This window comes from Ranitomeya variabilis, chromosome 3 (genome assembly GCF_051348905.1).
Source record: "Ranitomeya variabilis isolate aRanVar5 chromosome 3, aRanVar5.hap1, whole genome shotgun sequence".
Classification (NCBI taxonomy): Eukaryota; Metazoa; Chordata; class Amphibia; order Anura; family Dendrobatidae; genus Ranitomeya; species Ranitomeya variabilis.
In genome coordinates this window covers 664548302-664620390 of record NC_135234.1, presented here as the reverse complement: position 1 = coordinate 664620390, position 72089 = coordinate 664548302, and the positions used below count along the sequence as shown (strand labels likewise).

The 72089-nt window shown below is 47.8% G+C and overlaps 1 long non-coding RNA gene across 1 annotated transcript; it reads right to left on the bottom strand.

Annotated features, from left to right (window-relative positions):
* Positions 1 to 17443: 17443 nt before the first annotated feature.
* Positions 17444 to 26090, bottom strand: LOC143818481 (uncharacterized). The gene is made up of 3 exons (XR_013224567.1): positions 26009 to 26090; positions 25125 to 25238; positions 17444 to 17918 (listed from the first exon to the last, which is right to left on the bottom strand). It is a non-coding gene; the product is annotated as an uncharacterized LOC143818481 (long non-coding RNA).
* Between the last annotated feature and the right edge of the window lie 45999 nt (positions 26091 to 72089).

Below are 72089 nucleotides of genomic sequence, written 5' to 3'. Positions count from 1 at the left end.
GCGGCGTGTGTCTTCCGGTCCCCTCCGAGCTGGGATTTGTCCTCCGGTCCTCTCTAAGCTGAGGTGCGGCCTCTTGTCCCCTCAGAGCTGGAGTGTGGCCTCCGGTCCCCTCCAAGCTGGGGTGTGGCCTCCAGTCCCCTCCAAGCTGGAGTCGACTGCTTTCCAAGCTGGGGTGTGGCCTCCTATACCCTCAGATCTGGGTGTGGCCTCCAGTCCCCTCGAGCTGGGGTGTGGCCTCCTTCCCTTCTGAGCTGGGGTGCAGCCTCCAGTCAACTGTGAGCTGGGGTGCAGCTTACGGTCCCCTCCAAGGTGGGGTGAGGCCTACGGTTCCCTCAGAGCTGGAGTGTGGCCTACTGTCCCCTCCAAGCTGGGGTGTGAGCTCCAGTCCCCTCCGAGCTGGGGTGGAGTGCTTTCCGAGCTGGGTTGTGGCCTCTGGTACCCTTCGAGCTGGGGTGTAGCCTCCGGTCCACTCAAGCTGGGGTGTGTCCTTCGGTCCCCTCCTAGTTGGGGTCCCCTCCGAACTGGAGTGTGGCCTCCAGTCCCCTCAGGGCTGGGGTGTGGCCTCCGGTCACCTACGAGCTGGGGTGTGGCCTCCGATTCGTCCCCTCTGAACAGGAGTGCGGCCTTCGGTCCTCTTCGAGCTGAGGTGCTGCTTCCGCTCCCTTCGGAGCTGGGGTGCAGCCTCCAGTGAACTGTGAGTTGAGGTGCAGCTTCCGGTCCCCTCTGAGCTGGGGTTTGGCCTCCGGTCCCCTCTGAGCTGGGGTGCAGCCTCTGGTCCCCTCAGAGCTGGAGTGTGGCCTTGGGTCCCCTCCAAGCTGCGTTGTGGCCTCCAGTTCCCTCCAAGCTGGAGTGCTCTCCGAGCTGGGATGTGGCCTTCGGTACCCTCCAAGCTGGGGTGTGGCCTCCAGTCCCCTTCAGACTGTGGTGTGGCCACAGGTCCCTTTCAAGCTTGGGTGTGACTTCAGGTCTCCTCTGAACTGGGGTGTGGCCTCTGATCACCTCTGAGCTGAGGTGTGGCCTCTGATCGGTCCCCTTCATACTGGGGTGTGGACTCCGATCCCCTCCAAGCTGGGTGCAGACTCCAGTCCCCTCTGAGCTGGGGTGCCCTCCGATCTGAGGTGGAGTGCTTTCCAAGAAGGGGTGCGGCCTCCAGTACTCTCCTAGCTGGGATGTGGTCTCCGGTCCCCTTGAGCTGGGATGTGGCCTCCGATTGGTCCCCTCCGAACTGGGGTGCAGCCTCTGGTCGACTCCAAGCTGGGGTGTGGCATCCAGTCAACTCAGAGCTGGGGTGTCGCTTCCGGTCCCCTCCGAGCTGGGGTTTGGCCTCCGGTCAACTTTGAGCTGGGGGCGGCTTCAGGTCCCCTCCAAGCTGGGGTTTGGCCTCCGGTCCCCTCTGTGCTGGGGTGAAGCCTCCACTCCCCTCAGAGCTGGAGTGTGGCCTTTGGTCCCCTCCAAGCTGGGGTGTGAGCTCCTGTCCCCTACGAGCTGGGGTGCCCTTCGAGCTGGGGTGGAGTGCTTTCTGAGCTGAGGTGTAGCCTCCAGTATCCTACGAGCTGGGGTGTGGCCTCCGGTCCCCTCGAGCTGGGGTATGTCCTCCGGTCCCCTCCTAGGTGGGGTCCCCTCCGAGCTGGGGTGTGGCCTCCATTCCCCTCCGAGCTGGCGTGTGGCCTCCAGTCCCCTCTGAGCTGGGGTGTGGCCTCCAATCTCCTTCGGACTGGGCTGTGGCCTCCGGTCCCTTTCAAGCTGGGGTATGACCTCAGGTCCCCTCCAAGCTGAGGTGTGGTCTCTGGTCACCTCTGAGCTGAAGTGTGGCCTCCGATCGGTCTCCTTCAAACTGGGGTGTGTCCTACTATCCCCTCCAAGCTGGGGTGCGTCCTCCATTCCCTTTCAAGCTGGTGTGCGGCCTCTGGTCAACTCTGAGCTGGGGTGCGGATTCCGGTCCCCTCTGAGCTGGGGTTTGGCCTCCGGATCCCTCTGAGCTGGTGTGCGGCCTCCGGTCCCGTCAGAGCTGGAGTGTGGCCTCCGGTCCCCTTCCACCTGGGGTGTGGCCTCCAGTCCATTCCGAGCTGGGGTGCCCTCTGAGCTGGGGTGGAGTTCTTTCCGAGCTGGGGTGTGGCCTCCAGTACTCTCCTAGCTGGGGTATGGCCTTCGGTCCTCTTGAGCTGGGGTGTGGCCTTCAATTGGTCACCTCCAAACTGGGGTGAGGCCTCCGGTCAACTCTCAGCTGGGGTGCGGCTTCAGGTCCCCTCCTAGCTGGGGTTTGGTCTCCGGTCAACTCTGAGCTGGGGTGCGGCTTCAGGTCTCCTCCGATCTGCGGTTTGGCCTCCAATCCCCTCTGAGCTGGGGTGCAGCCTCTGGTCCCCTCAGAGCTGGAGTGTGGCCTCCGGTCCCCTCCAAGATGGGGTGTGGGCTCTAGTCCCCTCTGAGCTTGGGTGCCCTCCGAGCTGGGGTGAGTGCTTTCTGAGCTGGGGTGTGGCCTCAGGTACCCTCTAAGCTGGGGTGTGGCCTCCAGTCCCCTCGAGCTTGGGTGTGTCCTATGACCCCCTACGAGCTGGGGTGTGGCCTTCATTCCCCCCGAGCTGGGGTGTGGCCTCTGGTCCCCTCCGAGCTGGGGTGTGGTCTCCTGTCTCTTGCGAGCTGTGATGTGACCTCAGGTCCTCCCCTGAGCAGGGTGTGGCCTCCGATCGGTCCCCTCCGAAATGGGATGCAGCCTCCAGTCCCCTCCGAGCTGGGGTCCCTCCATTCCCTTCTGAGCTGGGGTGCGGTATCCGGTCAACTGTGAGCTGGGGTGAGGCTTCCGGTCCCCTCCGAGCTGGGACTTGGTCTCCGGACCCTCTGAGGTGGGGTGGAGTGCATTCTGAGCTTGGGTGTGGCCTCCGGTACCCTCTGAGCTGGGGTGTGGCCTCTGGTCCCCTCCGAGCTGGAGTGCTCTCTGAGCTGAGTTGAAGTGCTTTCCGAGCTGGGGTGGAGTGCTTTCCGAGCTGGGGTATGGCCTCCGGTACCCCTCCAAGCTGGGGTATGGCCTTCGGGCCCTTCGAGCTGGGGTGTGTCCTCCGGTCCTCTCCGAGCTGGGGTGTGGCCTCCAGACCCCTCCGAGATGGGGTGAAGTGCTTTCTGAGCTGGGATGTGGCCTCCGTTACCCTCCAAGATGGGGTGTGGCCACCTTTCCCCTCAAGCTGGGGTGTCCTCCGGTCTCCTCATGGCTGGGGTCCCCTCCAAGCTGGGGTGTGGCCTCCAGTTCCCTCCGAGATGGGGTGGAGTGCTTTCTGAGCTTGGGTGTGGCCTCCGGTACCCTCTGAGCTGGGGTGTAGCCTCCGGTCCCCTCGAGCTGGGGTGTGTCCTCTGGTCTCCTCATGGCTGGGGTCCCCTCCAAGCTGGGATGTGGCCTCCAGTCCCCTCCGAGCTGGAGTGCTCTCTGAGCTGAGTTGAAGTGCTTTCCGAGCTGGGGTGGAGTGCTTTCCGAGCTGGGGTATGGCCTCCGGTACCCCTCCAAGCTGGGGTATGGCCTCCGGGCCCTTCGAGCTGGGGTGTGTCCTCCGGTCCTCTCCGAGCTGGGGTGTGGCCTCCAGACCCCTCCGAGATGGGGTGAAGTGCTTTCTGAGCTGGGATGTGGCCTCCGTTACCCTCCAAGATGGGGTGTGGCCACCTTTCCCCTCAAGCTCGGGTGTGTCCTCCGGTCTCCTCATGGCTGGGGTCCCCTCCAAGCTGGGGTGTGGCCTCCAGTTCCCTGCAAGATGGGGTGGAGTGCTTTCTGAGCTTGGGTGTGGCCTCCGGTCCCCTCGAGCTGGGGTGTGTCCTCTAGTCTCCTCATGGCTGGGGTCCCCTCCAAGCTGGGATGTGGCCTCCAGTCCCCTCCGAGCTGGATTGCTCTCTGAGCTGAGTTGAAGTGCTTTCCGAGCTGGGGTGGAGTGCTTTCCGAGCTGGGGTATGGCCTCCGGTACCCCTCCAAGCTGGGATATGGCCTTCGGGCCCTTCGAGCTGGGGAGTGTCCTCTGGTCCTCTCCGAGCTGGGGTGTGGCCTCCAGACCCCTCCGAGATGGGGTGGAGTGCTTTCTGAGCTGGGATGTGGCCTCCGTTACCCTCCAAGATGGGGTGTGGCCACCTTTCCCCTCAAGCTGGGGTGTGGCCTCCTGTCCCTACAAGGTGGTGTGTGACCTATGGTCCCCTCCGAGCTGGGGTGTGGCTTCCAATCCCCTTGAGATAGGGTGTGGACTCCGTTCCCCTCTGAGCTGGGGTCCTCTCCAAGCTAGGGTGTGGCCTTCAGTCCCCTTCGAGCTGGGGTGCGGCCTCCTGACTCCTCCGAGCTGTGGTGCCCTCTGAGTTGTGGTGTGGCCTCCAGTCTTCTCTGAGCTGGGGGTGTGGTCTTCAGTCGCCTCCAAGCTGGGGTGTGGCCTCCGGTCCCCTCCGAGCTAGGGTCCCCTCCAAGCTGGGGTGTGGCCTCTGGTCTCCACCGAGCTGGGGTGTGGCGTATGGTCCCCTCCTAGCTGGGGTAACCTCCCAGCTGGCATGGGGTGCCCTCCAAGAAGGTGTGTGGCCTCTGGTCCCTTCTGAGATGGGGTGTGGCTTCCAATCCCCATCGATATAGGGTGCGGCCTTCGGTCCCCTACGAGCTGGGTTGTGGCCTCCAGTCCCCTCAGAGCTGGGGTGTGGCCTCCAGTCCCCTTCGGACTGTGGTCTCCGTTCCCTTTCGAGCTGGGTGTGACCTCAGGTCCCCTCCGAGCTGGGGTGTGGCCTTCTGTCCCCTTCGGACTGGCTGTGGTCTCCAGTCCCTTTCGAGCTGGGGTGTGACCTCAGGTCCCATCCGAGCTGGGGTGTGGCCTCTGGTCACCTCTGAGCCGAGGTGTGGCCTCCGATCGGTCCCCTTGAAACTAGGGTGTGGCCTCTGATCCCCTCCAAGCTGGGGTGCGGCATCCATTCCCTTCCAAGCTGGGGTGCGGCTTCCGGTCCCCTCCGAGCTGGGGTTTGGCCTTTGGTCCCCTCTGAGCTGGGGTGTGGCCTCCAGTACCTTCCGAGCTGGGTTGTGGCCTCCAGTCCCCTCCAAGCTGGGGTGCCCTCCAAGCTGGGGTAGAGTGCTTTCCGAGCTGGGGTGTAGCCTCCAGTATTCTTCTAGAGCTGGGGTGTGGCCTCCGATTGGTCCCCTCTGAGCTGGGGTGTGTCCTCCAGTCCCCTCCGAGCTGGGGTGTGGCCTCCAGTCCCATCCGAGCTGGGGTGCCCTTCGAGCTGGGGTGGAGTGCTTTCCGAGCTGGGGTGTGGCCTCCAGTATTCTCCTAGAGCTGGTGTGTGTCCTCCGATTGGTCCCCTCAGAACTGGGGTATAGCCTCCGGTCCCCTCCGAGCTGGGGGGTGGCCTCCAGTCAACTCCGAGCTGGGGTGCAGCTTTAGGTCCCCTCCGAGCTGGGGTTTGGCCTCCGGTCAACTCTGAGCTGGGGTGTGGTTCAGGTCCCCTCCGAGCTCGGGTTTGGCCTCCAATCCCCTCTGAGCTGGGGTGCAGCCTCCGGTCCCCTCAGAGCTGGAGTGTGGTCTCCGGTCCATGCCAAGCTGGGGTGTGGGCTCCAGTCCCCTCTGAGCTGGAGTGAACTGCTTTCTGAGCTGGGGTGTGGCCTCCGGTACCCTTCGAGCTGGGTTGTGGCCTCCGGTCCCCTCGAACTGGGGTGTGTCCTCCGGTCCCCTCCTAGCTGGGGTCCCCTCTGAGCTGGGGTCTGACCTCTGGAGTCCTCCGAGCTGGGGTGTGGCCTCCGATCGGTCCCCTCTGAACTGGGGTGTGGCCTTTGATCGCCTCCAAGCTGGGGTGCAGCCTCCATTCCTTTCCGAGCTGGGATGCGGCCTCCTGTCAACTCTGAGCTGGGGTATGGCTTCCGGTCCCCTCAGAGCTAGGGTTTGGCCTCCGGACCCTCTGAGCTGGGGTGCGGCCTCCAGTCCCCTCAGAGCTGGAGTGTGGCGTACGGTCTCCTCCGAGCTGGGATGGGGCCTCCAGTCCCCTCAAGATGGGATGTGGCCTCTGTTCCCCTCTGAGCAGGGGTCCCCTTTAAGCTGAGGTTTGGCCTTTAGTCCTCTCCGAGCTGGGGTGCGCCCTCCGGTCCCCTCCGAGCTGGGATGCCCTCTGAGTTGGGGTGTGGCCTCCGTTCTCCTTTGAGCTGGGGGCGTGGCCTTCAGTCCCCTCTGAGCTGAGGTGTGGCCTCTGGTCCCGTCCGAGCTAGGGTGTGGCGTCCATTCCCCCTGAGCTCGGGTGTGGCCTCTGGCCCCTCCGAGCTGAGGTGTGGCCTCCGGTCACCTCCGAGCTGGGGTGTGGCCTCAGATCGGTCCCGTCCGGACTGGGGTGCGGCCCCTGGTCCCCTCCGTGCTGGGGTGCGGCCTCCATTCCCTTCCAAGCTGGGGTGTGGTCTCCGGTCAACTCTGAGCTGGGGTGCCTCTTCCAGTCCCCTCTGAGCTGGGGTGTGGCCTCCAGTCCCCCGAGATGGGGTTTGGCCTCCGTTCCCCTCTGAGCTGGGGTCCCCTCCAAGCTGGGGTGTGGCCTTCAGTCCCCTCTGAGCTGGATTGCGGCCTCCGGTCCCCTCCGAGCTGGGGTGCCTTCTGAATTGGGGTGTGGCCTCCGGTCTCCTCTGAGCTGGGTGCATGGCCTTCAGTCCCCTCCGAGCTGGGGTGTGGCCTCTGGTACCTTCAAGCTGGGGTGTGGAATCCAGTACCCTCTGAGCTGCAGTCCTCTCCGAGCTGGGGTGCGGCCTTCGATCACCCCCAGGCTGGGATGCTGCCTCCGGTCCCCTCCGAGCTGGGGTGCCCTCCAAGCTGGGGTGGGGTGCCCTCTGAGCTGGGGTGTGGCCTCTGGTACACTCGCGCTGGGGTGTGGCCTCCGGTCACCTCTGAGCTGGAGTGCGGCCTCTGGTCCCCTCTGAGCTGGGGTGCGGCCTTTCAGTCTCCGCTGAGATGGGTTGCTGCCTCTGGTCCCCTCCGAGCTGGGGTGCCCTCTGAGTTGGGGTGTGGCCTCCGGTCCCCTCCGAGCTGGGGTGCGGTTTCCAGTCCCCTCCGAGCCAGGGTGCAGCCTCCGGTCCACTCCGAGCTGCAGTGCAGCCTCTGGTCCCCTCCGAGTTGGGGTGCAGTCTCCAGTCCCCTCTGAGCTGGGGTATGGCCTCTGGTCCCTTCCGAGCTGGGGTGTGGCCTCCTGTCCCCTCTTCGCTGGGGTGCGGCCTCTGATCCCCTCTGAGCTGGGGTGCGGCCTCCGATCCTCTCTGAGCTTGGGTGCGGCCTCTGGTCCTCTCTGAGCTGGGGTGCGGCCTTCGGTCCCCTCTGGGCTGAGCTGTATCGTTTTCCACTCCAGGAATCATTTAACTCCTTTACCCCCAAGGGTGGTTTGCATGTTAATGACCAGGCCAATTTTTACAATGCTGACCACTGTCCCTTTATGAGGTTATAACTGTGGAACGCTTCAGCGGATCCCAGTGATACTGACATTGTTTTCTCGTGACATATTGTACTTCATTTATAGTGGTAAAATGTCTTTGATATGACTTGCATTTATTTGTGAAAAAAACGGAAATTTTCCAACTTTGAATTTTCGTGCCCTTAAATCACAGAGATATGCCACACAAAATACCTAATAAGTAACATTTCCCACATGTCTACTTTACATCAGCACAATTTTGGAACCCACATTTTTTTTAAAAAAGTTAAAAGTTGACCAGCGATTTCTCATTTTTACAACACCTTTTTTTTAAGGGACTACATCACATTTGAAGTCACTTTGAGGGGCCTATATGATAGAAAATACACAAAAGTGAGACCATTCTAAAAACTGCATCCCTCAATGTGCTCAAAACCACATTCAAGAAGTTTATTAACCCTTCAGGTGCTTCACAGGAATTTTTGGAATGTTTAAAAAAAATGAGCATTTAGCTTTTTTTCACAAAAAATTTACTTCAGATCCAATTTATTTTATTATTTACCAAGGTTAACAGGAGAAATTGGACCCCAAAAGTTGTGCAATTTGTCCTGAGTATGCTGATACCCCATATGTGGGGTAAACCACTGTTTGGCCACATGGCAGAGCTCGGAAGGAAAGGAGCGTCGTTTGACTTTTCAATTTCAAAATTGGCTGGAATTGAGATAGGACACATGTCGCATTTGGAGAGCCCCTGATGTGCCTAAACAGTGGAAACCCCAACAGTTGACACCATTTTGGAACCTAGACCCCCTAAGGAACTTATCTAGATGTGTGGTGAGCACTTTGAAACACCAAGTGCTTCACAGAAGTTTATAATGCAGAGCTGCAAAAATTGAAAATCATATTTTTTTCACAAAAATGATTTTTTTGCCCCCAATTTTTTATTTTCCCAAGGGTAACAGGAGAAATTGGACCCCAAAAGTTGTTGTGCAATTTGTCCTGAGTACGCTGATACCCCATATGTGGGAGTAAACCACTGTTTAGGCTCATGGCAGAGCTCGGAAGGGAAGGAGCACCATTTGTCTTTTTGGCTGTCTGGAATTGAGATCAGAAGACATGTTGCGTTTGGAGAGCTTGTGATGTGCCTAAACAGTAGAAACCCCCACAAGTGACCCCAGTTTGGAAAATAGACCACCCAAGGAACTTATCTAGATGAACAGTGAGAACTGTGAACCCCCAAGTGCTTCACTAAAGTTTATAACACAGAGCCGTGAAAATAAAAAATCATTTTTTTTCCACAAAAATTATTTTTAGCCCCCAGTTTTGCATTTCCCAAGGGTAACAGGAGAAATTGGACCCCAAAAGTTGTTGTCCAATTTGTCCTGAGTACGCTGATACCCCATATGTGGGATAAAACTACTGTTTGGGCGCACGGGAGAGCTCGGAAGGAAAGTAGTGGCGTTTTGTAATGCAGCCTTTGATGGAATGGTCTGCGGGCATCATGTTGTGTTTGCAGAGCTACTGATGTGCCTAAACAGTAGAAACCCTACACAAGTGACCCTATTTTGGAAACTAGACCACCCCAAGGAACTTATCTAGATGTGTTGTGATTACTTCGAACCCCTAAGTGTTTCACTAAAGTTTATAACGCAGAGCCGTGAAAATAAAATATCATTTTCTTCTCACAGAAATTATTTTTTTACCCCCCAAATTTTTCATTTTTTTTTTCACAAGGGTAACAGGAGAAATTGAGCTGCACAAGTTGTTGTCCAATTTGACCTGAGTACGCACGGCAGAGCTTGGAAGGGAAGAAGCACCGTTTTACTTTTTCAACACAGAATTGGCTGGAATTGAAATCGGACACCATGTCGCGTTTGGAGAGCCCCTGATGTGCCTAAACAGTGGAAACCCCATCAATTCTAACTCCAACCCTAACCCCAACACACCCCTAACCCTAATCCCAACCCTAACCATAACCCTAACCACACCCCTAACCCAAACACACCCCTAAGCCTAATCCCAACCCTAACCACACCCCTAACCCCAACACACCTCTAACCCTAATCCCAACCCTATCCATAACCCTAACCACACCCCTAATCCTGACACACCCCTAACCTTAATTCCAACCCTAACCCCAACCATAAATGTAATCCAAACACTAACCCCAACTCTAGCCCCAACCCTAACCCCAACTCTAGCCCCAACCCTAACCCTAACTTTAGTCCCAACCCTATTCTTAACTTTAGCCCCAACCCTAAATTTTAGCCCTAACCTAACCCTAAAGGGAAAATGGAAATAAATACATTTTTTTATTTTATTATTTTTTCCTAACTAAGGGGGTGATAAAGGGGGGTTTGATTTACTATTTATAGCGGGGGGGTTTTAGCGGGTTTTTGTGTTTGGCAGCTCTCACACACTAAAAGACACTTTTTATTGCAAAAAATAGTTTTTGCATCACCACATTTTGAGAGCTATAATTTTCCACATTTTGGTCCACAGTGTCATGTGGGGTCTTGTTTTTTGTGGGACGAGTTGACGTTTTTATTGGTACCATATTCAGGCACATGACATTTTTTTATCGCATTTTATTCCGATTTTTGTGAGGCAGAATGAACAAAAATCAGCAATTCATGAATTTCTTTTGTGGGGGGCGTTTATACTGTTCCACGTGTGGTAAAATTGATAAAGCAGTTTTATTCTTTGGGTCAGTACGATAACAGCGATTCCTCATTTTTATCATTTTTCATATTTTGGTGCTTTTATATAATAAAAACTATTTTATATAAAAAATAATTATTTTTGCCTCACTTTATTCTGAGAGCTATAACTTTTTTATTTTTCCGATGATGGAGCTATATCATTTCTTGTTTTTGCAGGACAAGATGATGCTTTCAGTGGTGCCACTTTTATTAATATCCGTCTTTTTATCACGTGTTATTCCAGTTTTTGTTCGGTGGTATGATAATAAAGCATTTTTTTTTTCATTTTTTTTTAATGGTGTTCAATAAAGGGGTTATCTAGTGAGACAGTTTTGTAGGTCGGGTCGTTACGGATGCGGCGATACTAAATATGTGCACTTTTATTGGTTAGATTTTTTTTATTCAAATATTTATTTTTTTATAGAATAAATATTGATTTTTTTATTATTATTTTTAAAATATTTTTACAATTATTATTTTTACATTTTTTAAAAGGGACACTCATTTTGTGCAGGTTGATCGCTTATATGGCATGCACATCTGCATGCCATATAAGCTGCCAGCGCTGCACTCTGTGCACACTGACCTCAGACCAGGGCCGGACTGGCCATAGGGCACTTCTGGCAAATGCCAGAAGGGCCGGTGCCAGTGGTGGGCCGCTCAATCCGCCGCCCCCGCCGTCGCATTCAACTATACCGGCGTATAGACGCCGGTACAGTTGAATGCAATGATGGAGGAGAGAGCGTCTACTGACGCTCCTCTCCCATCATTCCCCGCTCTGCCTCTGACACTGCGGGTGCGCGATGATGTCATATCATCGCGCACCTGCTGTGTCCCGGGCAGACTGCAGCTGCTGAGACAGGAGCAGGAACCAGGAACCAGGAACCAACGCTGGGCACAAGGAGAGGTGAGGAGAGTTTTTTTTTTTTTCTGGACTGTGGGGCCATTCTCGGAGGAGGGGAGGGGAGGAAGAGAAGAGATGTGGGCTGTATATAGCTCTCTGTGGGCTGTGCTCTGTGCTGTATACTGCTGTGGGCTGTATATAGTTCTCTGTGGGCTGTGCTCTGTGCTGTATACTGCTGTGGGCTGTATATAGTTCTCTGTGGGCTGTGCTCTGTGCTGTATACTGCTGTGGGCTGTATATAGTTCTCTGTGGGCTGTGCTCTGTGCTGTATACTGCTGTGGGCTGTATATAGCTCTCTGTGGGCTGTGCTCTGTGCTGTATACTGCTGTGGGCTGTATATAGTTCTCTGTGGGCTGTGCTCTGTGCTGTATACTACTGTGGGCTGTATATAGTTCTCTGTGGGCTGTGCTCTGTGCTGTATACTGCTGTGGGCTGTATATAGTTCTCTGTGGGCTGTGCTCTGTGCTGTATACTACTGTGGGCTGTATATAGTTCTCTGTGGGCTGTGCTCTGTGCTGTATACTACTGTGGGCTGTATATAGTTCTCTGTGGGCTGTTCTCTGTGCTGTATACTACTGTGGGCTGTATATAGTTCTCTGTGGGCTGTTCTCTGTGCTGTATACTACTGTTGGCTATATATAGTTATCTGTGGGCTGTGCTCTGTGCTGTATACTGCTGTGGGCTGTATATAGTTCTCTGTGGGCTGTGCTGTATACTGCTGTGGGCTGTATATAGTTCTCTGTGGGCTGTGCTCTGTGCTGTATACTGCTGTGGGCTGTATATAGTTCTCTGTGGGCTGTGCTCTGTGCTGTATACTGCTGTGGGCTGTATATAGCTCTCTGTGGGCTGTGCTCTGTGCTGTATACTACTGTGGGCTGTATATAGTTCTCTGTGGGCTGTGCTCTGTGCTGTATACTGCTGTGGGCTGTATATAGCTCTCTGTGGGCTGTGCTCTGTGCTGTATACTGCTGTGGGCTGTATATAGCTCTCTGTGGGCTGTGCTCTGTGCTGTATACTGCTGTGGGCTGTATGTAGTTCTCTGTGGGCAGTGCTCTGTGCTGTATACTACTGTGGGCTGTATATAGTTCTCTGTGGGCTGTGCTCTGTGCTGTATACTGCTGTGGGCTGTATATAGTTCTCTGTGGGCTGTGCTCTGTGCTGTATACTACTGTGGGCTGTATATAGTTCTCTGTGGGCTGTGCTCTGTGCTGTATACTACTGTGGGCTGTATATAGTTCTCTGTGGGCTGTTCTCTGTGCTGTATACTACTGTGGGCTGTATATAGTTCTCTGTGGGCTGTTCTCTGTGCTGTATACTACTGTGTGCTGTATATAGTTATCTGTGGGCTGTGCTCTGTGCTGTATACTACTGTGGGCTGTATATAGCTCTCTGTGGGCTGTGCTCTGTGCTGTATACTACTGTGTGCTGTATATAGTTATCTGTGGGCTGTGCTCTGTGCTGTATACTACTGTGGGCTGTATATAGTTCTCTGTGGGCTGTGCTCTGTGCTGTATACTACTGTGGGCTGTATACAGTTCTCTGTGGGCTTTTCTCTGTGCTGTATACTGCTGTGGGCTGTATATAGTTCTCTGTGGGCTGTGCTCTGTGCTGTATACTGCTGTGGGCTGTATATAGTTCTCTGTGGGCTGTGCTCTGTGCTGTATACTACTGTGGGCTGTATATAGTTCTCTGTGGGCTGTGCTCTGTGCTGTATACTGCTGTGGGCTGTATATAGTTCTCTGTGGGCTGTGCTCTGTGCTGTATACTGCTGTGGGCTGTATATAGTTCTCTGTGGGCTGTGCTGTATACTGCTGTGGGCTGTATATAGTTCTCTGTGGGCTGTGCTCTGTGCTGTATACTACTGTGGGCTGTATATAGTTCTCTGTGGGCTGTGCTCTGTGCTGTATACTACTGTGGGCTGGTTATATACTATTGTGGGGGTATATTATATTCTATGGGGGAGGCTGCGTTATATACTATGGGGGGCTGCATTATATTCTATGGGGGGCTACATTATATATTATGGGGAGGTGGGCTGTATTATATTCTATGGGGGTTACATACTCTGGGGTGGCTGCATTATACTCTGTGGGGTGGCTGCATTATACTCTGGGGTGGCTGCATTATACTCTGGGGTGGCTGCATTATACTCTGGGGTGGCTGCATTATACTCTGGGGTGGCTGCATTATACTGTATCGAGGACTATGGGGAATACGTTATACTATATGAAGAACTATGGGGTGCATTATACTATGGGAAGTGAATTGTACTACATGGATGACTGTGGCGGTGCATTATACTATATGGAGCACTATGAGGATTGTATTATGCTATATGGAGGACTATGAGGAGTGTATTATACTATGTGGAGGACTGAGCAGTGTATTTTAATATATGGAGGACTATAGGGAGTGTATTATACTATATGGAGGACTATGGAGCACATTATAATATATGGAGGACTATGGGGTGTATTTTACTAAACAAGTAAAATGCTGCATATTCGGATTGTTTTTGCTGGAACAAAAAGCCTTGTTGTCAGCAGCACATTGCCAGTGTAAACTGTAGATGTGCTGCTGAAAACATGATACTGTATGGTGATCTGTTAGTGATCGTTCTGTCTCATCATTATTCCTCAGCTGGTGGAAAGAGGCCGGGAAACAAGCGTTGAACAACTTCAGTATTGTCGATCAAACTCATTTAGCGGCCTGAACTCAGCGCACGTAAATACAACAGAAAGGCTTCTGTGTGATGTGCAATATGTTAGCATTTGGGGACCCATTTTAAACTTTGCCTAGGGCCCCACTTTGCCTAAAACCGGCCCTGCCTACAAGTGTACAAAGATATTATACAGTCACCATGTGACAAGTGGGCCTGTGTAACTTCAAATGCCAGGGCTGAATTTTAGTCCCAGTCCGGCCCTGCCTCAGACACTTCCTGACATGCACTGCGCATGACAGAAAGTCTCACAGCTCTGGTAACCCGGATGTCGTCATGACAACATTGGGTTACCATAGGAGCGATCGGGACCCTGCGTCATGCCATGGGGTCACCGATCCAGCCCCCCTGCTGACTCTGGAACAGTGCGATCATGTTTGATTGCAGTGTACCGGGGTTAAAGTGGCGGGAGCAGTCCGTGACCGCTTCTGGCACTTAGGGACGGGTGTCAGCTGTGAGAATCTGCTGACACCCGGCTGCGATCAGCCGCGCTCCCTCTTGAGCGCGGCTGATCGCATTAGACGTACTATTCCATCCATGGGGATTAAGTCCCAGGTCACATGGATGGAATAGCACATCCAATGCCAGAAAGGAGTTAAAGGGGTTTTCTCACAAAAAAAGTTCATTCAATTAACATTTGAATTAATAAATCTTTGAGTAATAATAAGTTCCTCAATTGGATGTGTTTAAAAAAAAATGTTCCTGTGCTGATATAATCATATAAATGTGCCCCTTCTATGTACTGACATAGTCTGATCATGCTACATCTCCTGGGCAGGGGCGGAAGTAAAAGAGTATACAGACATTATAGTCAGTGATCACAGCTGACTCTTTCTTTGAGGTAAAACATTGCTTAAAAATAGGCAGTGAAATATTTTGTCTCACAGAAAGAATCAGCTGTGATCCTGTGCTGTAATGCCTGTATACTTTTTTGCTTCCTCCTCTGCCCAGGAGCTGTGGTATGATGTGGAATGGTTCGTGCACGGTCAGACACATTACACAGTACACAGCAGGTCCACATGTATAAGATTATCTCAGCACAGGAATGTTTTTTTAACAAATACAATTGTGGAAATCATACCTCCCAACCATCCTGGATCCAGCGGGACTGTCCCAATTTTGACAGTCAGCCCCGCGATCCCAGGCGGGACATTAGTTGTCCCGCACTGGTTGGGAGGTGTGTATATCACCCGGTCAGTCCCTGAGCCCCTGCACCAGCCCACAGAGAACTGCAGCATATTAGCTGCTCTGTGCGCACAGGCTCAGGACCTGTGATGAAGTCACAGGATGGGAGGAGTTAGGGGGTCACATGATCGGGAGGACCTCCGTGTACAGGACTCTGCTGGTTGTCATGACACTGCAGGAAGGTAAGCAGTGTTTACAGTGTGGATGTAGCAGAGCCGTGTGTGTACAAGGTGTATGGATCGGAGCAGCGTGTGAAAGGTGTATGAAGCAGAGTCGTGTGTGTAAGATGTGTACGGAGCCGTGTGTGTACTAGGTGTACAGAGCGGAGCCGTGTGTGTATAAGGTGTATGGAGCTGAGCCGTGTGTGTGCAAGGTATACGGAGCGGAGCAGCGTGTGCAATGTGTACGGAGCGGAGCCGTGTGTGTGCGAGGTGTACGGAGTGGAGCCATGTGTGTATGAGGTGTACGGAGTGGAGCCGTGTGTGTACGAGGTGTACGGAGTGGAGCCATGTGTGTGCGAGGTGTACGGAGTGGAGCCGTGTGTGTATGAGGTGTACGGAGTGGAGCCGTGTGTGTACGAGGTGTACGGAGTGGAGCCATGTGTGTACGAGGTGTACGGAGTGGAGCCATGTGTGTACGAGGTGTACGGAGTGGAGCCGTGTGTGTATGAGGTGTACGGAGTGGAGCCGTGTGTGTACGAGGTGTACGGAGTGGAGCCATGTGTGTACGAGGTGTACGGAGTGGAGCCATGTGTGTACGAGGTGTACGGAGTGGAGCCATGTGTGTACGAGGTGTACGGAGTGGAGCCGTGTGTGTACGAGATGTATGGAGAGGAGCCGTGTGTGAGGTGTACGGAGCGGAGCCATGTGTGTATAAGGTGTATGGAGCGGAGCCGTGTGTGTACGAAGTGTATGGAGTGGAGCCTTGTGTGTACAAGGTGTATGGGGAGGAGCCGTGTGTGTATGAGGTGTACGGAGCGGAGCCGCATGTGCTAGGTGTATGGAGCGCAGTCGTGTGTGTACGAGGTGTATGGAGCGGAGCCGCATGTGCAAGGTGTATGGAGCGGAGTCGTGTGTGTGCGAGGTGTATGGAGCGGAGTCGCATGTGTACGAGGTGTACGGAGCGGACGCTGGCTGTGTCGGATCGGAGCAGATATTGCTCCTCGCTCTGACACTGACTGGCACAGGAGACACGGAGGTCTCTATCAGTGGCGTATCACAGCTGCAGCGACGTGAGCAGTCAGCGGCGCAGCTGGATGACACCATTCAGCGCCGTGGGAGTGGAAGCTGCCGGCTGCTGCGAGGGAGCGCGGTGAAAGGTGTCTGTGTGTAGTGATGGAGAAGGCAATGATGGGGGTGGGGTAACCATGTGTGGCCATTATACTGCACCCAGCATTGTGTAGGGCCATTATACTGTATGGAGCATCGTGAGGGGCCATTATACTGTACCCAGCATTATGTGTGGCCATTATACTATACCCAGCATCGTGTGGGGCCATTATACTGTACAAAGCATCATGTGGCGCCATAATACTGTATGGACCATAACGTGGGGCAAGTATACTGTACGCAGCATCATGTGGGGCCATTATACAGTATGGAGCATAATGTGGCCAATGGCCATTGTACAGTATGGAGCGTCATGTGTGGCCATTATACAGTATGGAGCGTCATGTGTGGCCATTATACAGTATGGAGTGTCATGTGTGGCCATTATACAGTATGGAGCGTCATGTGTGGCCATTATACAGTATGGAGTGTCATGTGTGGCCATTATACAGTATGGAGCATCATGTGTGGCCATTGTACAGTATGGAGCGTCATGTGTGGCTATTGTACAGTATGGAGCGTCGTGTGTGGCCATTGTACACTATGGAGCGTCGTGTGTGGCCATTGTACAGTATGGAGCGTCGTGTGTGGCCATTGTACAGTATGGAGCGTCGTGTGTGGCCATTGTACAGTATGGAGCGTCGTGTGTGGCTATTGTATAGTATGGAGCGTCATGTGTGGCCATTGTACAGTATGGAGCGTCGTGTGTGGCCATTGTACAGTATGGAGCGTCGTGTGTGGCCATATTTTTTTTGTTTATAATTATTGTTTACGAAACATTGTGATCAGAAGTGCTAAATGGGCGTGGTTGGGGCGTGGCTAGTTGTGAAATGGGTGTGGTCAGAGGTGTGGCCTAAAATTTGCCGCAGCGCGCTACGTGCGCCGCTGACTTTGTCCCTCTTTCCCTTCCTCGAAAGTTGGGAGGTATGGGAAATTTTTATTATCCCAAGATCTATTAATTAAAATGTACTTTGTTCATGGAAAAACCTTTTAATCTTGCAGAGAAAACTTCAGCTTCTGAGAAGACCTTCTTGGCGTCTGGAGCAGAATATCAGTGATGTCTTTCTGTTCACACTTTGTAACCTGGATCCTGCACAGGGTTCACCAATAATGGAAGAATTCTTTATACTGAGTGCACAGACTTGAGCGACTCCTGTGAGTCTGGTATCGGGCACACTACTACATCACCAGGACACCCATCCATTTTACAGTCAATATAGTCACATTTTTGTCAAACTTAAAGGAGTCGGCCTTAGTGATGGCTGCCAGCGACCCAGTGAGAGCTCCTTGCAGTCTCATGGGGACAAAAATAGCTGTTGTCGGTGACTGATGAAACTGAATGCTGGACATCCACCCTCAACAATGCTGCTATTGGCTGGCTGGCGGTGGACGGAGATTCTTCCACATTTGATTCCGTTGACTTTACCATAAATTGGTATACACAGGTTAGCATATAATAAATTGGGATCTGTTTTGAATTCAAATGATCCATCTCTCCAAAAATGGCCAGAAGGCCCATCACTAGTTGTCCAATACTTCACATGTCCCTGTCATGAGAACTACCTGCCCCAGAGAAATTCTTGTGGACTTACCTTGCTTTCTCTCATCCCCCTGTTACCTGAGCTGCTGTCCTGGTCACTTGGTCTCTGTGTTCTGACTTCCTGCGATGCCACGTCACCTTATCTCTGAGTTCCGGTCTCTGGAGTCTATTGTGACATCACAATCACGTGACATCATACCGTGTGGTGTGCGGGGTTCCATCCATCAGTTCCTGTGCAGTATGTACACCCCTGCTATACACCTGTGTAATATATACACCCTGCTGTATACCCATATAATGTACAGTATATATATATGTACACCCCTGCTATACACCTGTGTAATATATACACACCCTGCTGTATATCCCTATAATGTGTATATATACATATGTACACCCCTGCTATATACCTGAGTAATATAAACACACCCTGCTGTATACCCATATAATGTACAGTATATATATGTACACCACTGCTATATACCTGAGTAATATATACACACCCTGCTGTATACCCCTAGAATGTATATATATGTTCACCCCCTGCTATATACCTGAGTAATATATACACATGCTGCTGTATACCACTATAATGTATACATATACAGTATATGTACACCCCTGCTATATACAGTTAGGTCCATATATATTTGGACAGAGACAACATTTTTCTCATTTTGGTTATAGACATTACCACAATGAATTTTAAACAAAATAATTCAGATGCAGTTGAAGTTCAGACTTTCAGCTTTCATTTGAGGGTATCCACATTAAAATTGGATGAAGGGTTTAGGAGTTTCAGCTCCTTAACATGTGCCACCCTTTTTTTAAAGGGACCAAAAGTAATTGGACAGATTCAATAATTTTAAATAAAATGTTCATTTCTAGTACTTGGTTGAAAACCCTTTGTTGGCAATGACTGCCTGAAGTCTTGAACTCATGGACATCACCAGACGCTGTGTTTCCTCCTTTTTGATGCTCTGCCAGGCCTTCACTGCGGTGGTTTTCAGTTGCTGTTTGTTTGTGGGCCTTTCTGTCTGAAGTTTAGTCTTTAACAAGTGAAATGCTGCTCAATTGGGTTGAGATCAGGTGACTGACTTGGCCATTCAAGAATATTCCACTTCTTTGCTTTAATAGACTCCTGGGTTGCTTTGGCTTCATGTTTTGGGTCATTGTCCATCTGTAATATGAAACGACGACCAATCAGTTTGGCTGCATTTGGCTGGATCTGAGCACACAGTATGGCTCTGAATACCTCAGAATTCATTTGCCTGCTTCTGTCCTGTGTCACATCATCAATAAACACTAGTGACCCAGTACCACTGGCAGCCATGCATGCCCAAGCCATCACACTGCCTCCGCCGTGTTTTACAGATGATGTGGTATGCTTTGGATCATGAGCTGTACCAAGCCTTCGCCATACTTTTCTCTTTCCATCATTCTGGTAGAGGTTGATCTTGGTTTCATCTGTCCAAAGAATGTTCTTCGTGAACTGTGCTGGCTTTTTTAGATGTTTTTTAGCAAAGTCCAGTCTAGCCTTTTTATTCTTGACACTTATGAGTGGCTTGCACCGTGCAGTGAACCCTCTGTATTTACTTTCATGCAGTCTTCTCTTTATGGTAGATTTGGATATTGATACGCCGACCTCCTGGAGAGTGTTGGTCACTTGGTTGGCTGTTGTGAAGGGGTTTCTCTTCACCATGGAGATTATTCTGCGATCACCCACCACTGTTGTCTTCCGTGGGCGCCCAGGTCTTTTTGCATTGATGAGTTCACCAGTGCTTTCTTTCCTTCTCAGGATGTACCAAACTGTACATTTTGCCACTCCTAATATTGTAGCAATTTCTCGGATGGGTTTTTTTCTCTGTTTTCACAGCTTAAGAATGGCTTGTTTCACCTTCATGGAGAGCACTTTTGACCGCATGTTTATTTCATAGGAAAACCTTCCAAATGCAAGCACCACACCTCAAATCAACTCCAGGCCTTTTATCTGCTTAGTTGAGAATGACATAATGAAGGGATTGCCCACACCTGTCCATGAAATAGCCTTGGAGTCAATTGTCCAATTACTTTTGGTCCCTTTAAAAAACAGGGTGGCACAGGTTAAGGAGCTGAAACTCCTAAACTCTTCATCCAATTTTAATATGGATACCCTCAAATGAAAGCTAAAAGTCTGAACTTCAACTACATCTGAATTATTTTGTTTAAAATTAAATTGTGGTAATGTCTATAACCAAAATGAGAAAAATGTTGTCTCTGTCCAAATATATATGGACCTAACTGTACCTGAGTAATATATACATACCCTGCTGTATACCCCTATAATGTATATGCAGCGCCCCAGAGTCCTGGTCGTTGCAGTACTGTGGCTCCGCCACTATGGGGAGCTACGGTGCGTCCGATGGCACTGAAGGAGTTCATCTGATCAGGTATCACAGACACCAATACATTTCACAGCTGGGCCTCCGGGGGGAGCTAAGGGTGCTATTCATTAGGCCACTCCCCACCATAGTGGGTAAACTGGGGGTCAGGCAGGAAGTTAGATCAGAAAGCTGACTGGATTGGACGAAGCAACACCTGGTGGCAGAGGGTGTTGTGGAGGAAGAGACAGTAGGGTCTCTGTCAGGGGTGGGATCCTGACAGAGGCTTGGCATTGAAAAGAACGTAACGGGTCCGCGCCAGCTCCGGGAAGCGGCGGGACCCAAGAAAGGATTAGAAGCGAGATAGATTGTGCTGAGTGAGAAACGGGATCACGCAAAGGAGAATACCAGTAGGAGTCGTGCTGTAAGACCGAAGCAACATCCTACTGAGGCGCACTACCGGTGGCCGGAACGCCGAGGGAGTAGAATAACATTCAGCTTCAAGCAATACTCCAAACAGCGGCAGGGCAGTCAGTCTCAGGCGGGCTGTCTAACTCAAATCACCTATGAAGTCTTGGGAGGCAATTGTGGGAGAGGGGCGTCTCTAGGGTCCCGGAAGAACTCCAGGCCTACCCGTCAAACGGGTGCCGTTCCTACCCGAACCTCAGGGAGGGACGGAGGATTAGCAGAACATCATCTAGTCGAGTTGTGAGGGAACATCAGAAACAGACACAACAGTTGTGGGGTACTTTCCGTAAGCACAGCAGGGAAGGACTACAACACATAGCGCTAGGGGGAAGGCACAGATTTCCTCCTGTGAAGAGAACTCTGGAAGTGTCATTGGACCGGCCGGACTTGCGTAGCCTGGTGAGCCGTATTCTGGATTGAGGACTCAGAGATCTTCAGTAAAGAGGTAAAGAGACTGCAACCTGGTGTCCTCGTTATTTACCGCGACCTGCACCTCACAACTGCTCCGTTACAACACCACTTATTGCACCGGACGTCCCCCACTGACAGACAGGGCCACGGACCGGGTCTAGCCACCGTGACAACCCCAGGACTGAGACCCAGAGGCCCGGCTCCGGGTACCCCTCGGCCCTGCGGCGGTGTGGGGGCGCTCCAACTTGGCGTCACGAACAGGATTTACTTAAGCCTGAAGAATCAGGTCATGTGTGCCTTGGAACTGTGATTTATTGTGCTTTGACTGTGCTTTATTACGAAGACTGTGTTGCGCCATTTACCGCCAAAATCCGCCGCCATTGCAGTGCTGAAGAGAGAAGGGGCGTGAAGTAGGCGTAGACAAGCTGGAGAGCGCGAACAGCGATGGCCGCCCAGTCTAAGTATTTCTGTGTCCTGAGGACGTGCCCGTCAACAGCCGAGGTCCGCCTCCTGATCCTGGTTGGAGGGTGGAGACCATGGGGACGGGGCCGCCCACGAAAGAGACCGCGGAAAGAAGACATTGGAGGAAAGGCCAAGATGGCGACACCAGGAGCACCACGCGGGGCTGAACCGGTTCGGCCTGAGGCTGCGCAACCTGACATAGCCCCAGAAACGCCGACGCTGCGGGGTCTGACCCTCACAGGGTCACCGATGGGCCGACCCCCTCTGCCGCTGTCTGAGGAATGTGTGGCTGCAGCCGAGGCCCGACAGCTAGCCCGCAGGCTGGAGGCTGATGCCCGCGTGCTCACTCGGCTGGGCCAGCCTACGGAGATCCGTTTATCCCCAGTGTCCCCTGCTCCCTCCCACCTGGCCGCGGCTGAAGGTACGCTACAGACGCCGGGCCTGAAGATCATGCCGGACGCCGAACATCTACGGCGTCTGATGGCAGCGTGGCGGAGCCGGCCCCAGCCTGCAGAGCAGGTTGATTTAATTAGCACCCCGGAGATCCCGCCATCACACTGGGGTGTAGTGGTGGCCTTTAACCCTCAGTATGGACGCGGGGTTATCCAAGAAATCGGGGAGCCGCTACAGATCCACGTGGATCGGGAGGAGGTGGAGCCCTGCAGCGGAAGATTTCCCCGCGACCTGGAGCCAGGCGATGCGGTGACTTACACCAGATGGAGGAGGGCTGCGGGAGAGTCTGTCTGGATGGCGCGAGGTGTGCAACGATGCATTGCCCTCCAGGCTGCTGCTGGAACACCGGAAGAAGATGATCCCAAGGGGAAAGCAGCAGAGCCCGGCCCCGCGGAATCTCGAGGAGCCCGTCCTCGCCGTGCTCCGGAGGAACGTGTGCACCTACCCGTGAGAAGGGCGTCCCGGCGAGGGATTTTATCACTGCTGGGACCGGAACCGCTTCCTGGCGCACCAGTGCGATCCGTTGGCCTGGTGATGCCAGACCGGAGACCACCACAGTAAGATTCTACTGTACTTTGTTACTTGTAAAATAGTTACTGTTTTATTGCCTTTTATGATTGCTGCTAAAACCCGTTCAGGGTAAACTTTTAGGGGGATCCTTCTATGGACCCGGGATCCCTATTGTTTTTGGTTATTTTTCTATTTTTCTATGTTATTCAAAAACTGCTGAAATCATGAACAGTGCATGATCCGAACTTCTTGTAAATAGTTGCACCTTATTAAAGGCGCTCCCTACTGGTTTTACTTAAAGACTCTTTGCGAAGATACCGCACTGGAACCTTTGCTGAGTATGGACTGGTAGCTTGGGAAGACACGCTACCTCACAGAGACTTGGTCCCCTCTTAAAGGGGATGTTCATTTATCGCATTTCAATAGTAAAATTGCTTAAGATAAATAGCAATAATGTCAATGAGAGAAAAGTGATGATAATGTTTGTACAAGAGAGTTATATGTGTTTAATTAGTTAAATGTGAAGGAATACTGATGATGTGCTCTGAGAAGTAAAAGGTGAAAGATAGAAGAAGGATGCAGTGGGCCCGTAGAGATAGATGTGGTGTCCAGCATGCAAGAAAGGAAGAAAGATAATGAGAAGGCTTAATGTTCGATAGACAATGTTTAGATATTGCTGACAGAAAGTTAGGATAGAAGGTAAACCCTGAGTCCTGATAGGAGTCATGTAGAGATGACTCAGTGCTCTTAAACTGAAAGAAATGTTATGTTCTATACTGTGTATAGTAGTTGAAAAGGCAGTAGGCCCTAGCTGAACGGGGCGGTCCTGTAAAAGAAAGGAGAGGCAGTAGGTCTGGTGCCGATAGGACAGGCGGTCCTGCAGATTTAAAGAAGGAGAATGAGAAAGTTAAAGTGCCTTATAATGTGATTATAGGAAGGTCTTTAGTGGATTTAGAGTGTGAGTCCTTAAAGGCAATGTTAAATTATTGTTCGACAATTTTGCACTTAAGTAGAATGCCCGGTTGGGTAACAGGAGTTATTTATAGCCTGTAATTTATAATGTTAACCATGTTTGTAACGTTCAAGTGTCCTCACCTCCCATAAAGGGAAGCTCTGTTCAAATATGCTTATTGTTATTGCACTCAACAAAATTGTATGTCTTTTTGCTAACTTGTATTGTTGTTTTCTTCCCAGTCCCGGAGTACTGTGTTTAACCAGGGGGGAGTGCAGCGCCCCAGAGTCCTGGTCGTTGCAGTACTGTGGCTCCGCCACTATGGGGAGCTACGGTGCGTCCGATGGCACTGAAGGAGTTCATCTGATCAGGTATCACAGACACCAATACATTTCACAACTGGGCCTCCGGGGGGAGCTAAGGGTGCTATTCATTAGGCCACTCCCCACCATAGTGGGTAAATTGGGGGTCAGGCAGGAAGTTAGATCAGAAAGCTGACTGGATTGGACGAAGCAACACCTGGTGGCAGAGGGTGTTGTGGAGGAAGAGACAGTAGGGTCTCTGTCAGGGGTGGGATCCTGACAGAGGCTTGGCATTGAAAAGAACGTAACGGGTCCGCGCCAGCTCCGGGAAGCGGCGGGACCCAAGAAAGGATTAGAAGCGAGATAGATTGTGCTGAGTGAGAAACGGGATCACGCAAAGGAGAATACCAGTAGGAGTCGTGCTGTAAGACCGAAGCAACATCCTACTGAGGCGCACTACCGGTGGCCGGAACGCCGAGGGAGTAGAATAACATTCAGCTTCAAGCAATACTCCAAACAGCGGCAGGGCAGTCAGTCTCAGGCGGGCTGTCTAACTCAAATCACCTATGAAGTCTTGGGAGGCAATTGTGGGAGAGGGGCGTCTCTAGGGTCCCAGAAGAACTCCAGGCCTACCCGTCAAACGGGTGCCGTTCCTACCCGAACCTCAGGGAGGGACGGAGGATTAGCAGAACATCATCTAGTCGAGTTGTGAGGGAACATCAGAAACAGACACAACAGTTGTGGGGTACTTTCCGTAAGCACAGCAGGGAAGGACTACAACACATAGCGCTAGGGGGAAGGCACAGATTTCCTCCTGTGAAGAGAACTCTGGAAGTGTCATTGGACCGGCCGGACTTGCGTAGCCTGGTGAGCCGTATTCTGGATTGAGGACTCAGAGATCTTCAGTAAAGAGGTAAAGAGACTGCAACCTGGTGTCCTCGTTATTTACCGCGACCTGCACCTCACAACTGCTCCGTTACAACACCACTTATTGCACCGGACGTCCCCCACTGACAGACAGGGCCACAGACCGGGTCTAGCCACCGTGACAACCCCAGGACTGAGACCCAGAGGCCCGGCTCCGGGTACCCCTCGGCCCTGCGGCGGTGTGGGGGCGCTCCAACTATATATGCAAGCTCCTGCTGTATACATGTGTAATATATACACACCCTGCTGTATACCCCTATGATGTGTGTATATATGTACGTCCCATGCTTTATTTCTGTGTAATATACACACACTCTGCTGTATATCCCTATGAATATATATATGAACGATGGGTGCCGGCGACCCAGTAAGAGCCGCTTGCAGTCTCATTGGGATTAAAATGGCTGTTGTCGGCGGCTGATGAAACTGACTGCCAGAAATCCACACTGCCCAACACTAGTTGTCCAATACTTCACAAGTCCCTGTCATGAGAACCACCTGCCCCAGAGAAATTCTTGTGGACTTACCTTTCTTTCTCTCATCCCTCTGTTACCTGAGCTGCTGTCCTGATCACTTGGTCTCTGTGTTCTGACTTCCAGTGATGTCACGTCACCTTATCTCTGAGTTCCGGTCTCTGGAATCTATTGTGACATCACAATCATGTGACATCATACCGTGTGGTGTGCGGGGTTCCATCCACCAGCTGCTGTGCAGTATGTACTGTACACCCCTGCTATATACCTGTGTAATATATACACACCCTGCTGTATACCCATATAATGTACAGTATATATGTACACCCCTGCTATATACCTGTGTAATATATACACACCCTGCTGTATAACCCTATAATGTATATATACATATGTACAACCCTGTTACTGTATATACCTGAGTAACATATACAGACCCTGCCGTATACCCCAAAAATGTACAGTATATATATGTACACCCTCTGCTATATACCCAAGTAATATATACACACCCTGCTGTATACCCCTATAATGTGTATATATGTGTACACCCTCTGCTATATACCCAAGTAATATATACACACCCTGCTGTATACCCCTATAATGTATATATATGTAAGCTCCTGCTGTATACATGTGTGATATATACACACCCTGCTGTATACCCCTATAATGTGTGTATATATGTACGTCCCATGCTTTCCTCCTGTGTAATATATACACACTCTGTTGTATATCCCTATGAATATATATATGAATGACGGGTGCTGGCGACCCAGTAAGAGCCGCTTGCAGTCTCATTGGGATTAAAATGGATGTTTTTGGCGGCTGATGAAACTGACTGCCAGAAATCCACACTGCCCATCACTAGTTGTCCCATACTTCACAAGTCCCTGTCATGAGAACCACCTGCCCCAGAGAAGCTCTTGTGGACTTACCTTCCTTTCTCTCATCCCTCTGTTACTTGAGCTGCTGTCCTGATCACTTGGTCTCTGTGTTCTGTCTTCCAGTGATGTCACGTCACCTTATCTCTGAGTTCCGGTCTCTGGAGTCTATTGTGACATCACAATCACGTGACATCATATCGTGTGGTGTGCGGGGTTCCATCCAGCAGCTGCTGTGCAGTATGTACTGTACACCCCTGCTATATACCTGGGTAATATATACACACCCTGCTGTATACCCATATAATGTACAATATATATGTAATCCCCTGCATTATACCTAGGTAATATATACACACCCTGCTGTATACCCCTAGAATGTGTATGTATATATATATATATATATATATATATATATATAGTCAGGAATCCCACCGTATGTCCGGGATCCCAACAATATGTCACGGTTCAGGGGGAGGATACCTTTATCATCCCCACCACTCACACCAATTTGTCATGAACCGAGGTTTTTTGGTTGCGCCTGGTTCCTTCTGAAGGGGATTTATCTATTTCCCGCCCTCCAGTTCCAGTTTGGAACTTGCAGCTCTCTGGCGCCCCCCCTTACCCTCAGGTCAGTCAGGGTACTGCACCTAGGATAATTAGTCACCAAAAAGGCTGCCTTCCTTTGTACTGGCTAGTAGGCACGCTGCAGCGAGGGCGATATAACTACTCAGGTGGGAACAATAATTATCAACGCTATCGTCACTACAAGGCCTCCCAAACGTACAGGACAAATCCGCTGCCACCAGCTCTGATTTCGTAATCCTTAACGGGTTCGAAGCCAACCTAAATCAGTAGCGTAATTCGCTTCAGAGGACGTGACAGTTCGTTATAGAGGAAGGAAAGACAAGCTAGTAGTTTTATATTTTACTTCAAAAAAGATAAGCAGTGTTTACAAAGTATAAAAAGATATTATAAAGAAGACAAATATCATATGTACAATATAATTACAAATAAAATGGGATTAATATTGAAAAACACTTTCATTTCGTTATGTCATTACATCTCCTGGCCGACCGTGTGCTGTGGGGAAAGGTGAGCATATATCCAGATGCATCACCCCTGTATAGCAGCTAGACAGCCGCTTCACTCACTTATTTCCTAGCCTAAAACCAAGCCCTCCCCCTGTGGTGCCTCACTTAGAAGCTGTGAATAGGAAAAATTGGCGCGCACTCAGGATAATAAGGGAGCGAGGTGCAGGTGTAGTGGGCTATGTAGAGCCCCACGTACACTGAGAATATAGTACACCGCACACTCTGTATGTGTATTGGAATAGTGAAAATTTATTAACAAACAGCTATGAGATGTGAAAGCGACCAGAGGTAATTATGACGTTTCGGCCCTACCAGGGCCTTAATCATACAATCGCTAGGAAAAAACAAAAATAAAATACATAAGTACACAGAATACACAATAAACAATATTCAACGTAAATAAATAGGATCCCAACTTGGATAAAAACAAAAAAAGGGGGAAAAAAACAAGAGCAAATAAAGGAAATCAAATGTAGTAACTGAGATCATGATCTGCATAATATAGGTAACACCGCGTACCTCTGCGAGGCATATATATTTTATTTTTGTTTTTTCCTAGCGATTGTATGATTAAGGCCCTGGTAGGGCCGAAACGTCATAATTACCTCTGGTCACTTAGAAGCTGGATACTCCCCTGTCTTAGCATTATGAAAACCCATCATCCCACTAATCTTGGCGTAGGAACCTCGTAGAAAGATGACACCAGTGTCGTTATGCTCAGCGTGCCATAGGGATTTGTTTAAGTATCGACATGGGGTAGCTGGGTGACCCAGTTCCGTAGTAATCCGTTCCTCAATTGTGCTGGTTCTGGAACCTAGAAAACTCACTGGCTGATAGTTCTACCGAAGCCCATGTCAAAAATGTATTTGTCCCACTTCTATCATTAATCAATGCTATGATATTTACATTTGCAAGAGCAAAGAAACCTGTTTTCTTCCCATTTGCTTCTCCCACTTGCTTCTACTTTCTCGTTGAAGCCATATAAATTCTTGAGGGAGAGGGAAAATTAGGGATTTTGGATTACACACTCAGGCAGAGTGGGAAGAGGGGGGTCGGAAAGGCCCACAGCGTGTGTCTGAAAAGTCATGGAACTTTTAGGTAGATACTCAAACATGGCATATTCACATTATCGTGACACATAAGTATATGTACACCCCCTGCTGTTTACCTGATTAATATATACACATCATGCTGTAAACCTCTATAATGTATATATATGTACACCCCCTGCTCTATACCTGAGTAATATATACACAGCCTGCTGTATATCCCTATAATGTATATAGATGTACACCCCTTGCGCTATACCTGTGTAATATATACACACTATGCTGTATACCCCTATAATGTATATATATGGGGACACCCCCTACTCTTTACCTGAGCAATACATACACACTACGCTGTATACCCCTATAATGTATATATAGTGCATGTACATCCCCTGATCTATACCTGAGTAATATATACACACCCTACTGTATACCCCTGTAATGTATATATATGTACACCCCCTGCTATATAACTGAGTAATATGTATACACCATGCTGTATACCCCTATAACATGTACACCCCCCTGCTATATATCTGAGTAATATATACACACCATGCTGTATACCCCTATAATGTATATATGTACACCCCCTGCTATATACCTGAGTATTATATACACCCCATGCTGAATATGCCTATATTATGTACACCCCCTGCTATATACCTGAGTAATATGTGGCCTCCCCTCGAACATTCTCGCACCCCTCCAATCTATTCTAAACTCTGGTGCCCGACTAATCCACCTGTCCCCAGAGGTGTATCTAGCGTTTCTGGCACCCGGGGCAAGGATTCATTTTGGCGCCCCCCCTCCCCTCAAGGACATATGCCCCCCGTCAGCCCCATCATTGCCCTCCCCTCCCCCCCACACACACCATTCACTTCTCTGCACATTCCCCTGCAGCGCGATACACACACACACCCAATACTGAGCCACACACACACATACACACACACACACATATACACACACACTCACATACACACACATACACATACACACATTCACACACACACACACATACACATACACATACACACATTCACACACACACACTCACACACACACACACACTCACATACACACACACATACACACATTCACACACACACATTCACACACACACATACACACATTCACATACACACACACACTCACACACACACACATTCACACACACCTCTCACCTCTCCTCGCGCTCTGCCGCAGCATCTCCATCGCTTTCCTCTCACACAGCCGGGCTCTAAATGATGACGTTATCCAGCAGCGCGTCTGTGTGAGAGGAAGCAAGAGGAAGCAGGAAGACAGATCGCTGGGCAGTGGAGCTGCAGGGATTTCTCCCTGCCCGCCGCAGCCACTCTGCAGGTGCTCCCCTCTACCTCTGCATATATTGGGAGGCGGCACTCTACAGCTTCTCTGTGCCGGCTGTCAGCTTGACAGTCGGCACAGAGAACAGCTGACTCCCAGACCGGGGGCGGCAGAATGCAGCCGCCGGGGGAGACACTGTGGACCGCCGATTTAGGTGGTCCGACTGCGCCCCCCTGCCGGCTGCACCCGGGGCACATGCCCCGGCTGCCCCCCCCTAGATATGCCACTGCCTGTCCCCTGCTATTCCCCGGCCTCTCCCTTCTGTCAATCCCTTCACTGGCTCCCCATTGCCCAGAGACTCCAGTACAAAACCCTAACCATGGCATACAAAGCCATCCACAACCTGTCTCCTCCATAAATCTGTGACCTCGTCTCCCGGTACTTGCCTGCACGCAACCTCTGATCCTCACAAGAACTCCTTCTCTCCTCCCAAATCGCATACAAGATTTCTCTCGCACATCACCCCTACTCTGGAACTCTCTACCACAACATATCAGACTCCCGCCTACCATCGAAACCTTCAATACGAACCTGAAGACCCACCTCTTCCGACAAGCCTACAACCTGCAGTAGCCGCCGATCGACCAAACCGCTGCACGACCAGCTCTACCCTCACCTACTGTAGTCTCACCCATCCCTTGTAGATTGTGAGCCCTCGCGGGCAGGGTCCTCTCTCCTCCTGTACCAGTTGTGACTTGTATTGTTTAAGATTATTGTACTTGTTTTTATTATAGTGCTTTGGCACAAAGCACTATATTGTAATCTGAATGTGGTTAACTTATTATTATTCAGTTTTTTTCCGCAATTAATGCGGCCCGAACCGCTGCACGCACAGACTCCAGTGAGGCGTCATTTCGAAGCCAGCGTCCACGAGAGGTGTGCTAAGTATTTTTCGTGTCGATCTGATTTGTAGTTCTTTTTAAAAATTGCATTTAAAAAAAAAAATTTCCCATAGGAAATAATGGCGAACTTTCCATTACCCCCAACTTGATCTTCCAAAGATGGCAGCTATGCAAATATACGGTGTCCCTTTTAGGACATGATCATTTATCAAAGTCAAACATCAGAATAAAGTGACTATGACACCCTCTCGTCCCGTGTGTGAAAAGTAAGTGCACCCCCGGTCCCGTGTGTGAAAAGTAAGTGCGCCCCCGGCCCAAGTGGCCCCGCCCACCAAATCGGACCCTGAGGTGCCCCGCCCACCAAATCGGACCCCGAGGTGCCCCGCCCCCCAAATCGGACCCCGAGTGGCCCCGCCCCCTCAAATCGGACCCCGAGTGGCCCCGCCCCCAAAATAAGACCCCGAGTGACCCCGCCCACCAAATCGGACCCCGAGGTGCCCCGCCCACCAAATCGGACCCCGAGGAGCCCCGCCCCCCAAATCGGACCCCGTGGTGCCCCGCCCCCAAATCGGACCCCGAGTGGCCCCACCCCCAAAATCGGACCCGGAGTGGCCCCGCCCCCCAAATTGGACCCCGAGTGGCCCCGCCCCCCAAATCGGACCCCGCCCACCAAATCGGACCCTGAGGTGCCCCGCCCACCAAATCGGACCCCAAGTGGCCCCGCCCAACAAATCGGACCCCAAGTGACCCCGCCCCCCGAATCGGACCCCGAATGACCCTGCCCCCCGAATCGGACCCCGAGTGACCCCGCCCCCCCAAATCGGACCCCGAGTGGCCCCGCCCACCAAATCGGACCCTGAGATGCCCAGCCCACCAAATCCTCAACCCTGAGGGGCTACAACTACCAAACCAGCGCCTGAGGGGCACCCAAGTGTGAAAGTCTTGCAGGGGCAGCCCAGGCACCATTCCAAAGCACTATCTGAAGTTCCTTCAGGAAATACCCATCTAGTTATGTATACCCCTCCTCACATGTAAAGCGCCATGGAATAAATGGCACTATAATAATAAATAATAATATATACACACCATGCTGTATTCCCCTAAAATGTATATATATACTATATACTATACTGCTATATACCTGAGTATTATAAACACCCCATGCTGTATACCCCTATAATATGTACACCCCTGCTATATACCTGAGTAATATATACACACCATGCTGTATGCCCCTATAATGCATATTTGTACACCCCCTGCTATATACCTGAGTATTATACACACACCACGCTGTATACCCCTACAATGTATATACAGTTGAAACCAGAAGTTTACATACACTATATAAAAAGACACATATGCATGTTTTTCTCAATATCTGACCATTCCTGTTTTAGGTCAATTAGGGTTAGGATTAATAATTATTTATATTTGCCAAATGCCATAATAATGATAGAGAGAGAATGTTTTAAAGTTTCTTTTTTATTACTTACTGCAAAGTCAAAAGTTTACATACATTTAATTAGTATTCGTTACCATTGTACTTAAACTGAATGACTTAGGTCAAACGTTTGGGATTTCCTTCCACAAGCTTCTCACAATAGTTGGTCAGAATTTGGGCCCATTCCTTCTGACACAACTGGTGTAACTGAACCAGGTTTGTAGGTTGCCTTGCTCGCACCGGCCTTTTCAGTTTTGCCTATAAATTTTCAATAGGATTGAGATCAGGGCTTTGTTATGGCCACTCCAAAACATTGACTTTGTTATCCTTAAGCCACTTTGTTACCATTTTGGCAGTATGCTTCGGGCCATTGTCCATTTGGAAGAACTATTTCTACCCAAGCATTAACGTCCTGGCAGATGTCTTGAGATGTTGCTTAAGTATTGCCACATAATCTTCTTTTCTCATGATGCCATCTATTTTGTGAAGTGCACCAGTCCCTCCTGCTGTAAAACAACCCCACAACATGATGCATAACAACATCATATGGGCAGAAAACCGCAACTGACAGCACATCAGATGATCAGGATGCTCGCTCAAAAATCCATTAACCCAATTGGATAAGTATTCACAAGTAAAGAAAAGCGAGCAGCATCCAGTCCAGGTGAAAAAGTAAAGCTTCTTTATTCTGCCATCAAAGTCATACAACATTTCGACCAAGCATGACAAAGACCATGCTTGGTCGAAACGTTCTATGACTTTGATGGCAAAATAAAGAAGCTTTACTTTTTCACCTGGACTGGATGCTACTCGCTTTTCTTTACTTGTTGTAACATCATATGGGCAATCCAGAATTGTTTAAAGGCATAGTAATCTTTTTTTTTTTAACTCAAATTTTTTTTTATTAAATATAAGATTCCAATAAAACATTTGACATTAAGACATAAATTTTCATTTTCCCCACCATTAACCCCTCTTACCCACCCCTCCCCCTCCTTCCCTTTTAGACAGCTCACGCTCTTCTCTTAACATGTCTTGTAACATTATATACATTATCCATATGTAGTGTCTTCCATTATAAACATATAGACCATTATTATATAGGTGAACCCTCCTCAGGCCTTGCTTCCCTTAACCTCCCCCTAACCTAGTTCCAGCCAAGGGGTCCACAATTTATCATACAGGACCATCTTCCCTCTTTTCTGATATACACCTTTTTCTAGGGTAATGACCTGCTTCACATATTTAATATATTCTCCCCTTGAGGGAGGCTCCTCTTGAATCCAATTTCTTGCTATGACCTTCCGAGCCATGTATAGTAATCTAGCGATTGCTATTTTCAGCTTGTTATCCACAACTATCTCTTCCACATACCCTAACACGCACACCAATGGTTCTCTTGGAATTACACATCTGTATGCCGTTTCTATCCGGCTTAAAACCACCAACCAAAAAGCAGTCAATCTCGGACACGTCCATAACATATGAAACATTCCAGCACTATCATTTCTACATCTAGGGCATTCCGGGCAGATCTCAACCCAGCTTTGAATAGGACATCCGGGGATCTATACATTCTGTGTACAATATAAAGCTGGGAGAGTAAATATGGCTCATTTAGTGATAATTTCGGTATCCATTCTAGTACAGCCTCCCACGTTTCATCCTCTAAGCGACCCAACCCTCTTTCCCATTTAGCCCTCGCACCAATCGGATATCCCAATAAGTGAGTATGAAGTAAATCATTGTATAGAGATGAGATAACACCCCTTGTTGTCCCCACTCCACAGATGTAGTCCAGTACTAAGTCACTTTGAATTTGGAAGCAATCCCCCTCATTCTGAGCCACAAACGCATGTCGTACTTGTGCATATTGGAACCCCCCAGATATCCTGAGACCATACTCAGACTGTAGCTGGGAAAAAGGTTTCAACTCCTGCCACTCTAAAATCTGATAGGCCTACTGAATCCCCTTGGCTTGCCATTCTGGTATATGTCCCATAGCCAAAAACTCCGGTAGATTATTATTAAACCACAGAGGAGAAAACCTGGTCAGACAAGTAACCCCGTGAATTTGTTTAACTCTCCCCCATATTTTATATATCAGAAATAATGTTGGGTATTTTTTCCCAAGTATCCCTAGGGAGCCATCTTCTAAACACTGTACCACAGGACTTCTTTTTGTCACCCTTTCTATCAAAAGTTGTACTACTTTGGCCGACGACTCATGCTCCCAGCCCTTTAAATGCTGACATTGGGCCGCTAAGAAATATATTTCAGAGTTAGGTAAAGCCAAACCTCCCGCATCCTTAGGGCATTGAAGCGTCTCCAACCTGATTCGTGGGTGTTGCTTCCCCCATACCAGACTTCTAAATAAAGAGTTAATCAGTTTGAACTTCCCATGCGGTATCCAGATAGGTGAGTTATGGAGAACATACAGTATCTTAGGCATCAGAATCATCTTAATAAGATTAACTCAGCCTACAACAGATAAATAGAATTTAGACCAAGCCCCTACCTTTGTCTTAAGAGTTCCCAACACCGGTGTAAGATTCGTATGCAAATAATTTGTGATCGGCAAAGAGAATAGTATCCCCAAATATTTGAATTGATCTGCTACTTTAAGTCTATCCCATTCCATGGAATCTCCCAGCTCACCCCCTGCATCATCCACCATGAGCAAAGTTGATTTATTCCAATTTATCTTAAGCCCCGATAAAGCACCAAATCCCTCGATGAGCCGAATTCCATTACTCAATGAATCATGTGGGTCACTCAAGAACAGCAGTATGTCATCCGCGTAAAGCGATATCTTTTCCTCTATCGATCCATATTTAAACCCAGAGACCTCCGCAGATTGTTGAAGCTTGGCGGTCAACGGCTCCACGGCTAAAGCAAACAAAAGAGGGGAGAGAGGACACCCCTATCTCGTCCCTCTATGTAGCCTTATCGTGTGAGAAAGCTCCCCATTCACTCTCAATCTAGCTGATGGTTGCGCATACAGTAACTGAACCCAAGACACAAATTGTGGACCCAAGCCAAAGCATTGTAATACTTGCCACAAGAACCCCCATTCCACACTATCAAATGCCTTATGGGCATCTAAGGAAGCAACAACTCTATGCCCCTCGTTATCAGCCCCCATTTCTAGATTCAAAAAAAGCCTTCTAAGATTAACTGCCATGGACCTGTCAGGCATAAAGACAGACTGAGCTGGATGAATTAACTTAGAAATATCACCCGTGAATCGGGTCTGTTACGGAACCTCCCTTCACCCAGAATATGTTGTGCAGTTATATGTATGTATAATAGGTTCCATGTGAGATGCATGTCTCTAATGCATCAGCCCACAGGCTGCGCCCCTGGGCAGAGGAGACAAGATATCCCCCTTCTGACCTCCCCTACCTTTGTAATTCCCACAGTAAATATCGGCAGGCTCCGGCCACCTGCGGCTATTGTAATGTATGTCTGGCCTGCCGCTTTTCAATTGGCCTGCCCTCTGTATCTGTGTGATATATTCTGTGTCCTGTGAGTAAAGTGTTGTCATACTGGAAATACATGGAGAAGCAGTGATCTTTTATATGCGCCCATGTAACCAAGGAATTCCAGCCAGCGTCCTTCATTCAGACTCCAGGCAAAGCAGAGTGGACCTCCTGAAACACGGGGTGGTACTGAAAGAGGTACTCCAGCACGGCAGACCCCGTTACACTGGTGGCAGACAGCGGGATGTGATACCCCATCTACAGGAGGAAAGGAATGAATGGAAAACAACTACCAGAAATTAAAGAGGACTACATTTAAAGATGTGGTGGAAGCCCGAGGGTTAATCGCCAGCAACAAAACAAAAGTGGATTTGATAGCAGCCATCATGGAACACGACAGTGCAGCGCCCCCCAATGTGAACGTGGAGGAGACTGAATCCCAGAGGGAGGTAAAGAACAGACTGGCGTTCTATGGCCCAAATCCTGCAGTAGAGATCATACGAGAGGTGATGGCTGATGTGCATACTGATCTGAAGGAAAAGATGGCCGAGCGGACCAGGATACAGCTAGCCAAGATGGAGATGGCAGAGCGGACCAAAGTGGAGCTGGCCAAGATGGAGAGGGCAGAGCGGACCAAAGTGGAGCTGGCCAAGATGGAGATGGCAGAGCGGAGAGAGGAGAGTCAGTGACCAGGGGGAGCTCTGGCCTCCGCCCAGGTACCTTCAACAGTAAGCCACAAAAAGATCCAGTATAATGCCTTCCGACAGTTGGGGGAGGCAGAGGAAGACATTGATGGCTTTCTGCAGGACTTTGAGCGGCAGTGTGCCCATCATCAAGTGAAGCCGGAGGAACGGGTTCAGATTCTGGCCAGCAAGCTGACAGGCCGGGCAGCGGACGCCTATCACACGGTACCTGATGAGGACTGTATGGACTATGAGCGGATCAAAGAAGTGATCTTGGCCTGGTATGCGCTGACACCAAAGGCATACCGCCAAAAGTTCCGTGGACTTATAAAACGCGTAACCGTTACCCACGCTGAATGGGCCTGTAAATTACGGCGGTCACTGCTACAGTGGGTACAAGGGAGCCAAGCAAACACTACGGAGGACATCCTCCAGCTCTTCTTGTTAGAACGATTCTTTAATGGACTAACCCCCGAGACACAGGAATGGCTTCGGGACAGGCGGACAACGACTCTTGAGGAGGCCGCTTGTCTGGCCGATGAACATCATGATGCCAGGAGGTCTCAGTTGTCTGGATCAAAGATGGTCACTAGGGGTCCGCCCATGGACCTGGAGGCCCCCAAACCACAGAAGATTGTAGGGGGACCAGCTAAAAACCCGGCCTACCACAGTCCCCCTGGGGCGTGATGCCACACCTGCCATCAGCTGGGCCACCTGCAAAGACAATGTCCCAACCGGACTCAGCATACCCAGTGGCCAAAGGCAGGAACAGCTACATTCAGCCGGGCCGCTGTACGCTGCTACCAAGGCGAAGCTGACCCGGCATTGGGGGCTACGACTAACCAGGGGGTGGAAGAGATGGAGGAAGTGCTGCATGAAGTAGACCCCGTGCAGGCAGCCCGGGCAGATAATCGACAACAGCATCGACAGGTCCTGTGGGTTAATTGGAAACGTATGCAGGGACTAAGAGATTCCGGGGCAACTTTGACACTTGGGAAGCCTCATCTCGTCCGGGACCAAGAGAAGATGGACCGGACAGTGGCAGTCCGTGTAGCAGGGGGAGCCATACATCGACTACCCACTGCCAGGATTCACCTGAACTGGGGAGTCGAGCATGGCCTTGTTGAGGTCGGCTTGATGGAGGATTTACCTGCAGACATCTTGCTGTGAAATGACTTGGGGCCCATGTTGTCTGCCTTCTCGGTTGCCCCTCTGGCTGAGACATATCCTGTGACCACCCGGAGACAAGCTCAAGCTGCGGAGGCGGAATCACACTCAGAGGAGGCCCAGGTAAGACATCCCAGCCCTACACGTATTCCCATAGCCAGACACATTTCTTGGGCCACCCCAGCTGAATTTAAGAGGGCGTTACTTGAGGATCCTTCATTGGAGGGATATCGTGGGAAGGCACAGGAGGGGAGAGGGGTACTGGAAGGGGAACAGTTTGTATGGAAGCAGGGACTCCTCTACCGGATCACAGAGCAGCACCAGACAGGGACGAGCCCCACTATAAAACGACAGCTTGTAGTTCCCAAGAAGTATAGGCAGGAGTTACTGCGAATCTCTCATGACATACCCTTGGCCGGGCACTTCGGCGTCAGTCGCACCAGGCATCGTCTGACACAAAACTTCTTTTGGCCGGGGGTAACCTATGATGTTCGTCAGTACTGCCAGACCTGTGACAGTTGCCAGCGCATTGGCAAGAGGGGAGATCGATGCAAGGCCAAATTACTTCCCCTCCCCATTGTGGAGGAACCATTTAGCCAAGTAGCGGTCGATCTGATAGGGCCGTTAGCCAAACCCAGTCTGTCAGGGAAAAGGTATATATTGACAGTGGTTGATTATGCCACATGGTATCCAGAGGCGGTTGCGTTACCTAACATACTGGCAGAGACGGTGGCGGCTGCCCTACTCTAGGTTTTCTCACGGGTTGGATTTCCCCGGGAGATTTGTTATGACCCCAATGGCGAGGGTCTCAGAGGTACGTGGAAGTCTGCAGAATACAAAAATCCAGCTCATAGGGCAGTGGTAACTGGGTCGACCATATATCTACTCCTAACGCCAACACTAGAAGTAGCCGGGGATCATTCCTACGTTGATTCTAGATGACACGCTCCAGCCGGAGAATCAAGCTACCCCTAGTAGAGGAAAACAAAAGACCTTTCTTGCCTCCAGAGAAGGGGACCCCAAAGCTGGATAGAAGCCCCCCACAAATAATAACGGTGAGGTAAGAGGAAATGACAAACACAGAAATGAACCAGGTTTAGCACAGAGAGGCCCGCTTACTGATAGCAGAATAAAGAAAGGTAACTTATATGGTCAACAAAAACCCTATCAAAATCCACACTGGAAATTCAAGAACCCCCGAACCGTCTAACGGTCCGGGGGGAGAACACCAGCCCCCTAGAGCTTCCAGCAAAGGTCAGGATATAGATTTGGAACAAGCTGGACAAAAATACAAAACCAAAACAAATAGCAAAAAGCAAAAGGCAGACTTAGCTGATATAACTGGAACCAGGATCAGTAGACAAGAGCACAGCAGACTAGCTCTGATAACTACGTTGCCAGGCATTGAACTGAAGGTCTAGGGAGCTTATATAGCAACACCCCTAACTAACGACCCAGGTGCGGATAAAAGGAATGACAGAAAAACCAGAGTCAAAAAACTAGTAACCACTAGAGGGAGCAAAAAGCAAATTCACAACAGTACCCCCCCCTTAGTGAGGGGTCACCGAACCCTCACCACGACCACCAGGGCGATCAGGATGAGCGGCATGAAAGGCACGAACTAAATCGGCCGCATGAACATCAGAGGCGACCACCCAGGAATTATCCTCCTGACCATAGCCCTTCCACTTGACCAGGTACTGAAGCCTCCGCCTGGAGAGGCGAGAATCCAAGATCTTCTCCACCACGTACTCCAACTCGCCCTCAACCAACACCGGAGCAGGAGGCTCAGCAGAAGGAACTACAGGCACAATGTACCGCCGCAACAAGGACCTATGAAATACATTGTGAATAGCAAATGACACAGGAAGATCCAGACGAAAAGATACAGGATTAAGGATTTCCAATATCTTGTAAGGCCCAATAAAACGAGGTTTAAATTTGGGAGAGGAGACCTTCATAGGAACAAAGCGGGAAGAAAGCCATACCAAATCCCCAACGCGTAGTCGGGGACCCACACCGCGGCGGCGGTTGGCAAAGCGCTGAGCCCTCTCCTGTGACAACTTCAAGTTGTCCACCACATGATTCCAGATCCGCTGCAACCTATCTACCACAGAATCCACCCCAGGACAGTCAGAAGGCTCCACATGACCCGAAGAAAAGCGAGGATGGAAACCAGAGTTGCAGAAAAAAGGCGAAACCAAGGTGGCGGAACTAGCCCGATTATTAAGGGCAAACTCAGCCAACGGCAAGAATGTCACCCAATCGTCCTGATCAGCAGAGACAAAACACCTCAAATAAGCCTCCAAAGTCTGATTGGTTCGCTCCGTCTGTCCATTAGTCTGAGGATGGAAAGCAGACGAAAACGACAAATCAATGCCCATCCTACTACAAAAGGATCGCCAGAACCTAGAAACGAACTGGGATCCTCTGTCTGACACAATATTCTCAGGGATGCCGTGCAAACGAACCACGTTCTGGAAAAACGCAGGAACCAGATCGGAAGAGGAAGGCAGCTTAGGCAAAGGAACCAAATGGACCATCTTGGAGAAGCGATCACATATCACCCAGATAACGGACATGCCCTGAGATAGCGGAAGATCAGAAATGAAATCCATGGAGATATGTGTCCAAGGTCTCTTCGGGACAGGCAAGGGCAAGAGCAAACCGCTGGCACGAGAACAGCAAGGCTTAGCTCGAGCACAAGTCCCACAGGACTGCACAAATGACCGCACATCCCTTGACAAGGAAGGCCACCAAAAGGACCTGGCCACCAGATCTCTGGTGCCAAAAATTCCCGGGTGACCTGCCAACACCGAGGAATGAACCTCGGAAATGACTCTGCTGGTCCATTTATCCGGGACAAACAGTCTGTCAGGTGGACAAGACTCAGGCCTATCAGCCTGAAATCTCTGCAACACACGTCGCAGATCCGGAGAAATAGCTGACAAGATAACTCCATCTTTAAGAATACCAACAGGATCAGCGACTCCAGGAGCATCAGGCACAAAGCTCCTAGAAAGAGCATCGGCCTTCACATTCTTTGAACCTGGTAAATACGAGACAACAAAATCAAAGCGGGAGAAAAACAATGACCAGCGGGCCTGTCTCGGATTAAGGCGTTTAGCAGACTCGAGATACATCAGATTTTTGTGATCAGTCAAGACCACCACACGATGCTTAGCACCCTCGAGCCAATGACGCCACTCCTCAAATGCCCATTTCATGGCCAACAACTCCCGATTGCCCACATCATAATTTCGCTCGGCAGGCGAAAACTTCCTGGAGAAAAAGGCACAAGGTTTCATAACAGAGCAACCAGGGCCTCTCTGCGACAAAACGGCCCCTACTCCAATCTCTGAAGCATCCACCTCAACCTGAAAGGGAAGTGAGACATCGGGCTGGCACAAAACAGGCGCCGAAGTAAACCGGCGCTTCAACTCCTGGAAAGCCTCCACGGCAGCAGGAGCCCAGTTAGCTACATCGGAGCCCTTCTTGGTCATATCCGTCAACGGTTTCACAATGCTAGAAAAATTAGCGATAAAACGACGGTAGAAGTTAGCGAAACCCAAGAACTTCTGAAGACTCTTAACCGACGAGGGCTGAGTCCAATTAAGAATAGCTCGGACATTGACTGGGTCCATCTCCACAGCAGAAGGGGAAAAAATGAACCCCAAAAAGGGAACCTTCTGTACACCAAAGAGACACTTTGAGCCCTTGACAAACAAAGAATTTTCACGCAAAATTTTAAAGACCAACCTGACCTGCTCCACATGCGAATCCCAATCATCAGAAAAAACCAAAATATCATCCAGATAAACAATCAAAAATTTATCCAGATACTTCCGGAAAATGTCATGCATAAAGGACTGAAAAACTGAAGGCGCATTGGAGAGCCCAAAAGGCATCACCAAGTACTCAAAATGACCTTCGGGCGTATTGAATGCGGTTTTCCATTCATCACCTTGCTTAATGCGCACAAGGTTGTACGCACCACGAAGGTCTATCTTGGTGAACCACTTGGCACCTTTAATCCGGGCAAACAAGTCAGACAACAGCGGTAAAGGATACTGAAATTTGACAGTGATCTTATTTAAAAGCCGATAATCAATACAAGGTCTCAAAGATCCGTCCTTTTTTGCCACAAAAAAGAATCCCGCACCAAGGGGGGAAGAAGACGGACGAATATGTCCTTTCCCCAGAGACTCCCTGATATATGAACGCATAGCGGTATGTTCAGGTACCGACAGATTAAACAGTCTTCCCTTAGGAAACTTACTGCCTGGGATCAAATCTATAGCACAGTCACAGTCCCTATGAGGAGGCAGTGCACTGGACTCAGACTCACTGAAGACATCCTGATAATCAGACAAATACTCCGGAACTTCCGAAGGCGTAGAAGAAGCAATAGACACAGGCAGGGAATCCCCATGAATACCACGACAGCCCCAACTTGAGACTGACATAGCCTTCCAGTCCAGGACTGGATTATGGGTCTGTAACCATGGCAGCCCTAAAACAACCAAATCATGCATTTTATGTAAAACCAGGAAACGTATCACCTCGCGGTGTTCAGGAGTCATGCACATGATAACCTGTGTCCAATACTGCGGTTTATTTGCTGCCAATGGCGTAGCATCAATACCCCTAAGAGGAATAGGATTTTCTAATGGTTCAAGAGTAAAACCACAGTGCTTAGCAAATGACAGATCCATAAGACTCAGGGCAGCACCTGAATCTACAAACGCCATGACAGGATAAGACGACAGTGAGCAAATCAAAGTTACAGACAGAATAAATTTAGGTTGCAAATTACCAACGGTGACAGGACTAACAACCTTAGCTATACGTTTAGAGCATGCTGAGATAACATGTGTAGAATCACCACAGTAGTAGCACAAGCCATTCCGGCGTCTATGAATTTTCCGCTCATTTCTAGTCAGGATTCTATCACATTGCATTAAATCAGGTGTCTGTTCAGACAACACCATGAGGGTATTTGCGGTTTTTCTATCACATTGCACCGAATTAGGTGTCTGTTCAGACAACACCATGAGGGAATTTGCGGTTTTGCGCTCCCGCAACCGCCGGTCAATTTGAATAGCCAGTGCCATAGTATCATTGAGACCTGTGGGAATGGGAAAACCCACCATAACATTCTTAATGGCTTCAGATAGGCCATTTCTAAAATTAGCGGCCAGTGCACACTCGTTCCAATGTGTCAGCACGGACCATTTCCGAAATTTTTTGGCAATACACTTCAGCCTCGTCCTGCCCCTGAGACATAGCCAGCAAGGCCTTTTCTGCCTGAATCTCAAGATTGGGTTCCTCATAAAGTAAACCGAGCGCCAGAAAAAACGCATCAATATCAGCCAATGCCGGATCTCCTAGCGCCAGCGAAAAAGCCCAATCCTGAGGGTCGCCCCGTAAGAACGAAATAACTATTTTTACTTGCTGAGCAGAGTCTCCAGATGAACAGGGTCTCAGGGACAAAAACAATTTACAATTATTCACAAAATTCCTAAACTTAAACCTGTCTCCGGAAAACAGTTCAGGAATCGGTATTTTAGGTTCTGACCTAGGATTTCTGATAACATAGTCTTGTATGCCCTGCACACGAGTAGCCAGCTGGTCCACACTTGTAATCAAGGTCTGGACATTCATGTCTGCAGCAAGCATAGCCACTCTGAGGTAAAGGGGAAGAAGAAAGAAAAAAAAAAAAAAACTCAGAATCTTCTTTCTTATAATCCCTCTTCTGCAACGCATTAAACATTTAATACTGGCCTGGCAAACTGTTATGACCCCAATGGCGAGGGTCTCAGAGGTACGTGGAAGTCTGCAGAATACAAAAATCCAGCTCATAGGGCAGTGGTAACTGGGTCGACCATATATCTACTCCTAACGCCAACACTAGAAGTAGCCGGGGATCATTCCTACGTTGATTCTAGATGACACGCTCCAGCCGGAGAATCAAGCTACCCCTAGTAGAGGAAAACAAAAGACCTTTCTTGCCTCCAGAGAAGGGGACCCCAAAGCTGGATAGAAGCCCCCCACAAATAATAACGGTGAGGTAAGAGGAAATGACAAACACAGAAATGAACCAGGTTTAGCACAGAGAGGCCCGCTTACTGATAGCAGAATAAAGAAAGGTAACTTATATGGTCAACAAAAACCCTATCAAAATCCACATTGGAAATTCAAGAACCCCCGAACCGTCTAACGGTCCGGGGGGAGAACACCAGCCCCCTAGAGCTTCCAGCAAAGGTCAGGATATAGATTTGGAACAAGCTGGACAAAAATACAAAACCAAAACAAATAGCAAAAAGCAAAAGGCAGACTTAGCTGATATAACTGGAACCAGGATCAGTAGACAAGAGCACAGCAGACTAGCTCTGATAACTACGTTGCCAGGCATTGAACTGAAGGTCTAGGGAGCTTATATAGCAACACCCCTAACTAACGACCCAGGTGCGGATAAAAGGAATGACAGAAAAACCAGAGTCAAAAAACTAGTAACCACTAGAGGGAGCAAAAAGCAAATTCACAACAGAGATTATCTCGGACCAGGGTACCCAGTTTACAGCAGAGGTGACCAACCAACTGTGGAAGCTGTGCGGCATAAAGTCCATTAGAAGTGCCCCGTACCACCCGCAAACCAATGGGTTGTGTGAACGCTTTAACGGGACGTTAAAACGACTCATTGGGACTTTTACCAGGACCTACAGGGACTGGGAGAAATTCTTGCCACACCTCCTGTTTGCCTATCGGGAGGTGTCCCAAGAATCCACGGGGTTCTCTGTCATGGTTCTCAATGGCAAGAGAACGTAATAAAGCATACAAAAGGACTAGCTCTTGGAAGATGGGAACTCAAGCTGACCATGAGCTAAACCTACCGCACAACTAACAGTGGCCGGGTAGCGTGCCTACGTTTTATCCCTAGACGCCCAGCGCCAGCCGGAGAACTGACTGACCCTAGCAGAGGAAAATACAGACCTGGCTTACCTCTAGAGAAATTTTCCCCAAAAGGCAGACAGTAGCCCCCACATATATTGGCGGTGATTTTAGAGGAAATTGACATACGAAGTATGAAGATAGGTTTAGCAAATAGAGGTCCGCTTACTAGATAGTAGGAAGACAGAAAAGGGAACTTCACGGTCAGCTGAAAACCCTTTCAAAATACCATCCTGAAATTACTTTAAGACTCTAATATCAACTCATGACACCAGAGTGGCAATTTCAGCTCACAAGAGCTTCCAGCCTCAGAAATATTCAATCACAGAGAACTGGAACAAAAATGCAAAACAAACTTAGGACAACAAGTCCAACTTAGCTGATAGTTGTCTAGGAGCAGGAACATGCAACAGAAAGGCTTCTGGTAACATTGTTGGCCGGCATAGAAATGACTGAGGAGCAAGGCTAAATAGAAAACTCCCACATCCAGATGGAAAACAGGTGAACAGAGGAGATGAAGCACACAAGTGCAGTACCACCAGAAACCACCGGGGGAGCCCAGAAACCAAATTCACAACAGTACCCCCCCCTCAAGGAGGGGGCACCGAACCCTCACCAGAACCACCAGGGCGATCAGGATGAGCCCTATGAAAGGCACGGACCAAATCGGAGGCATGAACATCAGAGGCTGTCACCCAAGAGTTATCCTCCTGACCGTAGCCCTTCCACTTGACCAGATACTGAAGTCTCCGTCTGGAAACACGGGAGTCCAAGATCTTCTCGACAACGTACTCCAACTCACCCTCAACCAACACCGGAGCAGGAGGCTCCACGGAAGGCACAACCGGTACCTCATACCTGCGCAACAATGACCGATGGAAGACATTATGAATAGAAAAAGATGCAGGGAGGTCCAAACGAAAGGACACAGGGTTAAGAATCTCCAATATCTTGTACGGGCCGATGAACCGAGGCTTAAACTTAGGAGAAGAAACCTTCGTAGGGACAAAACGAGAAGATAACCACACCAAGTCCCCAACACAAAGACGAGGACCAACACGACGACGGCGGTTGGCAAAATGCTGAGTCTTCTCCTGGGACAACTTCAAATTGTCCAACACATGCCCCCAAATCTGATGCAACCTCTCAACCACAGCATCCACTCCAGGACAATCCGAAGACTCCACCTGACTGGAAGAGAAACGAGGATGAAACCCCGAATTACAGAAGAAAGGAGAAACCAAGGTGGCAGAACTAGCCCGATTATTGAGGGCAAACTCCGCCAAGGGCAAAAAGGCAACCCAATCATCCTGATCCGCAGACACAAAACACCTCAAATAAGTCTCCAAGGTCTGATTAGTTCGCTCGGTCTGGCCATTAGTCTGAGGATGGAAAGCAGACGAAAAAGACAAATCAATGCCCATCCTAGCACAGAACGCTCGCCAAAATCTAGACACGAATTGGGTTCCCCTGTCAGAAACGATATTCTCCGGAATACCATGCAAGCGCGCCACATTTTGAAAAAACAGAGGAACCAGCTCGGATGAGGAAGGCAATTTGGGCAAGGGAACCAAATGGACCATCTTAGAGAAACGGTCACACACCACCCAGATGACAGACATCTTCTGAGAAACAGGGAGATCAGAAATAAAATCCATGGAGATGTGAGTCCAAGGCCTCTTCGGAATAGGCAAGGATAACAACAATCCACTAGCCCGAGAACAACAAGGCTTGGCCCGAGCACAAACATCACAAGACTGCACAAAACCTCGCACATCTCGCGACAGGGAAGGCCACCAGAAGGACCTAGCCACCAAATCCCTGGTACCAAAGATTCCAGGATGACCTGCTAACGCAGAAGAATGGACCTCCGAGATGACTCTACTGGTCTAATCATCAGGAACAAACATTCTACCAGGCGGGCAACGATCAGGTCTATTCAACTGAAACTCCTGCAAGACCCGTCGCAAGTCTGGGGAAACAGCAGATAATATCACTCCATCCTTAAGGATACCTGTAGGTTCAGAATTACCAGGGGAATCAGGCTCAAAACTCCTAGAAAGGGCATCCGCCTTCACATTTTTAGAACCTGGTAGGTAAGAAACCACAAAATTAAACCGAGAGAAAAATAACGACCAGCGCGCCTGTCTAGGATTCAGGCGCCTGGCAGACTCAAGATAAATCAAATTCTTGTGGTCGGTCAATACCACCACCTGATGTCTAGCCCCCTCAAGCCAATGACGCCACTCCTCAAAAGCCCACTTCATAGCCAAGAGCTCCCGATTACCAATATCATAATTTCGCTCAGCGGGCGAAAATTTACGAGAAAAGAACGCACAAGGTCTCATCACGGAGCAGTCGGAACTTTTCTGCGACAAAACCGCCCCAGCTCCGATTTCTGAAGCGTCAACCTCAACCTGAAAAGGAAGAGTAACATCAGGCTGACGCAATACAGGGGCGGAAGAAAAGCGGCGCTTAAGCTCCCGAAAGGCCTCCACAGCAGCAGGGGACCAATCAGCAACATCAGCACCCTTCTTAGTCAAATCAGTCAACGGTTTAGCAACATCAGAAAAACCAGTTATAAATCGACGATAAAAATTAGCAAAGCCCAAAAACTTCTGAAGACTCTTAAGAGAAGAGGGTTGCGTCCAATCACAAATAGCCTGAACCTTGACAGGGTCCATCTCAATGGAAGAGGGGGAAAAAATGTACCCCAAAAACGAAATCTTTTGAACCCCAAAAACGCACTTAGAACCCTTTACACACAAGGAATTAGAGCGCAAAACCTGAAAAACCCTCCTGACCTGTTGGACATGAGAGTCCCAGTCATCCGAAAAAATCAAAATATCATCAAGATACACAATCAAAAATTTATCCAAATAATCACGGAAAATGTCATGCATAAAGGACTGAAAGACTGAAGGGGCATTTGAAAGACCAAAAGGCATTACTAAGTACTCAAAATGGCCCTCAGGCGTATTAAATGCGGTTTTCCACTCATCCCCCTGCTTAATTCGCACCAAATTATACGCCCCACGAAGATCAATCTTAGAGAACCACTTGGCCCCCTTTATTCGAGCAAACAAATCAGTAAGCAGTGGCAAAGGATACTGATATTTAACCGTGATTTTATTCAAAAGCCGATAATCAATACACGGCCTCAAAGAGCCATCTTTTTTAGCTACAAAGAAAAAACCGCCTCCTAAGGGAGATGACGAAGGACGAATATGTCCCTTTTCCAAGGACTCCTTAATATATTCCCGCATAGCAGCATGTTCAGGCACAGATAGATTAAATAAACGACCCTTTGGAAACTTACTGCCCGGAATCAGATCTATAGTACAATCGCAATCTCTGTGCGGAGGTAGTGAACCAAGTTTAGGCTCCTCAAAAACGTCACGATAATCAGATAAAAATTCCGGAATCTCAGAGGGAATAGATGACGAAATGGAAACCAAAGGTACGTCCCCATGAGTCCCCTGACATCCCCAGCTTAACACAGACATTGCTTTCCAGTCGAGGACTGGGTTATGAGATTGCAGCCATGGCAATCCAAGCACCAACACATCATGTAGATTATACAACACAAGGAAGCGAATAATCTCCTGGTGATCCGGATTAATACACATAGTTACTTGAGTCCAGTATTGTGGTTTGTTACTAGCCAATGGCGTGGAGTCAATACCCTTCAGAGGTATAGGAACTTCCAGAGGCTCTAAATCAAACCCACAGCGTTTGGCAAAGGACCAATCCATAAGACTCAAAGCGGCGCCAGAGTCGACATAGGCGTCCGCGGTAATAGACGATAAAGAGCAAATCAGGGTCACAGATAGAATAAACTTAGACTGTAAAGTGCCAATTGAAACAGACTTATCAACCTTCTTAGTACGTTTAGAGCATGCTGATATAACATGAGTTGAATCACCACAATAGAAGCATAACCCATTTTTTCGCCTAAAATTCTGTCGTTCGCTTCTGGACAGAATTCTATCACATTGCATAATCTCTGGCGTCTTCTCAGTAGACACCGCCAAATGGTGCACAGGTTTGCGCTCCCGCAAACGCCGATCAATCTGAATAGCCATTGTCATGGACTCATTCAGACCTGTAGGCACAGGGAACCCCACCATAACATCTTTAATGGCATCAGAGAGACCCTCTCTGAATTTCGCCGCCAGGGCGCACTCATTCCACTGAGTAAGCACAGACCACTTACGAAATTTTTGGCAGTATATTTCAGCCTCATCTTGCCCTTGAGACAGGGCCATTATGGCTTTTTCAGCCTGAATTTCTAAATGAGGTTCCTCATAAAGCAACCCCAAAGCCAGGAAAAACGCATCCACATTGAGCAACGCAGGATCCCCTGGTGCCAAAGCAAATGCCCAATCCTGAGGGTCGCCCCGGAGCAAGGAAATTACAATCCTGACCTGCTGTGCAGGATCTCCAGCGGAGCGAGATCTCAGAGACAAAAATAATTTACAATTATGTTTGAAATTCTGGAAGCGAGATCTATCCCCAGAGAAAAATTCAGGTAAAGGAATTCTAGGTTCAGATGTAGGAGCATGAATAACGAAATCCTGTAAGCTTTGAACCTTCATAGCGAGATTATTCAAACCTGTAGCTAAACTCTGAGGATCCATATTAATCAGGTGAAATCAGAACCATTCAAGGATTAGAAGGAGAGAGAGACGAAGGCTGCAGAAAGCAGAGATGCTAGTGAATCAACTAATGAGCAAACTCAGGAAAAAAAAAATAAAAAATCTCTGCAGACTTCTTTTCTCTCCTTTCTTCTGCCAATTATTTTAACTCTTGGCCGGCCAAACTGTCATGGTTCTCAATGGCAAGAGAACGTAATAAAGCATACAAAAGGACTAGCTCTTGGAAGATGGGAACTCAAGCTGACCATGAGCTAAACCTACCGCACAACTAACAGTGGCCGGGTAGCGTGCCTACGTTTTATCCCTAGACGCCCAGCGCCAGCCGGAGAACTGACTGACCCTAGCAGAGGAAAATACAGACCTGGCTTACCTCTAGAGAAATTTTCCCCAAAAGGCAGACAGTAGCCCCCACATATATTGGCGGTGATTTTAGAGGAAATTGACATACGAAGTATGAAGATAGGTTTAGCAAATAGAGGTCCGCTTACTAGATAGTAGGAAGACAGAAAAGGGAACTTCACGGTCAGCTGAAAACCCTTTCAAAATACCATCCTGAAATTACTTTAAGACTCTAATATCAACTCATGACACCAGAGTGGCAATTTCAGCTCACAAGAGCTTCCAGCCTCAGAAATATTCAATCACAGAGAACTGGAACAAAAATGCAAAACAAACTTAGGACAACAAGTCCAACTTAGCTGATAGTTGTCTAGGAGCAGGAACATGCAACAGAAAGGCTTCTGGTAACATTGTTGGCCGGCATAGAAATGACTGAGGAGCAAGGCTAAATAGAAAACTCCCACATCCAGATGGAAAACAGGTGAACAGAGGAGATGAAGCACACAAGTGCAGTACCACCAGAAACCACCGGGGGAGCCCAGAAACCAAATTCACAACAGTTCTCCCCGTTCGAACTGGTATACAGGAGGCGGGTAAGGAGACCCCTAGACTTAGTGCTAGAACACTGGGAAGGGGAGGGCATCATAGAAGGGGTGCCTATTGTACCCTATGTGCTGGAATTCCGGGACCGCCTACAGGAGCTGACCCAGGCTGTACGTGGGAACATGCAGGTGGCCCAGTGGCGCCAGTGCGTATGGTACGATCGGAGGGCCAGAGAACGCACCTTGGAAATAGGACAGAAGGTCCTGGTGGTAGAGCCCACTAGGCAGAACAAGTTCCAAGCTGCATGGCAGGGGCCCTACCAGGTAGTGGGGAAAATAGCCGACACCACCTATAATGTCGCTGATTGTGACGACCCCAGGGTTATCCGCATGTTCCACGTGAATATGCTGAAGCCCTACCGGGAGCGCCCTGAAGAAGTAGTGGCCATCTGTGCACCTGAAGCAGAGGATTTAGCCCGACTTCCCTTGCCTGATGTCTTAGGGGAAATGACTCAGTCTAAAACATGGGACCAGGTACACTTGGGTGAAGACCTAGGTCCCCGGGAGAGACAGCAGGCGGAGGCGTTGTTGAGGCAGCGACAGAGGATGTTTTGGGGTGACCAGGGTACACTCGCCTGGCACAACACAAGGTTGAGACCCAGGATCAGACCCCTCTGCGACAACCCCCCTTCCGTGTCCCTGAGTCTGTACGAGAAGGGATGCGACAAGAGATACAAGAGATGTTGCGTTTAGGGGTCATTGAAGAGTCAGATAGTCCCTGGGCATCCCCCGTAGTGTTAGTGCCCAAGAAGGGTGTGACTACACGGTTTTGTGTAGACTATCATAAGCTCAATGAGAAAACGGTGACGGATGCTTATCCCATGCCGCGTGTGGATGAGTTGTTAGACCAGCTGGCGGGGGCAAAGTATTTGACCACCATCGATCTATGCAAAGGCTACTGGCAGATTCCCCTTAGTCCCAAGTCGGCATTTGTCACCCCGTTCAGCTTATTCCAGTTTCGAGTTATGCCATTCGGGATGAAAAATGCCCCGGTGACCTTCCAGAGGTTGGCTGACCGGCTTCTGGATGGTCTCCAGGATTATGCTGGATGACATTGCCATCTACAACGCGACATGGGAAGAGTATCTAAATCACCTAGAGACAGTATTGGACAGGATCCACAAGGCCGGAATCACCCTGAACCAAACAAGTGTCACGTGGACAAAGCAGAGGTTCAGTATTTAGGGCATTGGGTGGGAAGTGGGGAAACAGCGACCAGAACCAGCCAAGATTGAGGCCATAGCCAAATGGCCCACCCCACGCACTAAAACCCAGGTCATGGCGTTTCTAGGGACAGCGGGGTATTACAGGAAATTAATTCCCAATTACAGCAGCGTAGCCAAGCCCCTCACTGATCTGACCCGTAAGAACCAACCCCCCCAGAGTGTGAGGAAGCCTTCCGCCAGCTAACGGACGCCCTCACCAATACCCCTGTATTGGCCGCACCTGATCCAACTAAACGTTTCCTTCACACAGACGCTTCTATGTTTGGATTGGGGGCAGTACTGAGCCAAGTCGGGCCGGACGGCCAAGAACACCCAGTAGCTTACCTGAGTCGGAAACTACTGCCCCGTGAAGTAAGCTATGCGGCCATCGAGAAGGAGTGCCTGGCGGTATTATGGGCCCTCAAAAAGTTGCAACCATATTGGTATGGAAGACAGTTTTCCCTCCTAATGGACCATAATCCCCTAGTCTGGCTTAATCGGGTCTCCGGAGACATCGCCATATTACTGCGGTGGAGTTTAGCCCTACAAACTCTGGACTTCACCATCCACCACAGACCCGGCAAACAAAATGGTAACGCCGATGGACTAAGTCGACAAACGGAACTTGTACCAACCCCATAAACTTTGGTCATCCCCAAACCGATCCGTTAAGGATCAGACCGTGTATGCCGATCGCGTCGCTGAAAAGGGGAGCCGTGTTACAGAACCTCCCAGCACCCAGAATATGTTGTGCAGTTATGTGTATGTATAATAGGTTCCATGTGAGATGCATGTCCCTAATGCATCAGCGCACAGGCTGCGCCCCTGGGCAGAGGGGACAAGATATCCCCCTTCTGACCTCCCCCACCTTTGTAATTCCCACAGTAAATATTGGCAGGCTCCGGCCACCTGCGGCTATTGTAATGTATGTCTGGCCTGCCGCTTTTCAATTGGCCTGCCCTCTGTATCTGTGTGATATATTCTGTGTCCTGTGAGTAAAGTGTTGTCATACTGGAAATACGTGGAGAAGCAGTGATCTTTTATATGCGCCCATCTATCCAAGCAATTCCAGCCAGTGTACTTCATTCAGACTCCAGCCAAAGCAGAGTGGACCTCCTGAAACACGGGGTGGTACTGAAAGAGGTACTCCAGCACGGCAGACCCCGTTACAATGGACAATTAATTTTCATCTCTACATACAATCAGGATTGGGGTACCATGAGATCCATCTTAGGGTATGTGCACACGTTGCGGTTTTTGATGCATTTCCGTGGCGTATTTGGAAGTGCGGAATTGCCTCAAATCTGCAGTGCGTTGTGTATGCAATGATAACACAGGTCAACAAAAAAAAAAAAATTTTCTGGTGTCCAAAATATTTTAATGAATTTGGGGTATTTTTGGGGTGCTGATTCTGAATATGCTATCAGTTTTGCCAGATTGGCTCAAGTTTTTGACATTTTTGGTATCTTATTTATAGCACTTGTTGGTAAATGCGACGCATCATCTCATTAATTTCTTTGGATTAGTACTTGAACTGAGCAGTTCTCAATATAGTTTTGTGTTAATTAGTGTTCTAAAAGTTTGTTCATAGCTTGATTTTTGCACTAACTTTATGTTGTTGTCTGTTTTCCAGTGAAAAGCATGAACTCATCAAGAAGAAGTTGTCTTAACGATCCAGACTCATTCTGTTACATTTGTGGTGAATACACACTGCCAAAACATAGAAGAAACATAACAGACTTCGTAAAAAAAGTGTATTTTGCCTATTTTGGGGTTATGCTTGGGGACCAAGACAAGTTTTGGGCACCACACATAGTGTGCAAAGCATGTATCGAATTATTACGAAAATGGAGCAAAGGACAAAGAAAAAGCTTCAAATTTGGTGTTCCAATGGTGTGGAGAGAGCCAAAAAATCATCATGATGACTGTTATTTCTGTGCAGTGCAAGTGCAAGGATTCAATAAGCATAAGAAACGAAAATGGGAGTAACATGGAATCTGCAAGAAGGCCTGTCCCTCATTGTGAAGATGTGCCTGTACCTGTGTTTACCATAAATAACAGTCATCATGATGATTTTTTGGCTAATTAACACAAAACTATATTGAGAACTGCTCAGTTCAAGTACTAATCCAAAGAAATTAATGAGATGATGCGTCGCATTTACCAACAAGTGCTATAAATAAGATACCAAAAATCTCAAAAACTTGAGCCAATCTGGCAAAACTGATGACATATTCAGAATCAGCACCTCAAAAATACCCTAAATTCGATGAAATATCTTTGGCACCAAAAATGCTGTTGACCAGTGTAATCAATGGGAAATTCAAAAACGCTGCGCACATGCTGCGGAAAAAAAATTGCGGATTCGCAGTTTTTTTTTTCCCGCAGCATATCTATTCTTTGTGCGGAACTGCAGCGTTTCTGCACTCACTGGCTTGCATTGAGTCAGTCACATCCGCAGCAAAACCGCAGATGTAAAAAAGATCTGCGGTTTTGCTGCGGATGTGGGTGGCCTGGAGGAGGGAAGTGTGTGGGCCGAGTCTGGGCGGTGACTGTGTGCGTGTCTGTGTGTGGGTCTGCGGGGCTGTGTGCGGAGTCGGCGGGGCTGTGTGCGGGGTCGGCGGGGCTGTGTGCGGGGTTGGCGAGCCTGTGTGTGGTGTCAGCGGGGCTGTGTGCATGTTCGGCGGAGCTGTGTACAGGGGTCTGCGGGGCTGAGCGGGGGTCTGCCGGCTGTCCGTGGGTCTGTGGGGCTGTGCGGGGGTCTGCTGGAACTGTGTGGGGGGTCTGCGGGGCTTTGCAGGGGTCTTGTGGGGCTGTCCAGGGGTCTGCTGGTTGTCTGTGGGTCTGTGGGGCTGTGTGGGGGTCTTTTGGGGTTGTGCGGGGGGGCTGCAGGGCTGTGCAGGGTCTGCCGACTGTCCATGGGTCTGCGGGGCTCTGTGGGGGTCTGCCGGGGCTGTGTGTGTGTGTGTTTGTGTCTGCAGGCATCGTCCGATGGGACTACAAGTCCCATCTGGCTATGCCTGCTACAGTGACAGTGATTGACACATTATCCAATGATGGGACAGTAGTAGTCCTATCATCCGGCTAATGTGTTGAATGTAAAAAAAAAACACATACAGTATATATATATATAGTTCATACTCAGCATCTACACCTAATCCCTGAAGCCCTCGCTCACCTGAAAAAATATTTAAATAATAAACCAACAATATACTTCCTGTGTCCGACGTAATCCAATTAATACGATTGCCCCACGACGATCTCACATGGAGAGCAGTCACATCAGCCGATGCAACCGCTCTCCAGGGGCTCCAGGATACAATGACGGAAGGTATCCTTCCGCACTGTATTCCTCTGCCGCTGTGAGTACAGTATAGTTCATATTGTCACTTGCGGCACAGCTGCGTGGGAAAATTCCCAAGCAGCATTGCATAAAGCGAGACAATGAACTAAAGTAACCTCTTCACTGATGTACTGCAGGAGCCATTGTTTCCTCTCAGTGTGTCACTGGAGGCCCTATAGAGAGGTGACATCACCCGATGTCACTGTTCTATAGGGGAGATCGTCGTGGAACACTCGTTATTAATTGAACTGCGTCAGACAGGGAGTATACGGTTAGTTTATTATTTTTTGCAGGCGATCGAGGGCGTCGCAGGAATTAGGCATGCTTGTAAGTATGGTCAAATTAAGATCATTAAAATACTTTTTTCTGGCTGTGTCTTTTTTTAATTCTTTTTCACTACTATAGTATTAGTAATGGATAGGTGTCTTATTGACGCCTCTCCATTACTAACCAGGCTTGATGTCACCTTACAATACAAAGGTGACATTAACCCTTTATTACCCCATATGCCACCTCTACAGGGCAGTGGAAAGAGAGAGGCTAAGTGCTGGAATTGGTGCATCTTACAGATGCGCCATTTCTGGGGCGGCTGGGAGCTGGTATTTGTAGCCGGGGGGCCAATATCCATGGCCCCTTCCTAGGCTATGAATATCAGCCTGCAGCTGTTTGCATAGCCTTTCTGGCTATAAAATATAGGGGGGACCCCATGTCATTTTTTTGGGGGGTCCCCCTATTTTAACAGCCAGTAAAGGCTAAATATACATCTGAGGGCTTATATTCATAGCCTGGGAAGATCCATGGGTATTAACCCCTTCCCAGTCTACAAACATCGGCCCCCAGTTGCTGGCTTTCCCACTCTGGACTTGAAAATTGCTCGGGAGCCCACGCAATTTTTTTCCCCCATTTTTTTAAATTAAACAGATATTGCGTTTAAGGCCAGGGTCACACTTGCGAGAAACTCACACGAGTCTCGAACCTCAATACCCTGCAATGCCACCGGCACTCGGGACTGGACTGTGCGGCTGGATGTATTTCTATGCAGCTGAACGCTCCGGTCCCAGTGCCGGCGGCACTGCCGGGTATTGAGGTGCGAGACTCGTGCAAGTTTCTCGCAAGTGTGACCCCGGCCAACGCAGATTTTGTGTGTGTGTCTTTATTTTACTCTTTATGTACCATTTTATTATGTTTATTACTAAACATCGGGCTTGGTATAATCTATCTATCGATATATCTATCTATAGATATATTTATCCATGTATCTATAGATATATCTATAGACAGATGGATAGATATATCTATAGATAGATGGATAGATAAACATATATATCTATAGAAAGATAGATAGATCTATAGATATTGTAGATCTAGAGATAGATCTATCTATTTATCTATAGATCTATCTATCGATCTATCTATCTACCTATCTATTCTGTGTGTAAACATTATTCTTCAATGGAGTATGTAAATGAAGAGGTTGGACAAGAAATTACATCACAATTCTTTTTTTTTGTTCAATAATAGATCTTTATTTAGCTTTCAAAAACGCATACACAAACACATCAAAAACGCATCAAATCCGCACAAAAAACAAGAGATGCCGAGAGATGCGGATTCTATGGGGAAAAATCCGCAGACAAATCCGCAAACTGTGCACATACCATTAGAATAGCATTGGCCCGTCCTACATATTATTATTATTTATTTATATAGCACCATTAATTCCATGGTGCTGTACATGAGAAGGGGTAACATACAGGGTTATAGATATCGTTTACAGTAAACAAATTTACGATGACAGACTGGTACAGATGGGAGAGGAACCTGTCCTTGCGGACTTACATTCTACCTTCCCTGAGTCCACATCTATCAACAATTCCATTGATGACTCCTAAACGGTGTAAAAATATGAGATACATCTTAGTGAAAAGTCACTATATCTCACCGAAGTCAAATCCTTTTGGGTCAAAAGGACCCACAAATGGTTGTTTTTTGTGCCGCCACTGTCTGGCCTGCACCAATGTCTCTTGCATTGCTACTTTTTTCCTCTGCATCTGGGGATCGTGAGTATACCATTATCAACCATATCTCATGTGGTAGCTCCTATGTGGTCTACTATGCAACATGTGGTTGCGGGAAGATCTACATAGGACTCACATCAAGCGAGTTACGGGTGAGCTCAGAGAGCATGTGAGAGACATTGGTGCAGCGAAGACGGTCGTCGACACCACAACACTAAAAATGGTGCCACTGCATTTTAAAGCCTATCATGGCAGTAATCCCAAGACCTTTATGGTCCGAGGTATTGACATAATCCATGGGGGCATTTGTGGGGGGAACATCAAAAAGACTTTGGCCCAAAGAGAGACTAAATGGATTGTTGAATTGGGAACTATGATTCTGAATGGGCTAAATTAATCCTTAACTACTTTCCTTTAAAATTTGAAATGTATGGTTTTCTTTTAATAATGATTGCCGGTTGTATTGCTCAATTGTGTTTTATTATCTTTAACTTTTCCATTTATTTTGTTGATTGTCTTGTTCTATACAGCTCAATTACCTTCCTATTCATTAAGCCTATTCTTTGAATGCCTGGACTGACATTTTTGAACATCCCTGAGGATATAACCTCTATGGCCTTCTGAAAATCTTATCCCCTTAATATACATAGTGAATCTGTGGAATTTTCTTTTATTACGTTGTCTTATGTGTTATTACTTTATGTTCATCTGGGCCCCTGTTTCATGTCTATGGTGTGTGCACGCATGTACCTCCATGCGGCCCCCCTGCACCTGCATGGGTGTCTGCATTTCCCCGGGACTGTGCCTCCACCTCCCGCCTGTGTGCAGCCCCCTTTGATTGCCCTGGGCTGTGTGGGTGGCGTGTGCTGCGATGTCCGCATGCGCCAACATACCCGGCTGTCATTGGTCCACTGTGACCATGTGATCACAGGTACTGGCGGATCAGAAACGCTTAGGCTTCTTTCACACTTCTGTCGCGCGGGGTGCGTCATAATCCAGTGAATTGACGTATCGACGGACGTTGTGAAAATAGAGTAAAATGTGTGTAACGCATCCAGTTTTATGTTTTCGTGACACACTGTGCTTTATTTTAGTGGTAAATTTTGGTGGATATGATTTATTATTTATGAAAATATCCGCAGTTTGACATACTTTTCAAATTTTGAATTTTTATGCCCTTAAATCTGAGTTATCGATGCATTTGTATCGTATTTGACAATTGTTTTTTGTTTGGAAGTTAAAGGGAACCGTCAGCAGATTTTGCCGCTATAAGATGCGGCCACTGCCTTTCAGGGTTTATCTACAGCATCCTATAATGCTGTAGATAAGCCCCCGGTCTGACCTGCAAGTGAAGAAAAATAAGTTATATTATACTCACCCGGGGAGGGGCGGTCCAGTGGGTTTTGCAGGACCGGGTCCGGCGCCTCTCATCTTATTGCAGCACCACCCTTCTGCTTCATCGTTCCCCAGTATCAGCGCTCCTGCGCCGGCGTATTTTTCTGCCCTGTGGATGCCAGGGATCGATGAAGAAGCAGGAGGGTGGTGTCGCAAGAAGATGGGAGGCGCCGGATCCGAACCTGTGACACCCATCGGACCCGAACCTGACACCCATCGGACCAGACCTCACCGGACCGCCATCGCCCCGGTGAGTATAATAAAACTTATTTTGCTTATCTACAGCATTATAGAATGCTGTAGATTAGCCACGAAAGGCAGTGGCCGCATCTTATAGTGGCAAAATCTGCTGACAGGTTCCCTTTAAAAGGATTAAAAGTTTATCAGCTTTTTTTCCAACACAATTTACAAAACCTATTTTTATTTGGGGACCACAGCACATCTGGAGTGACTTTAAGGGACTATATGACAGAAAATATCCATAAGTGACACCATTTTAAAAACTGCACCCCCTCAAGGTGCTCAAAGCCACATTCAAGAAGTATATTAACACTTTAGCTGCATCACAGGAATTAAAACAATGTTGAAAGGAAATAAAATCATATTTTCCCACAAAAATGTTGATTTAGCAACAAATTTTCCATTTTCACAAGATTAACAGGAGAAAATAGACCATACAATTTGTTTTCCAATTTCTCCTGAGTACATCGATAACCCATATGTGGTGAAAACTACTGTCTGGGCGCACAGCAGGGATCGGAATGGAAGGCGTGCCACTTGACTTTTGGAGAGAAAATTGGCTGGAATTATTAGGCCGGCCTCACACTCAGCGTATGTAAATACGGTCCGTTTTTTACGGCCGTAATACGCAGAAAAGTCCCCAAAATAGTGATCCGTATGTCAACCGTAGGCAGGGTGTGTCAGCGTATTTTGCGCATGGCATCCTCCGTATGTAATCCGTATGGCATCCGTACTGCGATATTTTCTCGCAGGCTTGCAAAACCGACATCTAATGGATTTATGTGCTCAAATGTTCGTTAAAACATATATACAGTATATATATATATATATATATATATATATATATATATATATATACAGTATGTCATTGAGACACATATATATATGATATAAAAGAATACACCAGCCCTACCTCACCAGAATCACTGAGCCGCAGGAAACAGGACAGGTAGGAGCTGCTACTGTCAAATAGAAGAAACAATGAATATAAAAGCAACTGGATCCGCGCTACAGTGATAGTGAAACATGTGGGAATATACACTGAGTATATAACAAAATAACAAAATAACTTCAAAGTACTCTGCTCAAATCATGCACAATGTAACAGTGTAATACGGATAAATGTTGTACTCCCCAGCACAGCACAGAACCACAGCAAACCGACCTCCGCTGATCCAGACCTGGACCTAAAACCAGGGATGTAAATGTGCCTAGAAAGCCAGTGACAGTATGTAGATTGCGGACTCACCGTGATGCCAAGGTAGCTCGGTGTGGAGTGGTGGATGTGGTCCGGTTCAGATGGTGGGATCCGTCGGGTGGGCGTGCAGGCAGACAAACGGGCAAGCAGAGGAGAACAACCGCAGAGCAGCGTGCAGAACGGAAGCTGCGTAGAGCCAGGGACAGCTCCGGCCGGTAGCGTCCCTGGATACGAGCGGGAAAGGACAGAGGGAGGAGCTCGCTGGCACAGGGCTCAGCGTGTGACGTCACGGAGCTTGTGGATCGTACGGGGTAACACAGAGACCAAAAGACCGACGCGTTTCGAAGGAGGGGCGTCCTTCTTCATCAGGGTTACCGGTCACTGGAGGTGCCCCGATATTTAACCTCCCAGGTTGTCACTCAAAGTACATGGCCTGCCCGTCTAGCTCGCTGCTGGGATGGGTGCTCATGATAATGCCAGACGTCCTGGCGATATAAGATATAGCCAGAAATGATGGAGAGTGTGACCCATAAACAACCATGTATTGAATAAAGTGATATATGTCATAAAAGTACAAGAAACGTACAAGCTGTATCAAGAAAACCTCTCTGTGCTTGGCTTCTCGGTCAGATTGGTGGGACAGAACTGCCAAAGTAGAAGTGAGTAAAATAGATAAAAACTAACCTTTAATATATAATTGATTAAAATTAATAAATACAGTGGGTAAACAACGAATAAAAAGCAGATAAAAAGAGGGGGGGGGGACAGGTCACGTCCATGCCAATCCTTGATTAAAAAATAGGTAAAACCAATTGGAGACTAAGATAGTAAGACGGGGTAATAGCGGACTACCCAAGTGCAACGTGGCCCCATAGGGGAATGGGAAAGCTTAAAAAGCAAATATTTTGAGCCCATGATTAAGGCCTTTGGGGGCAAGACTGTTCAGGGAAAAAATCCATTGGGATTCGGCCCTGGACATGGCCTTTATTAGGTTGCCCCCTCTTAAATTTGGTTTTATCTTTTGAATTCCCCAAAATACGATGCCCCTAGTAGATTTACCATGTCTTTCACTGAAATGCCGAGAAAGTGGGTGGCCCATGAAACCTTTTTGGATATTGATAAAATGTTCCTTAACCCGGACCATCAGGGGCATCTTGGTGCGGCCAACATAGAGTTTTCTACATGGGCACTCAATGGCGTATATAACCTTCGGGGTAGAGCACGTAATGTTGTCCCTGATGTTGTATTCATTCCTGTCATCAGAGTCAGTAAAAGTAGAGCGGCATGTTTTCTGAAAGGATGTGTGCCGGCACCCATAACAAAATCCGCAAGGTGCGAACCCTGCCTTACTACTAGCAGGAACATCCGCTATTTGTTTGAACTTGGACGCTTGTTTTGTGGTGGGGGCTATAATGCTACCCAGAGATTTTGCCTTCTTGAATACAAATCTTGGAGCAGGTGGCAAAAGTTCCCCTATAATTTTGTCCCCTTGAAGCACAGACCAGTGCTTGTGGATGATGGACCTAAATTTGGTATGCCCAGCGTGGAATTGGGTAATGAATGGTAACTGGCGGATTTGGTCCTGAATATTCATTGGCTGATTGGTGGGTTTCACTCTGTGTAACAGAGCATCCCTGGGTATCTCCATAATATCCTTCTTAGCTTGTTCCAACAGTACCCTGGGATAACCCTTGTCTAGGAATTGTTGGGTGAGAAAGGCAGAGTCCTTATTGTAGTCCTCCAAAGTGGTGCAATTCCGTCTGATTCTTGTGTATTGGCCCTTGGGAATGTTTGTGAGCCAGACTGGTAGATGGCAACTAGTCATACCAATAAAACTATTGGAGTCCATCTCCTTACGATAACACTTGGTGAATATCTGGTTGCTCTCTACGTAAATGCTGAGGTCCAGGAAATTAATGCTTGTCATGCTGATTGTGGGTGTAAACTCCAGTCCAAAGGTATTGTTGTTTAGACTAGATATGAAAGAGTCCAGCTCGACCTTGGGGCCATTCCAGACAAAAAGCATGTCGTCAATGAAGCGACGCCAAAGGACCAAACCCGCACGAAGGTTGCCAGATGGAAAAATGCAGGACTCCTCCCACTTGGCCACGAACAAGTTGGCATAGGAGGGGGCAAACCGTGTGCCCATGGCAGTGCCACAGGTTTGCAGGAAAAAGTCACCTTCATACCAAAAATAATTATGCTGTAGAATGAATCGAATGCACTCTTCAATGAAGGTGACCTGGGTGTTTGGATATATTCCCAGGGTTTGAAGATACTGCCCTGCAATTTGGCAACCCATTTTTTGGTCGATCACTGTGTATAGTGATTTTATGTCCAGGGTGCCTAGAAAGTAATTGGGTTCCCATTTGACTTTCTCCAGGATTCGAAGAATGTGACCCGTATCCTTGAGGTAGGCCGGTATGAGTTGCATGCACTTCTGAAGGTGCATGTCCACATACCGGGACAGATTTGCTGTCAGGCTGTTGATCCCCGAGATAATAGGCCTGCCTGGAGGACATGTCTCACTTTTATGTATCTTGGGGATATGGTAGAAGATGGCTAGACTTGGATCTTTATTGAATACAAAACCAAATTCCTTTTTATTCAGTATACCCAGGGATTGGCCTTTGAGGCACAGAGATTTCAGTTTATAAATAAACTGAGGTGTGGGGTCACTTCTCAGTTTTCTATAGGTGGTAGTGTCACTGAGCAATCGAACTGATTCTTCATGATACATGACTTGATCCAGAATGACAATGCCCCCTCCCTTATCCGCAGGGCGAATGATGATGTTATTATTATTCTGTATATCTTTGATTGCTTTTTTCTCAGCATTAGTTAAATTGCAGGGAATGAATCTGGACTTCCCTCTTTTTAGTTTCCTAATATCGTTCGTGACTAATTTGTCAAAGGTTAGAAATGCCTCCGATTGTTCATGTATAGGGTTAAAGGAAGAGGGATTAGCCAATGTGGTATGGATATAAGTGTCGGGATTAAGGTTGATGTTTCCTGTGGATAATTTGTCCTTTTTGAGGAAAAATTTTTTCAATGCTAAATTCCTCAAATATTTCTTCATACTTATATAAAGAAAAAATGGTTTCCCCATAGAGGTAGGTGCATATTTCAGCCCCTTTTGTAAAAGGGATATCTCATTATTAGTTAGCTTGTGTGAACTTAAATTGAATATTTTCTGCGGGATCTTGATCAATGGATTTATTTTAGTTTTGGGGAGTTTCCTCCCCCTCCTGCCCCTCTTAGTTTTGTGGACCTTACCCGGAAAAAATCCTGGTTCACCGGTGGGCGGACCTTGGACTTAGCTGAATGTTTTAGTGTTACACTGGCACCCTTGTTTTTATTGGGTAGGGTGGACCTGTGTCCATTCCTGAGGATGGTATTTCTGTTGAGTCCAAAGGATGGATTGCCGGACATACTTCCACTAGATGTTGCGGTTGGACCCCCAGATTTTTTCTCCATAGGTCTAATTTGTGTGGATGTGACTCGATGGGTGTCCTGTTGGGAGATGCGTTGGGGTTTATCGTCTTGCGTATTTCCAGAATCTACACCTGCTCCACCCGAAGATAGTGGGGAAAATCTGTTGGAAGTATGTAAGGGGGTAATGGGGCGTGAATGGGTCTCTTCATGTGTGCTAAGATTCCCATAAGGGGGTGTATTGGGGTATATCGAGACCTCCAAAGTATTGTCCTGGGTGTGAATCATGGCCTCTGATGACTCCGAGGGGAGCTTATTCCTAATTGACACTGGTGTGTATTGTGTCGAGTTGGAATCTGCATATGTAGAGAATACCAGTGAGAGGTCTGCCATGTCCTGCTCAGTCGTTAGATTATATTCATCTATTACTAAAAGTTTGTCAGGTTTTTGTGTGTCATTATTAAACGTGTCACCCAGACATGTATTTGAATGTTGGTTCATGTATAATTCCACCGGTATTCCATCCCTTCGGAATTTCCTGATTTTCTTGTCAATAATCTCTTTTTCACATATATATACAGTATATATTCTGTATTTATATTTAATTCAGCGCGATATATGTGAAAAGCCCAAAGCCCACGAAGTAAATCCATCTGAAGGGGTTAAATCATTTTACAGCCAGGAGCTGTGCTAAAGCACTCGCTCGTGCCTGTAAACCCCGGGTGCTTAAAGGAAAGCTGGGTGATCTGTAGTTACCTTGAGTTGCGATGATGCACCCTCTGCTGGATGTCCTCATGAACTGGAGCCTTGGAAATGTTCCCACGCTCGAGTTCATATGAGGACATCCAGCAGAGGGCGCATCACCGCAACTCAAGGTAAGTACAGATCATCCTGCTTTCCTTTCAGCACCCGGGGTTTACAGGCACGAGCGAGTGCTTTAGCACAGCTCCTGGCTGTAAAATGATTTAACCCCTTCAGATGGATTTACTTCGTGGGACGTAATAGATCATCTGAAGGTATGTATATTGTTGGTTTATTATTTTTCTGAGCGAGGGTCTTCAGGTGGATTGAGAGAGCAATAAAATATTAAAACAACCTGTGTGTTTATTTCATTAAAATACTTTTTAATAATGTGTATGTTTTTTTAACCCTTTCATACAATTGGATTAATAATGGATAGGTGTCATAATTGACGCCTCTCCATTATTAACCTGGCTTAATGTCACCTTACAATAGCAAGGTGACATTAACCCTTCATTACCCCATATCCCACCGCTACACCGGAGTGGGAAGAGAGTGGCCAAGTGCCAGAATAGGCGCATCTTCCAGATGTGCCTTTTCTGGGGTGGCTGGGGGCAGATGTTTGTAGCCGGGGGGGCCAATAACCATGGATCCTCTCTAGGCTATTAATATCTGCCCTCAGTCACTGGCTTTACCACTCTGGCGGAGAAAATTGCACGGGAGCCCACGCCAAGTTTTTCCGCCATTTAACCCTTTATTTTAGCAGCTACAGTGCCCAAATTTTGCACATACACACTACTAACATTAGTAGTGTGGAATATGCAAAAAAAAGGGATATGTATGTTTACTGTATGTAAACCATGTCTCATATCATGTCGGGTTTGTGAAAGAGAAATGAAAAGCCGGCAATTGAATTACCGGCTTTTCACTAACACCGCTGCGTATTTCTCGCAAGTCACACTGCTGGTCCATGTGGAATCCGTATTTTTCTCACCCCCATAGACTTTCATTGGCGATTTTTTTGCGCAATACGGTGACAAACGCAGCATGCTGCGATTTTCTACGGCCGTACAAGACCGTATATTACGGATGCGTAATATACGGCAGATAGGAGCTGGGCCATAGAGAATCATTGTGCCGTGTGTAATGCGTATTTTACGGACGTAGTTTATGTGCTCATACGTCCGTAAAACTCGCTAGTGTGAGGCCGGCCTTAGCGGGTGCCATGCTGAGTTTGGAAAGCCCCTGATGTGTCTAAACAGTGAAAACCCACAAGTGACCCTGTTTTAGAAACGAAACCTCTCAAGAAATGTATTTAGACCCGTGGTGAGCACCTTGCACCCCCAAGGTGCTTGGTAGAATTTTAGAACTTTGAGACATGAAAATGGAAAAATAAACTTTTCCCTTTAAATTTGCAGCAAATAGCTGCACATTTTTAAATTTCCACAGGGGAAACGGGAGAAAATGTACCATACCATTTGTTGTGCAGTTTCTCCCAAGTACACCGATACTCCATATATGATGGAAAACTGTTTGGGGCATGGCAGGGCTCAGAAGGGAAGGAGCGCCATTTGACCTTTGGAGTTTTATAATTATTTGGGATAGCTGACACCGTTTGCAGAGCCCCCGATTTTCCAAAACAGTGGAAACCCTCAACAAATGACCCCATTTTGGAAACTGCACACCTGTAATAATTATAGGGGATAATTCAGGAGACTCTTTGCGTGGAACAAGACAACAGGACACAGTTTTATAAGTGGTAAAGTTTATATTATCACACGGTGATTCAAGCAGGTGCAGAGAGAAACTCAAGTCCACAACACTTGGTGCAAATAATAAACGCAGCTTAGCAGTCAATAGGAAACTTCAGAGGTAGATGCAAACAAACAGAAAGTCTATGAAGCACAGTTGTACTTGAGGAAACTTGACACGAAAAGTTCCTTGACTTAGTCCAGACACAGATAGATATGCTATTAGGCAGTTCAAATCATATCTTAGCTCAATCAGGGAGGCCTGGTTAATAGTCTCAGGTTTTGCAGAGCAGAAAGCTTACATGTCCAGCAAATGCAGATGGAAGTAACACGAGCAGCAGATGAAGGAGGATTACTGAACACTGGTGTATGCAGCAGGAACTCAGAGCAGAGTGGCAGGATCTCCAACACAGGTTCACAGGAGCAGGTGCAGGTGCAAGGCCAGGGAGTAATCAGGAGCTGGATGCAAAGCAGAATAATCTAGCACAGACTGAAGGCTGGGGTGGATTTTTATAGCAGGAAGACAAGTGCACATGAGACCAAAGATGCCATGCTGGAAAAGGGCAGTAATGCACAAAAGGTAAAAAAATGTTCAGAGTCCTGACAACACCACAAGGAATTTCTCTATAGGTGTGATGAGCATCTTGAACTCATGGGTGTTTTTCGGAATCTTTAAACATTGGACTGGGAAAATTAAAAATGATGTTTAATCTCCAAGAAATGTTGTTTAGCCTCAAATTTTTCATTTTCACAAAGGTAACCGGAGAAAATGGACCACAAAATTTGTTGAGTATAGGGATACCCTATATGTGGCCAGAAACTCTTGTTTTTGGCATATGGCAGGGCTTGGAAGGGAAGGAGTGCCATTTAATTTTAGAAGGGCAAAATTGCCAGGAATAGATTGTGGATTCCATGTCGTATCTGGAGAGCAGATAGGGTTCAGAACAGCAGAAATGCCAAGTGACCCCATTTTGGAAACTACCCCTCTTGAAGAATTCTTCTAGCGGTGTAGTGAGCATTTTAAACCCACAGATATTTCACAGAATTGTATAACATTGGGCTGTGAAAATGAAAAGTTATTTTTTTTCTACTAAAATGTTTTACCCCCAAGATTTTAATTTTTTTTTTTTTAAATTCTTTATTTAAGTTTTTCAAAGAACAATACAAATAACAAGAAACATATGCTCACAAACAGATCTCAAATGTGCACTGAATACAGTAGAACTCAAATGTGCTTGAGAACAAATATTGACAATTCAGATGTAGCTGAAAGAGAACAAGTGAGCATAATAACATTATTAACTTGTTCAGATCTAGAGAAAATAGCCTTAAATTTAAGCAGCTGTTAGGGAAAGAAAAGAAAGGCTAGGAGGTGTGACGGCAGGACTACAAGTAGGCAATTTTTTGCTGCTGAGGATTGAGGAAGGCTATGAGGCTCATGTAGAGGGCTAATCGGGCCAAATGGCTAGACAGCAAGGCAGCGGGCTCCGCCACGGCATCGCACCCAGAGGGTCTGGGGGGGAGAGAAGGGAGAGTAAAAGTCAAGCAAAATATACCAACAGAGGCAAAGATGTGTTCCAAAGGGAAGATCATCCAGGCCCGGTGGAAGGGGATGTAAATTCAATCCAGGGAAGCCAGGAAGTGTGAAATTTCTCATGGGTGCGTGTTTCCCAACTAGAGAGTTCTTCTAAACGATACAGGTCGTGGACCTTAAGAGTCCATTCTTTCAGCATTGGAGGAGTTGATTGCCTCCAATGTGTAGAAATCAGGTGTTTAGCAGCTGCTAGGAAAATGGGAAGCAGCTCATGTTTCCCTGGATTAAAAGTAGATGAGGGGAGGGAAAGTAGAACCTCTTGGGGAGTAAGATCTCGCGTCATTAGACCCATACCATGTAGAGATTTAGTTATGTCAGTCCAGAAATGTAATATCTCTGGGCAAAGCCAGAAAATATTATTATTATTATTATACATTTTTATAGCGCCATTTATTCCACGGCTCTTTACATGTGAAATACGGGGCAAATATAGACAAATACATTAAACATGAGCAAAAACAAGGCATACGGGTACATAAGGAGGGAGGACCCTGCCCGCGAGGGCCCCCTGTCTGCAGGGGACGGGTGATGATACACTAGGAGAGGGTATGTAGTAAAGTACCTGTGGATCGTGTGCATCTCCAACACAATGGAGAATCCGTTAGCCCCAAGTGGAACAATCGCTCCGGAGTTCTGTACCACCTAGAGAGAATTTTAAACGCGTTCTCCTGTAGTAAAATACATCTAGAAAACCCATGACAGTTAGCAAGTACCTGTTGAGTTTCTTGAGGAGATAGTGTAATTTTTAACTCCGACTCCCAAGAAGAGAGATACAGAGGTTTAAATTGGGTTGGGGTTTTGAGGAGGTTTGCGTATAATTTAGAAACCAGTTTAGTAATTGGTGATTTCAATCCAACCAAAAATTCAAGCCAGAGCCAATCAGTGGATTGTCTCTCAACTGATTTGAGTTTTGACATGATGTGATGTATATGGCTCTTCTGAAGGAAGTTGGAGGGTTGTTTTGCAGCATTGGTCGGCCAATTGTCGGTGCAAGGGATCTGTTTGGACAGAAATTGGGAGATTGTGGCACTAGGCAGGGAATCCCAAAGTCCATAAGCGTCTACATAGTTAGGGTCCGTTAGCCAGGGAATGACTCTGAGCGGGATATTATCAAGAAAAAAGCAGCATGGAAGCCTATTTGGGATAAGGGCATGTCTGATGGAAAAGGTGTTATGAGTTATGTCGTCTAGATTTTGTTTTGGGGGGTAGCAGATGTCCAAAGGTAGAGGTCGGCCTCTTTCCCCATCAGAGATAGTTCAAGTTGTGTGTTTAGGTTATCTGGGTTGAGTTTTAATAAGTTTATCCATCTAGCAAGGTGTATTGCTTTGTGATAGGTGCGAAAGTCAGGCAGGCTGAGACCACCCCTGCCTCTGGGCAGAGAGAGAATTTTTAAATGGAGTCTAGCTTTTTTGTGTTTCCACACATATTGAAAAACCAGTTGGTTAATCGAAAGGAAAAAGGAGTTAGGGAGAGTTACAGGTACCATGTTCATGATATAAAAAATCTTTGGAAAGATATAAGATTTAATGACATTGATCCTTCCTATCCAGGATAAGTATGGAAGGTCATATTTCTTTAAGTCCGTTTGTAGGTTAGCTAGGAGGGGGATGTAATTATATTCGTAAGTGGAGGAGGGGTCCGCTGTTAAATAGATTCCGAGGTATTTCAATTTTTCCAAGGGCCAATTGAAGGGGGTGTCTTTTTTCAATACCGAAATAACTGAGGTGTTTGCCGAGACATTTAAAGCTTCTGATTTGTTCATGTTTATTTTGAAATTAGAAATTTCTCCAAATTTGGCAAACAGTGCCATAATTCTGGGAAAAGCAGATTTTGGGTTAGTGGTTAAAAGCAAGAGATCATCAGCGAAAGCCGCCACTTTTACCTCTATCTCATCAACCACAAGGCCTCTAATGTCAGTGTCTTGTCTTATCTTTTCAATCAGGGTCTCCATTACCATGATGAAGAGGGCGGGGGAAAGAGGACAGCCTTGCCTAGTGCCATTTCGTATTTCAAAGGGCTCTGAGAAGATCCCATTCACCCCGACTCTGGCAGATGGGTCCACATAAAGGGACATGATAACTTCTATGAAGGGGGGCGGGAAAGCAAATTTTTGCAATGTGCAGACCATATATTGCCAACTGATCCTGTTAAACGCTTTTTCGGCGTCTGTTGACAGGATGGTTAGTGGTGTTTTGGTTCTCCTTGCGTAAGAAATGGCGTGAAGGACCTTGACAGAGTTATCTTTGCCCTCGCGACCCCTCACAAAGCCAACTTGATCAGGGCGAATGATCTCTCCCAGTATTCCATTAATTCTTGATGCCAGTATCTTAGCCCACAGTTTTAGATCTGTGTTAAGTAACGAAATGGGACGATAGTTGCTACATAGGCTGTCATCTTTCCCCTTCTTTGGTATAATGGCAATGTAAGCCTCCAGGGCCTGACGAGGTGGGGTCTTCCCTTCAAAGAAGGAATTAAAGAGGACTACTAGGTGAGGGAGAAGAATTTCAGAAAATTTTATATAATAGCCTACTGGGAAGCCGTCCAGGCCAGGTGCTTTACCACTGGGGGTAGTTTTTAAAGTGTCCTCCACTTCCTTCAGCGTGACTTTAGCAATAAGTGCATTACAGTCTTTAGGGGAGATTGTTGGGAGAGAGAGAGAGGGGCCAATAAATTTTGTATTTTGGTAGTGGCCTTTAAGCAGTCCTTCATGTCGTCAGAGGGGGACAAATTGTAGAGGGATTCATAGTATTGGCGAAAGGTCTCAGCAATCTCTTTAGAGTCCACAACTCTCTTGTTTGACTTAGTAAGAATATTTTTTATAAATTTCCTCTCTTTTTGCTGTTTAAGCATCTGCGTGGTGAGCTTGCCACTTCTGTTACCATGCATGTAGAAGCGATGTCTGCAGTACATGAACAGTTTGGCTGATTTTACGTTCAACAAGTCCTTGAGTTTATTGCGGAGAGAGATTAGTTCTTGGTGAGACTCACTTGATCTAGTGGTTTTATGGGTACGTTCTGAAATATTAATTTGGTGAAGGAGAGACTGAATTTCTCTGTCTCTCTGTTTTTTGATATATGAGCTTAGTGAAATAAGTTCCCCTCTGAGGACGGCCTTATGAGTTTCCCAAATAATGGGTGTAATTTGGCCAGTGTTTATATTCTCGTCGAAAAAACGTGAAATAGTGGTTTTTAGATTGTTTACATGTTTTGGATTCTCTAACAAAGATTCGTTTAGTCACCAGGTCATGGTGGCTCTAGGTAAGGTAGAGATAAATATCTCAAGGAAAACAGGAGCGTGGTCTGAAATTGTAATTTCGCCAATATGAGAGGATTTAATTAAGTGGAGAACTCGGGATTGCACCAATAAATAGTCTATACGGTGGTATGAATTATGTGGAGGCGAGAAGAAAGTGTAATCTTTTGTGGTGGGGAAAAAGCTACGCCAAGGGTCTATTAACTGTAGAGAGTTTAATTTGTTTAGGAATTTTTGTCTCAATTTCTGAGATATGGGGGAAGAGCCACTGGAAGCGTCTATACCGGGTTGTAGCGTTAAGTTTAGATCCCCGCCCACAATCAACAACCCTTCCTGGAAGAGTTGGAGAGTGTCTAGTGTTTTAATAAGCCATTGGGTTTGTTTGGAGTTGGGAGCGTATAAGTTAGCTAGGGTTATTTTCGTGTTGGCCAGTAAACCTTTTACAAAAATGTACCTGCCCTCCAAATCTGCCAAACTGTCTCCAAAAGTAAAGGGAAATCCCTTTTTAAACGCTATGCTTGTTCCTTTCCTTTGGAAGCAGAGGAGGAGCAGCTGTTGTACCAAATCTGAAAAGAAGAGAATGACATATTCGGAGCTCTCCCCACTTTAAAATGTGTTTCTTGAAAAAACACAATTTGTGCTGATTGTTTCTTCAACAGTGAAAGGATCTGGTTACGTTTTGCAGGGGAGTTGAGACCCTTTACATTAAAAGATGCTACCGTAGCCGAGCCCGCATCAATCCGACCAGTCGCCATTAGGGTTGAGCGAAACGGGTCGATCATTTTCAAAAGTCGCCGACTTTTGGCTAAGTCGGCGTCTCATGAAACCCGATCCGACCCCTGTGCTTGTCGGCCATGCGGTACGCGACTTTCGCGCCAAAGTCGCGTTTCAATGACGCGAAAAGCGCCATTTCTCAGCCAATGAAGGTGAACGCAGAGTGTGGGCAGCGTGATGACATAGATCCTGGTCCCCACCATCTTAGAGAAGGGCATTGCAGTGATTGGCTTGCTGTCTGCGGCGTCACAGGGGCTATAAAGGGGCGTTCCCGCCGACCGCCATCTTACTGCTGCTGATCTGAGCTTAGGGAGAGGTTGCTGCCGCTTCGTCAGAAGCAGGGAGAGCGTTAGGCAGGGTCCACTAACCACCAAACCGCTTGTGCTGTAGCGATTTCCACTGTCCAACACCACCTTCGGTGTGCAGGAACAGTGGAAGCTATTTTTTTTTTTTTTTCCTCAGCGCTGTAGCTCATTGGGCTGCCCTAGAAGGCTCCGTGATAGCTGTGTTGCTGTGTGTACGCCACTGTGGAAACCAACTGCTTTTTTCAAAGCACATATCCTCTTGTTCCTTTCTGCACAGCTATCTTTTTTGTTTGTCCACACTTTTTATTTAATTTGTGCATCAGTCCACTCCTATTGCTGCCTGCCATACCTGGCTTAGATTACTGCAGGGAGATAGTAATTGTAGGACAGTCCCTGTTTTTTTTTTTTTGTGGGAGATTAAGATTGGCATTTCTGCTACAGTGCCATCCCTGTGTGTGCCATCTCTCACTGAGTGGGCCATAGAAAGCCTATTTATTTTTTCCGTGATTTGTGTTCTAAATTCTACCTCAACACAAAAACACTACATCAATCAGTGGTAGAAAAATATTGGCCTCAGTCAGGGCTTGTGTGCCACTGCTGTGTGTGCTATCTCTTATTCAGTGGGCTATAGAAAGCCTATTTATTTATTTATTTTTTTTCTTATTATTTGGTTTCTAAAGTCTCCCTGAAAAATAAATAAATAAATAAAAAAACAGTGGGAGAGTAATATTGCCCTTTCAGCTTGTGTGCCAGTCTTGACTCCTGGGTGTGCCACCTCTCTCTCTCTAATTGTGGGCCATAGGAAGGCTATTTATTTTTTTGGTTTTTTTAATATTATTTGGTTTCTAAAGTCTCCCTGAAAATAAAAAAAAAAAAACTTAAAAAAACAGTGGGAGAGTAATATTGCCCTTTCAGCTTGTGCGCCAGTCTTGACTCCTGGGTGTGCCACCTCTCTCTCTCTAATTGTGGGCCATAGAAAGCCTTTTTTTTTTCTTTTTTTTTTAATATTATTTGGTTTCTAAAGTCTCCCTTAAAAAACAAAAAATACATAAAAAAACAGTGGGAGAGTAATATTGCCCTTTCAGCTTGTGTGCCAGTCTTGACTCCTGGGTGTGCCACCTCTCTCTCTAATTGTGGGCCATAGAAAGCCTTTTTTTTTTTTTTTTTTTAAATATTATTGGGTTTCTAAAGTCTCCCTTAAAAAA